Source organism: Rhinolophus sinicus, linkage group LG04 (assembly GCF_036562045.2).
Source record: "Rhinolophus sinicus isolate RSC01 linkage group LG04, ASM3656204v1, whole genome shotgun sequence".
Taxonomy (NCBI): domain Eukaryota; kingdom Metazoa; phylum Chordata; class Mammalia; order Chiroptera; family Rhinolophidae; genus Rhinolophus; species Rhinolophus sinicus.
The window spans coordinates 187,616,035-187,683,929 of NC_133754.1; the positions used below are offsets into that span (position 1 = coordinate 187,616,035).

At 60.1% G+C, this 67,895-nt stretch overlaps 2 protein-coding genes and 1 long non-coding RNA gene across 11 annotated transcripts; 1 reads left to right on the forward strand and 2 right to left on the reverse strand.

Moving 5' to 3' along the window:
- The first annotated feature begins 965 nt into the window (after positions 1 to 965).
- AGPAT2 (1-acylglycerol-3-phosphate O-acyltransferase 2) lies at positions 966 to 14,749 on the forward strand. The gene is made up of 6 exons (XM_074331344.1): positions 966 to 1,356; positions 10,305 to 10,438; positions 10,884 to 11,059; positions 11,285 to 11,380; positions 13,101 to 13,173; positions 14,117 to 14,749. The coding sequence occupies exons 1-6, from the start codon at positions 1,175 to 1,177 to the stop codon at positions 14,290 to 14,292; spliced, it is 837 nt and encodes a 278-aa protein (XP_074187445.1). The 5' UTR covers positions 966 to 1,174; the 3' UTR covers positions 14,293 to 14,749.
- Positions 14,750 to 15,304: 555 nt separating this feature from the next.
- On the reverse strand, positions 15,305 to 28,436 carry EGFL7 (EGF like domain multiple 7). Of its 9 annotated transcripts, XM_074331345.1 has the most exons (11): positions 25,164 to 25,346; positions 23,740 to 23,881; positions 23,464 to 23,554; positions 19,592 to 19,713; positions 19,339 to 19,455; positions 17,943 to 18,058; positions 17,652 to 17,747; positions 17,356 to 17,520; positions 16,580 to 16,644; positions 15,846 to 16,008; positions 15,305 to 15,667 (listed from the first exon to the last, which is right to left on the reverse strand). In XM_074331345.1, the coding sequence occupies exons 4-11, from the start codon at positions 19,669 to 19,671 to the stop codon at positions 15,645 to 15,647; spliced, it is 825 nt and encodes a 274-aa protein (XP_074187446.1). In that variant the 5' UTR covers positions 19,672 to 19,713; positions 23,464 to 23,554; positions 23,740 to 23,881; positions 25,164 to 25,346; the 3' UTR covers positions 15,305 to 15,644. The 9 variants fall into 9 exon arrangements, 8 of the variants coding, with proteins under 8 accessions (XP_074187446.1, XP_074187447.1, XP_019612308.2 ...); XR_002139587.2 differs by lacking the exons at positions 17,356 to 17,520; positions 23,740 to 23,881 and adding an exon at positions 23,908 to 23,967 and having other exon boundaries at positions 25,164 to 25,334; XM_074331346.1 differs by lacking the exons at positions 23,740 to 23,881; positions 25,164 to 25,346 and adding an exon at positions 28,297 to 28,436.
- Positions 28,437 to 63,608: 35,172 nt separating this feature from the next.
- On the reverse strand, positions 63,609 to 65,162 carry LOC141571379 (uncharacterized). The gene is made up of 2 exons (XR_012496131.1): positions 64,531 to 65,162; positions 63,609 to 64,264 (listed from the first exon to the last, which is right to left on the reverse strand). It is a non-coding gene; the product is annotated as an uncharacterized LOC141571379 (long non-coding RNA).
- Positions 65,163 to 67,895: the final 2,733 nt, after the last annotated feature.

Below are 67,895 nucleotides of genomic sequence, written 5' to 3' on the forward strand. Positions count from 1 at the left end.
CACTCATCTCAAGAAGCTTTTGTTATTTGTCAGAGGAAACAGAACAGTTTTTTTGGGAGTGTCAGTGACAGATTTCAGTAACAGGTCACCTTAGCATCTGAAAAAAGAAAGAGGCCAATATTGCTAACGGCCTTCGGCCTTCGCCCTGGGAGCTCCAAGCACAGTGGGCATTTTCTAAACTGCAGCAAACACAGGACCCCCAGCCAGACACGTGGTGAGGACTTGTGCAAAAAGGAAACTTGGTTTCACAAACTCAGATCTGCTCTCTGAGGTCTGACGGTTGTCCCCACAGGAATGATCTGGAAGGCCCGGCAGGTCCCTCCTCCTCCTTCCCCCAAGCCAGCGCTAACGGCACGGCTGTCCTGCCAGGCTGGCCGCCCATCAGCTAAGCTGATGTGAATACTGTTGCCTGATATCTGCAGCTGGCCTGGAACCAGGAGCGCCCGCGGTGACACCGCTGCTGGCACCCAGGGCCGGCACCCTCAGCCCCGCCCAGAAACGCCCCATTCCTACTGCTAACCCCTCCCCCAATCTGTTGCGCCCACCAAACCCCGCGAGGCGAGGTCGCCCCGAGCCCAGCTGGGCCTCCCTGTAATTGCCCCAGGGAACCCCAAGGGGCAGGCTGCCTGTCTAGGTGGCCGTTGGTCACTCGGGCGCGGTTCAAGGGCCCCTTTGTGTGGCGACCGGGCTGGCACGGGCGGACACGTCCTTGGGCCTCCTTTGGAGCTGTGGTCTGGGCTCAGGGGAAGCGCCCGCGGGGTCGGCCCGGAGGTGGGGGACACCCGACAGGCCAGGAGGCCCAGAACGTGGGGGGGTGCCAGAGTCCCAGTGACCTGGCTGCGGGGATGCAGTGGCTGGGAGGGGGCAGCGGCGTCAGAGCCTAGGTGACCCGGTGGCGGGGAAAGGGGGAGTGTCGCGGGGCGGGGCGGGGCGGGACGGGGCGGGTGACCGGGCGGCCGGGGCAGTCACGGGGCGGGCACGCCGCACCTAGCCGCTTCCCTGGCGCGCGCGCTCTCCCCACGCCGCCCCGCCCCTCCGTCCTCGCAATAAGGGGCACGGGCGGGGCGGGGAGGAGGGCCAGCCGACGCCAGCCCGCAGGTCGGCCTAGCGACCGCGGTCCGAGCCCTAGGCCAGCGCCGTCGGGGCTCCGAGGGCGCCGCCGCCGAGCGCGGCCATGGATTTCTGGCCGTGGCTGACCGCGGCGCTGCTGCTGCTGCTGCTGCTCGTGCAGCTGAGCCGCGCGGCCAAGTTCTACGCCAAGATCTCCCTGTACTGCGTGCTCTGCTTCACGGTCTCCATCGTGGCCGCGGTCGTCTGCCTGCTGCGCCACGGCGGCCGGACAGTGGAGAACATGAGGCAAGGGGGCCGGGCGGGGTGGGGGTGGGGGGGCAGGGCCGGGCGGCCGCCTGCTTCCGCTTCCCCAACTTTCTTCTCTCTTTCCCTCCTTCCTGCCCCGCCCGCGCCTCTCCGGAGCTTTTGGGCGGGCGCGCGAGGGGAGGGCGCCGCTGGGGAGGCAGGCGGGGGTGGGTAAGGGTCCCCGGGAAGCGGCGTCACAGTGTGTGCCCACGCTGTTGCCGGGAGGCCCCGGCGGAGGGCAGGCACTGACGGATTTAGACAGGTATCGGCCTCCGGCGCCGCGGTGTCCCTGAGTCCTGCCCAGGGCGTGCGGGTGTGGGGTGCCAGGCGGTGGGTGGCGCAGAGGCTGGGCCAAGCTGGGAGAGGCTCAGTCTTCCTTCCCCGGGGGGGAGGGGGACCGAGGCCAGCACCTCCGGGCTTACCCCCCATACCCACCCACCCACCCACCCCCGTGGCCCCGCGGGAGCACCGCCCCCGCCTGGACCGCACTGGGGTACTGGTGGTTCCTCTCCTTTCCAACCCCCCTCTCGCCCACCCGCCAGGTGATGAATGTACCTGGTCCTGGGCACTTCCGCAGGTGCCTCCTTCCGTTTCCATCCTCTGCTCAGAGAGGTGGGAGGTTCCACACTAGGGAGGGTGGAAGTTGGCCCTAGGGGTCCAGCTCCAATCCAGGTGAAGGAAGGGGGTGGTGGCTGGAATTTGCCTCTGGAATCCTCCCAGACCCAGGGAGCTTGGCTTTTGGGAGTGGGTATAGGGTGTGGAGTGGGCAGCTCAGGCTGGGCTGACCAGAAGAGTTCATGGTCTCTCTGGGTCAGAAGGGTGGTAGGGGCTGTGGCTGCCAGAGAGGGGGCTCCTTGCCTTTCACCTGGATTCTGATGGAGGGTGGAGCTGTTGAACATTTCCCTCTGTGGCTTCTGCACTGGCCGCTTGGCTGTGGCTTGGTGTGGGGATATTGTGGTCCCTGAGGGCCCCCCCGCCCCCATGTGGTTACAGGGCAGTAGGTGAGGGTTCCTGGCTTTCTACCATCTCTGTGCTTGCCCGTAGCAGGCTGATGCCACTAGGACTGACCCATACTGCATGGGTCCCCAGGCCTTGTCTTCAGGGGTCTGTGGCTTCACATGGCACTGAGAGTGGGCATGATGGCTCAGACTGGAGGGCCCATGGGTGCTCAATAAGATTTGGCCCCCACACTCAAAATGGCCCAGCCAGCGTCCCAGGACCCACACACAGGCCCCAGGCGCTGTCCCTTCAGCGTCAGTCTTCCTAAGGAGTGCCCTCTGGTGAGGGGAGCTCCTCACCAGAAACAGGAGTTCCTCAGAGCTGGGCCCCCACCACTCCAAGGCAGTGGTGCCCCCAGCTTCGTGCATCTCTGAAGGCCTGGCCTGGCATTAAGGCCCTGGGACCCTGCCTGAGTCTCCACCCTGCACCTGCTGGGGGCTGGGCCTGGAGGTGCAGGAAGGGGTGGTACTGAGTTCAGGGTGCTGCCCTCTTGAAGACAGGCCAGGAGCTGGCATGTCTGGTTCTGAGGCAGCAGGGAGCCCTGGGCCTGGCTTTCCTGGGGTGCAGGGGGGAGCTGGGCCCAGAGCAAGTTTCCAGTAGAAGTGACAAGAGATCCTGGAGTAATCCCCCACCACACACACACACACACACACACACACACACACACACACACACACACACACACACACACTCTGTGTCATTAGGTGGACTCTGCAAGCGGCGTCCTTGTCTTTTAAAGGCTCCCCTGTCTCTTCCAAGAGTGCCCTGGACAACAAAGCTGTTCTCCAGGGGTCAAGTCAGGAGTCACCAGCTCTGTTTCTGACAGAGTGGTTGGACCTGGTGGGCGGGCCACATTAGCGCTTGACTTTGCTGCCCCACCCTGCCTGGCCTTGGCCCTCTGGCCTCTGCTGGCCTCTACTTGTTCTCCTCAGCCCAGGGCCTGACTTGGGCACCCAGCCTCACCTGAGATTCTGGCCACTAGGGCTTCCCCCTCTAGACCCCAGATGGCCTGGTGGTGCTTGGGTGGGGCTTCCTGCTGCGCCCTTCCCCAGGGCAATCGCCAGACAAAAACTCTTTAAAGGAGCTGCTCTAGGACCTAACAGCAGGGAGAAGGTGGGCCAGGGGGGCCCACAGCCTGCACCCCTGCATCCCCAGATCCCACAGGGATGGGTCACAGTGATGACTCCCCAGCGATGGCTAGGGTGGGGGTGGGGATGCAGAGTTGGGATGGGGTGCTTGTGAAGGTGACTTTCCAGAGGGATGTGGCTGTGGGGGAGGGGAGGCTGAGAAATGCAGAGAAAGAAGAGGTTCTGTGTCCAGCAACAGGACCCAGGAAGACGGAGTGAGTGACAGGCTCCCCCCCCCATTTCTGGCCCCTTCTGGGCCGGGGCAGGCTAAGTCTGCCCAGTTAGTCCCAGGACCCATGAGCACCGTGGGTGCCTGGCTTTCTCCTCTCCAGTCTCACCTGTTTTCCGGAAGTGTTCTGCCGATTATGCTCTATGCCAACCTCCACTTCCAGCTCCTGAGCACCCAGTCTGTGCCGCAGATGCCTCAGCCTTGGGGGTGGATCAATATGTGTTCCGTTTTGCAGATGAAGAGTTTGAGGTTCAGAGAAGCAACCTGAAACTAAGGCCTCCGAAGCAGGGAGGGGAGGAGGTGGTTGTCCGGGTCCCAGAGCTAGGACATGGCAGAACCAGGACGCACATCCACTGAGTGCCTCCGAAATGCATGCTTTTCCTTTTTCCTCTGTGCCCTCCCAGCGCTAGGGTCTGGGGACAGCGCCAGCGCCGTGGTGGTCTTGGGGCTGGAGCCCAGGCTTTGGGAAAGCCCTGAGTTCTGGGAGGGGCATCCCCACTCTACCGTCTCCCCCACTTTCCGGTCTTCCCCCTGAGCTGTAGCGCCTCCCCATGGGACTCTGGGTTGGCCCCCAAGGAGACAATTGCTGTTGAGACTCAAGTTCTGAGTGTGCCAGGAACAGAAGATCAGAGGCAGACTGTCTGACCAGGCTGGAGGTGCTGAGACCAGGGACCCGCCTTGGGCTGGCGGTGTCTGCAGGGCTAGTGGGGAATAGCAGGCTGCGTTCCTTGTCCTGGGAGACGACAGATGCCCTTATCACACCCATTTGACAGAGAGGAAAGTGAAGTCCAGGAAAGCTGTGAGTGTTAGGATTGGATTTGGCTGTAGGATCAGGAAACCCTCAGAATAGGAGCTTAAGCAGAGTTCCCCCTTTTTTTTTAATAACTTTTTTTTATTATTACTTTCAGGTGCACAAAACAATGTCATAGTTCGACATTTATCATTTATATCCCTCACACAGTGACAACGCCATCCCCCCATCCACTCAGAGTTCACTTTTTCATACATCAAAGGAAACCAGAGCTGGGTGGCCTGGGGCCACAGAAAGCTTCAGGCTCCTCTAGCCTGTGGCCCCACTATTCTCAGGGTCCAGCAGGCCACCATTGTGGCAGGACCTCTGGGAACTGGATGACGTATATCCTGTGGCCAGGACCTAGGCATATGGCGTGTCTCTTAGCAGCCAGGGAGGCAGGGCAGTGAGGCACTCGGCCTGTGTGGGCCGTGCTCATGTTAAACACTGAGGAAGCCAGAATAGCCCAGCATCTTGGCCAGTGCTGCCTGCCACTGAGTGGTCCTGGGGGGGAACGCATGGATAGGGACACAGTGCGCCTGGGGCGCCCCACAGCACCTGGGGCTGGCTTGGGGCCCTGGTCTTGAAGGAAAGTCCACCCTTGTCCTGCTGGGGTGGGATGGCAAGGGACAGATAGACTCTCCTGGGCCCAGAAACCAGGGCTCCCACCAGCCCTGGAGACTTGCTCATTAAGAGGGTTGGGAGGGTTTCCTTGGCCAGTTTGTCACTTGTGGGCCCCCTCTTTCTAGGTCCCTGGTGTTCACTCCACTCCTGCACAGCCGTCTTAGCATTTCTGGTCGTCTGCACAGGCTGAAGCGCCTGCCCTCCACTCCTGTCCCTTCCTTGTGCTCCAGCTCAAATGACACTTGGAAAATGCCCCTACTCTGCCAGGTGGCTTCACTGGGGCCTCCCATCCCCTGAGCAGATCAGCAGAACCTGTGCTGCCTTCCTGGCAGGGCTGCCCCAAGTCAGCCCTACCACAGCCCCTTGCTCTGTGGGGCACATCCCAAGGCGTCTGAGGACTGGCTTGCCTTGGCCAAAGCAGCTGCCCGGGTCTCCTGGGAGCCTCGCAGACCGTCCAGGGGCCGAGGGCAAAGGTCAGCAGGTGGGCCTGCCTGGCTTTGAACTGCTGTGCAGCTACCTGGAGCAGATGCCAGGTGGGGGAGGAGTGGGCTGGCCGAGGGGGGGAGGCTCTGTTTTCATTTACTTTGGGTTCTTCTTTTCTGCTTGTGTCATCATCACAGCTGCTGTTATAGAGGCTCCCATGGTCCCACATGTTTCACGGGGTGTCCCGCCCTTATTGTGTTTAATCCCTCCACCCCCTTCCTATGTCACAGGCTGCAATGGAAGCTTAGGGAGGTCAAGGTTATTGCTCAAGGTCACAGCTGGGGAGACGGGAGTCAGGATCCAAATCCAGGTCTGTCTGACCTATGGCTTGGGAGGGGCCCAGGTGTCCTTGGGCCAAGCATATGAGATGGTCCAAAGGGGCTGGCTGCCAGGCGCGCAGTCTGGGCTCCCACTGCCCCGGAAGGATCTGTGACGTTTATGGCGCTCCCTTCTAGGCCAGTAGTCCTGGTCTGAGGTTAAGTGGAGGGCTCCTGAAAAGATCGGGAAGGGTCAGGCTTTCTTCTCTGCCTGAGGAGCTGGATACTCCTGTCGGCAGTGGGAAAGGGCGTGCTCCAGGGGCCACCGGCCATGCTGGAGAAAGCCCACACCAGTCACCCCCTGGCAGCCATCACTGGTGCTCTGGAACACCCGGCCAGGTACCCAACCCATCCAATGGCCACTTGGGTTTTAGGCAACTTTGGCTCCACTCCACTGGCCTCCCTGGGAAAGCAGGGTCATGGGATCCGGGGCTGGAGGATGTGGGACAGCGGCCAGAGAAGTATGTCCCAGGACCAGCAGCACTGACACCTGCCCCAAGCTTGGGGACAAAGGACGGCTGGCACTCAGGATGAGGCCTGGGCTGGACAGGCAGGGCCACCTGGGGTGATGGTGGCTTCGAGGTTCTGGCTAGGACAGGGGGACAGCCACTTCCAGCGCTGCTGGGGGTTGGGTGGGGGCTGTAGAGCCGGGGGAGGGAGGGAGGCCTCAGCACTAGCTTCTGGAGTCTTGCGGTTTTGAACCCTTGCAATCCCCTAGCTTTTACCCCACCTCCAGCATGCCCTTTGCCTGGCATTTTTCACATGGTTTTCAAAAACCAGGTTAAGAGGTGGGTTCTGGCCTATCCTGGCTTCTCTGCTGTGTGACCTAGGGCAGGTTACTTAACTTTGCTGAGCCTCAACTTCCTCATCTGCATAATGAGTATATCCTGAGTGTACTGACCTTGTGGGGATACTGTCTGAAAAAAATGGGATGGTTCAAGTGGAGCCCTTGGTGCAGTGCTTGGTGTACAGTAGCTGTTCAACAGACGTCACTTGGGGGGGTTGTTACCAACCGGCTTTGTTTGCCTGGGTGCTACGTGCCTGGTGCCACATGGTGGGTCCCCGGAAATGTCTGCTGACTATAGGAGCCTCTGCAGAGCTTGGTTTGCTTCCTTCCTCTTTGAGGAAACACTGTGAAAATGATAATATATATTCTCCCACCACTTTTACAGAAAATCTTGAAAATATGGGTGGGACATTGGAAGAAGAAAAAGTGGGTGCCCACGTGGGCACTGCCTGGCTTTTCTCACTCCCAGGATGCACCGCAGCTCACTGTAATCACACCGGCTGCTGTATTTTTCAGTGTGTGTGAATTCAGTTATTTGTAAAAGTGTAGAGAGCATGCTGCCATGGGAGCCTCCATCTCCTGAAGCAGTCTGTCTGTCCCTCCCTGAGTCTTTGGTCCTGGTAGCATGGCCTCTGCCAGGCTGGCTGGGCTCCCGGCTGGGGCGGGCACGGGAGGCAGGGGAACGATGTGGAGGGGCGCCTGCTTAGGTCCTACTGCGTGGGGTTGATACATAGTATCTGTCTTAGTTCAGAAACAGTAATAGTGTCCCATCAGTCCCTTAAATATGATACAAAAAGAAACACAATAGAGGAAGTCCCTCTGTCAGATGGTGGGGCTGGCTGTGCAATGTTCTGCTGAACTGGACACTGAAAAATGGTTACGGTGATCAATTTTATGTCATGTGTGTTTTACCACAATTTTAAAAAGAAAGACCGGAACCAGCAAATCCCACTACCAAGTGGAACCACTGTCCATTTCCTGTGTGGCCTGAGATTTTCCCTGTGCAGCACGGTAGGGAGAGGCAAGCATGTGTAGTTACCTTTAGAAGTAGGATTAGAAATCAGAGGAATGTTCTTGCAGTAAATAAATGCAGATCGCCGTTGTTATTTTCCTCAGCTGCAGCAGGCTGTGAAATGGACCCTGATTTATTTCACCTCTCCCTCCTGGGGGGCATTTAGGTATTTTCAGATTCTCCTAATTCAGACCACACTTGAGCGTCACCACAGCTACCCATAACTGCCTTTGGGTAATTCCTGGAAAGCAACTTCAGGTGAAAGGAACTCGGTTTCTTAAGGGCTTTTGCAGAGTGCTGCCAACCTGCTCTCCAGAAGCATCTGTGGCTCCCAATACTGCCAGCATCTCTCGGGGCTGACACCTCCCATTACCAGTCTTTTTAATCTGTGCCAATCTGAAGAATGAAAAAAGGGTTTCTTGTTTCAATGGGCATTTCTCTGGTGGATAGTGAGATGGAATTTTTTCCATGTTTATTGGACATTTATGTTTTTTCTTTTTGTAAAATGACCACTTATGTCCTCTCCTTGTCTCCTTCAATCATCACAGTGACCCGAGAGGCTGTCTTTTGCAGATGAGAAAACTGAGGCTCCCGGAGGTGAGACAGCCAGGCAGTTGTTCCAGCCGCTGTCCAGGGCTTACAGCCGGGGCCCAGCCCCTGAGTGGACGGGACAAATGGGCAGGTCTGGCCTGAGCCGGCTGAGGCTGGCGATGTGAGGAGGAAGGCCCTGGCTTGCAGATCCAGGGAGGGATGGCAGGTCTGATCGTGAAAGCAGCCCAGGACTAACCACTGTGCTCCTTGAGCCTCAGTTTCCCCATCTGCAGCATGAGGCAATGAGATGTGTCCGCGCTTCTGACAGGAATTAGGTTCTGTGAGAGGCACAGCCTTTCAGACACAAAAAGACAAATCCCGTAGGACTGTACTTATACGTGGTCCCCAGAGGAGTCCGATTCAGAGACAGGAGGTAGCTGGTGGGGACCGGGGCTGGGGGAGGGGCGGGAGTGAGTGTTTAATGGGGACAGGGTGTCAGTTTGGGGAGAAGAGAAAGTCCTGGAGATGATGGAGGGGGTGGGCACACGTGTGACTGTGCCTAATGTCACTGAGCTGGCACTTAAAAATGAGTGAGATGCTCGATTTTCTGTGTGTTTTCCCACAATTAAGACCCGGGTCTGGCTTTGAGTCAAAGGGCCCTGACCCACTCTGTTGAGAGCCAGCTGTCGGTAACCTCCTGTGTAGGGTGGAAAATCCCGCCCCCTTCCCTCAGGACTGGTGAGGAAGGCAAGGGACCTGGGGGGCGGGGGGGCAGCCACAGGAATCTTCTGGGAGAAATGCAGCAATTCTGGGTGGGTGGGTAGCACATCCCCAGCCCCCTGCCACCCACGGGGTGAGAGGGACCCAGGGCCCTGCAGGGAGCCGCAGGGTAGTGAGCTCACACCTCAGACTTGTGACTAGGCATCCCCCTGAGGGCTGACCCCTCAAGGGCACCGGTCCTGTCCCAGCTGTGAGCAAAGCATCCTGCAGAGCAGGGCCCTGAGGCGGCCGGTTCTCCCTGTGTTCTCCACACCCAGCCAGCCACCTGCAAACACAGGCCCTGTGGATGATTAGCGCTCAGAAGACACAGGTGCCCCTGGACCCACCTGGTCACGCCCATTGAGTGCTGCTTGGACAGGCCCCTCAAATTCACCGGTGCCTCAGGGAAGCCTCCTGTGGGAGCAAGGCCTGGAAGAGCCTTGGGTTTCCAAGTCAAAAGTCCCGGGCCCACACACATCCCGACTTCACAACTTTCTCTCCTGGTGACCTTGGGCGAGGTCTTTGACCTTCCTAGGCCCGTGTCTTCATCTGTGAAAAGGGGACGCTGGACCTGCTCTGTAGGGTGGGGGTGAGGAGTGAAGCAGCACAACCTCCATGTGCCTGGTCTCGTGAGTCCCCTCCGGGTGGCTTGCCCATCATTCTGGAAGCTCCTTCAGCTCCTTGCAAAGGTCACTGCTTGGTACCGATGCTTGCTTCCTGGTGTGGCACTACCTTGAGGGGACGGTCACTTCCCTGGCTGGGTCTACTCCCCTAGAGTGTGTGGGTGGGGGCCTTGCTCACACCTGGGACCTCTCCCCACGTTGGGTCCTTCAGTCACTGACACGCTGAGAAGCAGACCCAGCCAGGCCCTATGGGCTCAGCCTCCAGCCCCTTCCAGCTCGGTCCCCACTTGGCTGAGCAAGCAGAGGTGTGGGGTGAGGGCCAGGTGACATGGGCAGGACCCTGGAAAGCAGACGTGGAAGTAGGTGCCCTCCCCTTTGCTGGGTGTCTGCCCCCAGAGGCTTTGCTCCCATCTGTCTGGCTGGGGTGGCGGGAGGCAGGGCAGCCCTTGCTGTCCCCTTGAGGGACAGGACCTGAATGCTCTGGATGGGGGGGGCTCCGGGTCACGTAGCCAGCCCACGAGAGGGTTCGCAGGCCCTGTCGGCTGCAGGCGTCTGTGCCGTGTCTCCCTCCAGTCCTGTATCGCGACACCTCTCCCAGGCCTCCAAGCCAGTCTGAGATGGGCCGAGGGCAGCGGCACCTCTGCTCACTGGCATCGTCCCCCCTCAGCATCATCAGCTGGTTCGTCCGGTCCTTCAAGTACATCTACGGCCTCCGCTTTGAGATAAAGGGCCGCCAGAAGCTGGAGGTGGACCACCCCTGTGTCATCATCTCCAACCACCAAAGCATCTTGGACATGATGGGTGGGTACGCTGAGGGTCTGGCAGAAGAGCCGGCCTTTCCCAGCCACAGGCTCAGTCCAGGCCACCAGCTGGTCCCTGGGGGAGGATGCTACTTCAGGGAGGTGGAGGCAGGGCCCCCATGAGCTGGCAGGGGAGGGGGGCCTGACAGACCAGGGGACCAGTGCCTCCTTCCAGCCACAGGCCTTGAGTGACACTGGCACGAGGCCCCCCACTCACCGGCAGCCGGGAGCTGTTTAAACTCCTTCCCTTCACAGTCCAGAAACAGGCTCAGAGGCCAAATGGCTTTGCCCAGGGAGCCGGTGGGAAGGCAGGACCCGCCCAGGCCTGTTGGTGGTCAGGGCACAGGGCGGCAGGGTCTCCCTCCTCCTTGGGGAGGTGGCTCCAGGCTCTGAGGCCTGCCTGCCTGTCTCTCTCTCTCTGCCCCCCTCCCCCTGGGTGCCCGCAGGCCTTATGGAAACCCTCCCCCAGCGCTGTGTGCAGATCGCCAAGCGGGAGCTGCTCTTCACGGGGCCCGTGGGCCTCATCATGTACCTGGGGGGCGTCATCTTCATCAATCGGCAGCGCGCCAGGACCGCCATGACCGTGATGGCCGACGTGGGCGAGCGCATGGTCAGCGAGAACGTGAGTGCCAGGGCGTGGGGCTGCCCACGCTCGCGCTCTGTCTTGGCCGGAGGCAGTGCAACTTCCTCTGGGCAGAAACACACTTCACCGCACGGCTGCAAACCGCACACAGACTAGTCCTCTCTGTGAGCGGTGTCCCCTGCTGAGAAGGGGGGCAGCCTCCCTGGGGCGGCCGTGGGCCATGGGTCGCAAGCCTGCCACAGCTGCCTCCTCTGTCCCCTGCAGCTCAAAGTGTGGATCTACCCCGAGGGCACGCGAAATGACAACGGGGACCTGCTGCCTTTCAAGAAAGGTGCCTTCTACCTGGCAATCCAGGCCCAGGTGCGTCCATAGCCTCACCTTCCTGGGGGTTGGGGAGGCTGGTCCAGGTTGGCTTAAGGCTGAAGGGAACACTCTTTCTGGGCAGGTGGCAGGGCCTCACCACCCCTCTAGCACCTGGGCCCTGACCTCAGGAAGGTCCTCTGGGCCCCTTCACCGACTCTGAGTGACAGGCCTGACACCAGGCCCAGGGCGGGCACCTGATGAGGCTCAGTGACCAGCTGGAGTAACGCTCGGCTCCGCTGTGGCCGCACCTGGAGTTGCAGCGCCCCCACTTCCTAGCTGGCCAGGCGAGGGTCCCTCAGGGAGGGGGTGGTAGAAGAAGCCCGTCTGCTGAGCTTATTCTGGAGGGCAGTGCCGGGTGTTCATTCAGGCCCCCAGGACCCTGGCTGGGGTGGGAGTGGGCAGTGGGTGTAAACGAGTGGGACCCACAGTGTGGGGCAGGTGGGGCCAGAGCTGGAGGTGGGCCTGGGTGGAGCAAGCTGTGAGCTCTGCTCTGGGACCTTATACTTTTCTGGTCCTTGACCTCCAGGGGTGCAGTTTGTGTCCTGGGGCCTGGGAGTGATGCCAGGTGTCACATTCATCCACGGGGTGGGGTCTCCTGGTGGGTGAAAGATGCCCTGTCCTACCCAGGTACCATGCTGGGGGCATCTGTGTATGGAAACCATCATCTGGGGTCAGAAAGGGCTTTCATCCTGCCCATCTGGGGCCTGGGGTCCAGGTGGCGACTTTTCTCCTGTCCTCCACCTGTGACAGGTGGCCTCTAGCACCGCCTGGTCCTGGCCCTGAGCAAGGCCAGGTGAGCCCTCCTGCCAGAGGCTCCCAGCTAACCCCCTGGGTGCAGGAACTGGCAGACGGGTGGAGAATCCCTGAGCTGGGGACCTCCAGAGTCTGGGCTCCGATCCCAGCCCTGCCCAAGCAAGGCTCTCCCACCTTCTGGGCCCGTGGCCTCTGTAGCCAGGAAGTGGAGGGCACTCCTTCCAGGTGCCTGGGGCTGATGTCACTTCCCTTTGCCAGTGGCATGGGGAGGGTGGTGGGAGAGGAGGCATATCTGGTGGGGCTGGGACAGCAGCAGCCTCAGCCAGGGGACTGGATGCAATTTCCCGTCGTCCTCCCTTCTCCCTCAATCCCCCACCCACCACCTGCTTGCGTGTAGCCTCCCTGTTTTCCCAGCCCCCCTCCGGTCCTCTGTGGTGCCTGGGGAGAGGCTCCCTAACTGCCAGGTTAATGATTTGCCTCAGGCACCACTTCCCACATTGCAGTCACCACTGGACTTGACCCTGGTGTCTCCTGGGAACAGCAGCAGGCCCTGCCCCCTCCCTGCGCTAGAGCTGCCTCCAGCCTCCCCAGGGTGGGGGCGAGGTTGGGCAGGGAGGGTGGATGGGGAGACCTCAGCAACCTTCTCTAGCCCCACTGGGGAATCTTAGGACCCAATGGGGGACACAGACGTGGGTCGGATGGGCGTGTGCCAGGAAGGCTTCCTGTAGGAGGTGATGCTTGAGTGAAGAAGAGCAGGAAGAGTTTATGGAACTCGGCCACCCGGCCCATGAAGGGTGTCCCAGGCCCGGGGGTCAGTGTGGAAGGGCACTGAGGTAGGACAGCGTGTCTGTCTGGCAGCTGCTCCAAAGTGGGCAGGCGGGTGACAAGGCACGTGAGCTCGCCCTTGGGGATGAGTGGTCTGAGGTGGGTCGTCCTCAGGCTGCCCGCGTCTCCCTGTACACAGGTGCCCATCATCCCCGTGGTGTACTCCAGTTTCTCCTCCTTCTACAACCCCAAGACGAAGCTCTTCACCTCAGGTAGCACCCCCGCCGCCTGTGCACACACAGCCTGTCTCGTCCTTGGTCACTGTAACACCCGGGCCCCTAATATAGTGCCCATTTCCAGTGGTTACTGTAAGCCAGACTCCTGCCACACAGTAACCATTAGAAAGAGGGAGGAAGGAAGGGGGGAGGGAGGGAGGGAGGGAGGGAGGGAGGGAGGGAGGGAGGGAGGGAAGAATTGTCTCAGCTGTGGACTATGAGGTGTGTGGTAGTGGGCCCATTTCCCAGATGAGGACACTGAGGCTCCCAGACTGTGTGCGGGGTGCCTGAGTTCACACACAGGTCTAGGCCACATGCACAGCTCAGGGGGCTTGAGGCGAGCACCTCCTGTGCTGAGGGTGCATCCAGACCTGATTCCCAGGGCAGCAGCCTCCCAGGCACCCCCATGCCCACAGGCCACAGAGCTCAGGGCTTTTGCCTTTCCCTCCAGTCCCTGCACCTGGTCCCCAGGTGGAAAGGTGGGGTCCAAGGTTGAAGGGCAGTGGGGAAGGAGCCAAGCTGTTTGCCCACATCCAGGATTCTGTGCAGCCTAAACCATTGTGGAGATGGAGTAAACGTGGGTGGGAGCTGCCTGGGAGCGGGCGGGGGCATGAGTGCTCTCTCGGGAGGAAATGTTCAGTACTTTGGGTGGTGCTTACAGCGTACACTGTTATCCAAACCTACTGAGTGTGTACATAGGAGCTGTGGTGATTGTGTAAGTTATTCTCAGCCAAAAGCCAACCACCCGAGGCTGGAGTGTCCAGGGAAGCAGCCAGCCTGGCTGGGCGCTCGGGGGCTCTGCAGGGAAGCCTGGTCAGTGGCTGAGGGGGAAGGGAGGGGGTTCAGCTGGGACAAGAGGCTGCAGCATTGGGGCCAGGGCAGCAGTACAGGTGGGGCCCCAAGCCCCCCAGGCTGTTGATGCCCACCCCACCCCCAACAGCAACCATCAAGGTAGAAGTGCTGGACGCCATCCCCACCAGGGGCCTCACCGTCGCTGATGTCCCCACACTCATGGACAACTGCCACCAAGCCATGAGGACCACCTTCCTCCGCATGTCCAAGACACCCCAGGAGAATGGGGCCACTGCTGGGTCTGGTGCCCACCCAGCCCAGTAGCCAAGGCCTGGGGTGGGGCAGGACTTGGGGTGGGGCAGGTGGGGACAGGACCTGACTAGAGTATGGACAGAGGGACCCCCACCCCACCCTGGCTGCCAAATACCAGTGTCCCACTCCCACAGTTCCCTGGCTTCCATCCAGGCCCCTGTCACTGGCCTGGGGTCCAAGCCCTTGATGCCCCTGCAAAGGAGTCAGCTGGAGCCTCCCCAAGCTCTGAGGGCAGGGCCTCACCCACCCTGTGCCTCCAGGATCCGCATGTAGAAGGAGCCCTGGGGCCAGAGCAAGTGGCCTGAGCTGAGGCCTCCGCCCTCCTGCTGGGCTCCCAGCCATGGGCCTGTATCAGGTCTCAGGGAGAGGCAGGCTCTGGGGTGGGGTCTGTACCCCGCCGGCCCTGGGGAGCACGTGCTGAATTGGTACCGCACTTGGTTGTTTTTTATAAATGAACTCTTGGAAGTGCCTGGTGAGTTGTGGTCGTTAAAAGGGTGGGCGGGGCTGCCTAAGGCTCCATCCTGGATGAAGGGTGGCACAGCCCAGGCGGCGCATGGGGTCTTCCAGGCTCCCTGTGCCTCTTCCCCCCTGGGGCACGGTGGAGGGGACCCCCAACACACCCCCTGGCAATGTTCCCTTCCAGGGACTGGGCCCCTAGTCATCCTATAATACTTTTTTCAGGGTGGGCTTATCCACCTAATGGGGGGAGTGGGCATTCCCAGGGGTCCGGCAGACACTGGGGAGAGGCTGGAGATTTGCTCTTTGGCCACTGGCTGCATGTGGGGCCAACTTGTCACAGGAGGAGGCTGTCTCTGTGGCCAGTGTCACCTTCCCAGGAACCACCTGCTCCAGCCCCTTTTGGAGAGTGGGGACCAAGACCCTTCCTAGCAGGACCCAGGGGGCTGGAGCCACCCTCCTTGCCCTGTGGCTGCCCTCCTCTCCCGCCAGCCAGCACAGGGCCGTGGGCCTGGGGGAGGCATGTCAGCTTCTGAATGCCCCCAAAACCTATCCATAGAGCAGCAGCTCCTCAAGTCTCATTTTATTCTGACAAAGGTTGGGGTGGGGCTCCCCCACAGCACACTGCCCAGTGAGCAGCACCAGGTTCTGGGCAGGGAGCCCTCGTACCTTCCCTCAGCCACAGCCCCACCTGGCCCTGAAAGCCAGCTCGGGGGTGCAGGGGTCTGGCTGGGCTGGGGCTGGATTCACAGGACGCCTCAGCCCGCTCTGCCCTGTTTCTTCAGTAAGGAGAGGTGGGGGCGCCTTCCCCTGCCTTGGCTCACAGCCGCCCTCCTGTCCTGCCCAGCACAGTGGGGAGGGTGGGGTGGGGGGTGCAGTGCAGAGCTTGGGGTGAGGAGACAAGCCAGTCACACCTCCTTCTTGCAGGAACCTACAGGTGGATAGGGGGTGAGGTCAGAGGTCACTGCTCCCCACCACCTTCCAGTCCAGCCAGATCTGCCCTCTCACTTCTGTGCTGCCCCAACCCTCCCCCCCACCCCCCCTGTCTGGGTGGCTCAGCTAGCAGGGGAACTCAGGTGGGGCGGTGGGCGTGGGGACCCGGCACTCACAGGACCCCAGCTGCTCCTCCAGGAAGGAGACCTGCTCACTCAGAGAGTCGATGCGCTCCAGCTGCCGGAAGGAGTGGGCCAGGAGGCTGCCAGGGTCAGGGAGTCCGTGCTCCAGGGCACGTGAGGCCAGGCTGTGCAGTGGGGCCAGCACCAGCTGCAGCTTCTGTGGGGCAGGCAAGGGGCCGGGTGGGGAAGGGCCTGTGTGACCCTGGGCCAGCCCCTCACCCTCTGTTCCACTAGACTTTAAAGGAAACTGCTGTGGCCAGCAAGGGCTCTGCCAAACCACCTAACTGTAGCTGCGGGGCCCTGGACGTCCACCAGAGGGGGCTTCTGAGCCAGGAGAGCCAGAGGTGGTTGGGCGCAGGCAGACAGCACACGTTCCCCAAGGACTGGGGTCCCAGGTCAGGGGAGCTAGGAGGGGTGGACCGGAGCTTCTGAGGGGTCGTCAGGTCAGTGTCCCCGTGGAAAGGCCCACAGGGGCACTTGGTCCCCATAGGGACAAAGGCTGGACCTGGGTTCAGGCTGTGTGGCCTGAGGGGACAGGGCTGAGCTCAGGCCCCTGCTGTCCTGGGGGTCCCGGTCATATGCTGCCCCTATCACGCACAGAACCCAGACCAAGGGCCCCCTGGGCTGCAGGATCAAGGAAGCCTCCCCTGGGGCACCCCTGCTGGACCCCACAGCCATCCCAAGGGTGAGATCTCTGCCACAGGAGTCAGCGGTGGGGGGGGCCTCACCTGCTCCAGCAGGTCAACTCTGGACTGAAGCCTCTTCACTTCCTCCTTCACCTCACCGTCCGCTCCTGGGGAGACCCAGGTGCTGAGTCAGGGGGCTCAGCCCACACGCCCCACCCCAGGCAGGCCTCTTACCCTGATGGGGTGGCCGCCCAGCCTCTGCCCCAGGTGTGGGACAGAACCCTGGAGACGGGTTCAAGTCCTAGCTGTGGTGGCAAGCCCCTGCCCCCTTCTGGTCTCAGGTGTCCACCAGGGCAGGCCTGGAGGTCTTGGAGGTGGCCCTGCCAGCTCAGCGCCCCCTGGGGTATGGCTCGGCAGACGCAGCCCCACTCCCACCAGCCCTTTGGTGCAGGGTCCCCACCATGCTGAGGGTGTCCCCGCCGAGGTCCGTGCCACGCGCTTGGTGCCAGGCTGCCGACGGCGCATTATTACTCACGGTACGAGTTTGAAGTGTCACAGCGCGTACCAAAAGTAATAATGGCCCGTCACCAGCACAGGTGCCGCCTCCAGGCTGCGGCGCGGGGACACACAGGACCCCGGGGCCGGGCCTTCTTCCCCTTTTGGCTGAGGTGAGGCCCCCAGCAACCTCCCACATGCCCTAGAGAAGCCACCACCCGTCCTTCCTGTGGGGAAGAGCCCGCTTCTGCCAGGTCAGGGAGCTGGTCTGCAGCCCCCCACCATGCCCAGCACAGACCTACTGGCTGACGTCCACCACCCCAGGTCCTCCCCCCCTGTTCCCCCAGGCACAGCAGCAAGGGTTGGGCCGGTGGGGCGTTTACCTCTGGTGGGATTTGGGGCCACCCTGGGGTTCCCTCTCTTGGGCAGGCAGAGCTCCCCGTCCACAGATGGGCTGTGCCCCTCCTGACATTGGCACCAGTAACTACCCACAGTGTTGACACAGCGCTGGGGACAGCCACCCCCTCCAGCACTGCATTCATCCACATCTGCGGGGGGGGGGGGGTGTTAGTTAGGGAGCGGTGCCCACACTAAGCCTCCTAGAGACCGACCCATCCAAGGGCCACCCAGGACACACAGGGAGATCCTTCCCCTCTGGGAGGGCGGGATCCAGCCTCACCTGTCTGGCAGGTATCTCCCCGCCACCCTGCAGGGCAGTGGCAGCGGCCTGGTTGGACACAGCTCCCTCCATTCTGGCATGGTGGCTGGCATATTGCTGTGGGTGGGGGAGGCCTGTCACCAACTCAGGAAGTTCCCCAGATCCCCATGGGTGGCAGCAGGGAGGGGTACCACGCAGCCAGGGCGAGGAGGCGCTGGGCTCAGGTTTTGAGAAGCAGCAGGTGCTTTGCTGGGGTCTGGAGAGTGGGATGGGCTGCTGGTTTTCCCATGCTGGGTGCTGTGAGGCCCTCACCTGCTCCACAGGCCCCAGGGAGCCCACCCGTCCTCTTCCAGCCCGGGCAGCAGGCGTAGCGAGGCCTGGCAGGGGCTGGCCCAGGGCTTCGGCGGTAGGCAGTCCTGTAGATGGTCCTGTGGGGTGGCAGGGGCAGCTCAGAGGCGCCCCTCATGGACTGGCCTCAGTGGCTGCACCAGGTCTCCTGGGCCCAGGCCAGGCTTTCCCCAGACATGCTAAGCGAGACACACCTTCCCTCCCTATCCACCCACCTTCTTGGCTGGTCTGGTCCTAAGCCCTACAGAAGCCACGTCTCCCCCAGAGTGGACAAGGTTACCCAGGTGTGCCTCCAGAAGTCCTCTCCCCCTGGGATGGCAGCTCGGGGTCACTGCAAAAGCCACCTCCCCACCCTGCTCTGTGGTGATGAGTGGGACCCCAAGACTTGGCAGGAAGCCCCGGCTGGGGTTGGCCTAGAGCCGAGGTGGTGCCGGTACGCAGACGTGCCACGCCAGTTGAGCCTCCTGTTCCAGGAACAGGGGGATCCAGGCCGAAAGGTCAGGGTCTTGCTGGTCCCGCAGCATGTCACCAGCAGAACAGGGCTGGTCTCCCCAGTTTGCTGAAGGTGCTCTTCTAGACCCACACTTCTCAAATCACCGGCTCAGGAGCCACCTAGGCCCCCTCCCCTGAGCAGGTTGGACAGGGCTCACGAATCAGGGCTGTAATTACCAGCCCCCTCCTCAGCCACCCAGGCTTAGTGAAACATGACGTTTCCATATGTTTTATGTTCGGGCTGAGGTACCCGAGCAGAGGCAACTAGGGCTCTGCCCCACACTGGGCATGTGTCTCTGGGTCCCCAGCCCAAACCCCGCCCTCTGTCAGGGAGGTCTTAAAGAACCTTACAGAAAATAAAATCTTTGAAAGCCACAGCCCCACAGCTGAGAACCAGAGATGGATGCCCCTCCCGCTGACAGAAGCCGAAGGGAACATACTGGTGAGGGGCGGGGGGCTGGCTCTCCATCTGTGACCACTGGGGCCGTCAAGGGGAGAGGGGTGCCCACTGGAGCCCCGAGGGCTGGAGCAGGACGGAGGCAGCATCACAAGTGGACAGTACAGTAGCCAGTGATGCCGGGGGTGGGGGATTCACACCCCGCAATGGAGGGGAGCAGACGGGATGGGGACCCCTCTAAAATGAGGGTGGAGGCAGATGTGCCAGATGCTCTTGGAGGACTGGTGTTTGAGGTCACCGCGATACCCTCCTGAGGCCAGCACTGCCCACGTTCCAACAGGCATCAGTCTCTGCCACCCACTTGGACATGGTCTCAGTGAGTCCTGCTGCTCTGGGCCTCGGTTTCCCATCTCGGGGTGAATTGCCCTCCTGGGCCCCAGGGTTCATGTGTGGCGGGTGGGGGCCACTCACCGGTAGGTGCTGCAGGTTCGGTGCCCATCGCAGATGGTGAGGAAGGGCTGGTACACACGCTGCACGAAGGACTCGGACACGGGGCTCCTGGGAGCCCCAACAGCACACACCCTGCGGCTGCAGAGGTGGGGGGCCAGTGGGTCAGCCAGGGGCTTCCAGCACTGGGACCCAGGGGAGCCGAGAACCCGGGAAAGGGGCTTCTCAGTGTCACTGTGGGGAGGACCCTCAGCAGGAGCCTCAAGGATGAGCTCACCCAGGCCGGTAGACGTGCTCGGTGCCACCCGCTGCCAGCACCAGGAACCACACCAGAAGCAGCTCGCTGGAGCCCCACATGGCCCGTGTCTCCAGGTAGGACGGCCTTCTCCTCAGGGTGGCCTGGAGCACAAGGCACAGCCCTGTAAGTCCCTCCGCAGACCCTCCTCAAGCCCATGCTCCGGGTGGGGACTGTCCCTTGGCTCTGACACCTGCCCAGCTCAGCCTCCTGCCAGCGGGAGAGGCCCCACAGGTGGGTGCCAGCTCTCCCATCCCCCAGCCTGCCTCACCAAGTGAGGCCAGCCGCTCACCAGCCACGTACAGCTCACCCGGGGACCACAGAAAGGCGACACCATCGGGGCCCAGGAACAGAAGCCAGCACTCTCATTTGGGGTCCTAGGCACCCTAACCCTGTGGGGCTTGGTCTGGGTGAGCCTGCAAAGCATCCGAAGCTCCAGGGAACTTCACTCAGGCAAGTGGGGGCCCAGGGCTTGCGTATGGACCAGCTCTCCCTCCCCTAACGGGGTTCAGTGCCCTCCTGTCATGGCAGCGCAAAGGCACGCTTGTACCCCAATCTCAGTCCGCAAATGCTGTTAGTGGGCAGAGCTGGAACCCAGCCCAGCTGACTTGGCCCTTCTGGCTCCAGTGCCTCATCTGCCAGATGGGGAGCCAGTCGAGGCGGCATGGTGTCGGAGTCCAGCAGGGGTGCGGCGCTTCATGCATGAGCCCTCCCGGTCCTCAGTGGTGTGGGGGTCCGCGCTTAGGAGGTAGGGGGTCCTACACTGCGGACCGAACCCGTCTGGAGTATCATGCAGCCTTCAGGGCTCCCAGGACAGAGGCCCCACTGGGCGCCCACCTGGCAGGACTGGAGCAACCCTCCCCACCCCACGCCAGTGGATCGGGACCGTCCCTCTGCTGGCTGTGGGTGGGAGCCAGGGAGGCCGCAGGAGGACTCCTGGGCATGTGAGAAACCCAGCCCAGAATTAACGGTCTGGAACATAGCCCAGGGACTGGAGAGGCGGTCCACAGTCCGGGACTGGGGAAGATGCTGCCATATGTGCAGCCAGGGCACTGGGGAGCTGGGGAGCGCCACGCCCCCAGGATCCGGCACCCTACCAAGGGCCCCAAGGGGCCAGGTGTCCGTGCCCACGCCCGTGGGCTGTCCTGTAGGAAAGGCACCAGGAGAAGCTGAACATGTGTGTGGGAGAGGGGGATAGAGTCAGGGTAAGGTAGTCCCCTTCTCTGGGACTGTTTCCTCAGAGACATCACTGGGGTCTCGGAGGCCCTTCCTTTGCCTCTGACAGTCAGTCCCATAACCATGACCACCATGAGCAGTCGCTGAGCCCTCCATGCCCACCAAGCCCGACCCTGAGGGGACAGTGATGCCATGCCGGGTCCCAGTGGTCACTCAGCTGGTTCAGTCCACACTCTTGCCCACTGCATCACATGGCCGTGGGCTGGGTGGAAAGGCAGCAGGAGGAGGGTCCTTCCTGCACCCCCCGTTCTCTGTTGGGGGGGCCGGAGAGGGGAGGGCAGAGGGCAGCTGAGCAGGCAGAGACTGCAGTGGGCAACTGAGGTGTCGGGGGCAGTGGGGGATTTCTCAGTTTCCACGCAGAGGCACGTCCTGCTAATCAGAGCCGGTGGGGAGATGAACTGGGATGGCAGGGGGTGGGGGCAGCACAGCTGGGGGGCAGGCCTGATGGTCCATGTCAGAACTGGCATGGTGAGGACAGGTGGCACTGGGAGGAGGCTCTGGGAAGGCAGAGGTGGGTGGGTGGGCTCAGTGGCTGAGCTGGGCAGGGCCATGCCAGGCTTCTACAGGTGTAACTGCCCTTTGCAAAAACCCAGTTCCAGTACCTTCCCTACTTATCCAAGCGGCCTAGAAAAGGAATCGTGCTTCAGAAAAGGAGACTCAGTTTTTGAAAGTCATGCTCTCCCCCTAGACTGGAGGAAGCCGATGGCACTGCCTTGCCTTCGCTGGGCTGGCAGATTCTTATTTCCCTTTGGTGTTGCAGCCCTGCTGGGGCGGGACAGCCAGGCCGGGGGTGGCCACCAGCCACCAGGTCCATAAGCAATAGTGTCCCATTCCCTCCTAGTGTCAGCATGAGCCCTGCCCGCCACCTTCCCTCGCACCTGGCCGGTCTGCATCCGGGCAGACCCCCCACACACCCCGGGGACGCTGGGTCTGCAGAAGGAGGGGCCTGACTCCACCGCAGCTCCATGGCCCTGGGTTCCCCCTCCTACCGGGAGGGGTGCTCTGCCCGTTAGGACCCACGGTGGGGGGGGGCGCCGAGGCGGAGTGAGACAAGACTGACTCACTGTGCCCTCTCTACTGCCCGCCCCACGCCCCCCCTTCCCCTTGCACGCCGGCTTCGTGGGGCAGTGGGAGTGAGGGTGGAGTGACACCCCCCTCCCCGCCCCGCAGACGGTTCGGCTGGCCTGGGCTGTGGGGTCCCGGGCCTGCGAGGCCCAGAGTCAGGCCCTGGAGGACCCGCAGGGCCCGGATGCGGGATGAGGGGCTGCAGCGCTCCCCACCTCGGCCCCCAGCGCGGCCGGGCCCGGGGCGCCCGTCACCAGCAGGGGGCGCCATTTCCCAAGGCCGCTGGGCCCATTCTGCAGACCCAGCCTCAGGACCCGGGGCCAAGTCTGGGGGTCGTGTCTCTGCGCTGTGGCGCCTGGCGCCCCTGGCCCGCTCACCTCTCGACTCCCCGCCGTCGCTCGGCGTCGCCCCCCAGCTCCGCTCGCCGCTAGGTCCCCGACCTCCCCCGCCCCCAACCTGAGCGGCGAGCAGCCCCCGCCCTCGGCGCTCCCCGCGCCCCCGGCCCGGCGCCCCGCTCCCTCCGCACTCACCGCCCGATCCGGGCGCGCACGCGCCGCCGCCGCCACCGCGCCGAGGGGCCCCGGCCCTGCCCCGCCCCGGCCCCGCCCCACCTGGCCCGCCCCGGCCCCGCCTCCGCCCCGGGGTGGGCTCCGAGCCCCCAGCCTGCCCTCCCGCCCCCATTGCGCAGATGGGGAAACTGAGGCCCCGCAGGGGACTGTGCCCCCGGGCCGGGCAGTGAGTCAGCTACAACTCGGGGCTCCAGACGCACAACGGTTTCAGAGCGCCGCCGCCAGCCGCAGGGGACCAGGACTGACAGTAGGCCCCTTGGGGATTCGCACTGGGGAGTCACACTGGCCCGGGGTGGCTAGCTCTCGCCCCTCCCACCCCAAGCTGAGCACCAACGGTGGGGGCGGGAGATGGCCAGTTCACTAGGCACCAGGGGTAGGGTAAAGCTGACTGAGGCTCTGTAGCCACATGTAGGGTGGGCATCATGACCCCCGAAGTGTGGAGACCCCTTACTCCCATGAGATCACAGGAGTCCCGCAGAGCCGGCTGGGTCCTCGTGTGACACCAGGCCCCCCTCCCAATCAGGGTGTTAGGGTAGCACCCCCTTGTTCAGGACAGTCAGGACCACCCCTGAGTGCTCCTCAGGCCCCCAGGGAGTCCCCCCAACTCCATGGTCACCAATGGGGGCTCTTGGGCTGGTCTCTCCTTTCCTCAGCTCCATTTACGCATTTGTAACATGTGCTAAAGCAGCCCCATGTGGCAGAATGTCTAGAAGCAGCAGTGCCCACTGAGGGACAGCGGCTGGCACAGCTGGAGCCAGGTGCAGGCATGCCCTACCTGGGAACTCTGTTACCCCTTTGGTCGTTTTCTAATGTGATTATTACAGCCATCACCTTGCCTGAGGCCCTGGCCTTCCCCTCTTGGCAGCTTCTGCCCTTGAACTCAAGCCTGAGCCCTGGTCACCTAAGTGCCTGTGCACAGGTAAAGGCCCAGCCCGGCCCCTCTGCCGCTGCCCAGAGCCCCTGGGCCTTGCTGTGGAAACTCACCTGGAGAAGGGGTCTCCCTCATGCCCCAGACACTGGTGGCAGCTGCTCTTCTGGACAGTGGGGGCAACCTGTGCCTCCCTTGTGCTGGGGTCTGCAGGTCAGAGACACGGTGTGGGTTAGCACACAGCCTCGGTCACCCTGGCATCCAGGGGCTGGGAAAGGGGCCAGGGGCCAGCCTTGATGGCACTGCGGGACCTCGCCTGCATTTGCCCTACAGACCCCCACCGCATCATGGCCCAAGCTGAAGAGCCTCTCAGCTCTGCCCACCGCTCACACCTTCAGCCTGGTAGCAGACAAGATTTCCGTCTGTCTGTCAGATGGAACTGCTGCCTCCTGCCCCAGGCTCCCAGGGGATGGAAACGCTCTGCTTATTATAGCCCACAGTCCCTCTGCAAAGCCCTGGTGCTGGGAGAAGGTCCTGTGGGTTCACAGGAAGGAAGGCACCTTCTTGCAGAGCGAGCAGCTGTGAGACATCAGGCTTGGGCCTCCTTTGGTGCACAGGAGCTGAAGGGGGGGACCCAGCTGGCTGTACAGGGGCCCCCAGAATGAGGCCTCTCCTTCCTGCCCTTCAGCAGCCACTGCCCCAGACCAGGGGACCCTGGACACCCCTGGCAGATGGCCTGAGGGCAGTGGGGACAGCTGCTCCTGGATGCCTATGATTGTGAAGGGGGGGGTCTTGCGTCTGAGAACCCTAGGTCTCCTGGCCCCAACCCAGGCAGGGCAGCCCTCGTGCAGCCCCAGGCAGTAAAGGGTTAAGAGCTGGGTCCAGGGAGAGCTTCCTCACCAGTCTCCTGCCCCCTCCAGTCTCTGAAGCTGTGGTCACTTGACCCTTTGACCTCTTGCCTGAGCAGAAAGGACAGCCTGGGGGGCTGGGTCAGCTTGTCCTTACTCTGCCACTAACCAGGGCTGAGGCCTCATTTTCTGCTCCCACATCTGAAAAATGGGCAATTCTCAGACAGGCTGCTGGTGTGGACGTGAGATGGCAGCAGGCTGGGGCTGGGGCTGGGAAGGCCCCCACTCCAGCTTGGGGGCTTTGGGTGGGGACTTGGGCCACTCTGGGTGGGGTGGGGGAGAGGGAGAACAGGCGCTGCCCCAGGGTCCTAGGTGGGCTGACAGAGTGCTCACACCACACTCCACCACGTGGACCCTCTGCCTGCGGACACCTGAAGCCAGGCCAGCAGGAGGGGACTCCTCCTGGTCCTATGTTCCGTGCCCCCAACATGCACTGCTCATCCTGCCTGCAGATTTGACTTTGGGGTTCCTGCCCCCACGGGCACCCCTCCCCGATCTCCCCAGGAGTGCTCGCCCACCCTTGGGGGATGCCCTCAGGACATCTGGGTCTGAGAGGAGAGCCAAGCTGGGATTCTCCTGGAAGCAGAGTATGGCCAGAAGGAGGGGAAGGGTGCCAGCTGCACGTGCCTTCTCTTTCCAGGGATCATAACAGCTGCCAGGTTGCCCAGGGGTAAGTGTTGGAGTCGGGCAGGCCAGACCGCAATTTAGACTGGGCCACCATCAGTGGGCACCTGTGGCCAAGGGGCCTGACTGTGCTCTGAGGAGTGGGGATGGCACCAATAGGAGGAAAATGAGATGGCACCAGAGAGCAGAGTCCAGAGCTGGCACAGGTGCCATGGTCACTGGGAGCCGAGGCGCTCACCCCGCTCTGCCCGCTTCCTGCCCTTCCAAGGCCACCCTTGCCGTACCTGACGATGCCCAGGCCCTGGCTGGGCCATGGCCACCACAGCTGCCTCCTTGGGCCGGGGGTGGACCCTGCCCCTCGCCAGCCGCCCCGGGGCACCTCCTGAGGCCATCCGCCTGGCCTGTCTGCTGGAGCCTCCATCTCAGCCGTTCGTGCAGGACAGCCGTCGTGGGGCAGGGAGGCTCCTCCCGGGCAAGGAAGGGCGGCTTTTTATGCTCCCTCCCGTGGAAATCAGGATTGGGGTGGGCCCTTCCCCACCGGACTTCCTGTGTGTGTTCTCCACTGATAATGGGATCTGTCGGCACACAAACAGGAGGCTGAGGGGCAGTGGGGGCCTTCGAGGGAGGGGCCTGGCCCAGCTGCGGGAGGGGTGGGGGACCCGTCCCCCTGGGGCTTCAGAGTCGAACCCTGAAGCAGCCAGAGACCAGGCTCTGGCCGACCACAGCCCTGCTCCTGACCCTGGGACCGGCTGGTCCCGTGTGTGACAGAGGACGTGGCTGGCACCAGGGCTTTCGTAGTACCGTGGGTCCACCAGGCTGGTGGGACCTCAGGCCATGCTAGTGTGTCTCCACGGAAGGGACCATTGGTTCTGTGACCCTGGACTCTCCCCCAAGGCACTCACCAGCACCCCCTGATGTGTGTGCCACAGGGTGGGAGCCCAGCCAGAGGAGACCTGGGGATGGACAAGGGGGCTGGGTGGTCTGAGAACAGCTGTTGTGGGGCGTGACAGGGAGGGGCAGACATCAGCTCAGGGCCCTCTCTAGGAAGGGAGCTGTGTGCCTTGGAAAGGGCTGCCCAGGGGACAGTGAGTCCTGGAGGTGTACCAGCAGGGGTGCTGTCCTGGGCAAAGCATGTTCTCTGGCCCCCTCAGCCTCCAGCAGGCAGAGGGGTGCGGGGCAGGATGGGGGTGGAGGAACGCAGGCCCTTCAGTTGGCCAAAGGGGGTGCTTCCTCAGGTGAGTGGGTGGTCCAGCCCCCAGGTCTGGTCTGCCGTTTCCTCATTTAAATGGCTCTGAGAGATTGGAGGCCGAGCATCAGAGGCTGTGATGGTGGGTGGCAGGTGCCCACGGAGAGCTGGGCAGCTGCTGAGGACCCACCCAGACCACACAGTTGGCCAAGGGCCTCCGAGCGAGCCGGGTTGCCTTGGGGCACAAGCCCTGATCTGGGGTCAGCCCTCCTACCCACAGCCGGAGCACCCTCGTTTCTGTGACCTTGAGCCCCTCCACTCACCCTCACCTCTCTCCAGCCCCACCCAGCTGATGTCCAGGCCAAGAGGGAGGCAGGGCAGCCTGGGAAATTCCCCATGGAAATGCTGAGAGCAGGAGGGGTCTCACCCATACTTGGCAGGTCCCGTGGTCAGTAGGGACCTGCTCCCTTCCCCACCCCCATGGCCGGGGAAGCGTCTGCCAAAGCTGCAGGGCTGTGGGCAGGACCCAGGGTCTTCTCTCCTCTGGGTCTCAGTTTCCCCATCTGTTCCATGGGGGTGAGAGAGGTGCCAGCCACCAGGCTTGTTGTGATGGCTGAGGAGGCTCTTGGGGCTGAGCTGTTGTTGGTCTGAGTGGCGAGGGGCCTGGAGGCCTCTTTGCTGAGGTGCCCCCTGCCCAGAGGCTGGAGCTGGCAGGTAGAGCCTCCCATCCCCCCATCTCTCCCCACCAGTCCACAGTGGCCGCACTCTGGGCACCCCTTGCCTCACTCGGCCTCCTTGCTCACCCACCTGAGGGCCCATCTGCCCAGAAGGGCTGGGGTATCCTGCCAAGGTCCTTGCCAGAGTATAGGGCCAAGTTGGGCTTTTCCTCCCCCACAGGAGGTGCCCAGGGATCTGTTCTGTGCCCCTGGGTGGAAGAACCAGCAGACATCAAGGCTGGGTAGATCCAGCCCCTTTTGTGTACAGATGGGGGAACTGAGGCCCAGCGAGGGAAGACACTCGGCCAGGTAAACAAGGGGCCAGGGCAGGACAGGAACAGCCCCTTCCTTTCCTCCTTTGTTTGCTCAGTGAACACCCAGATGCCTCCTTATGCCCCCCACCAGGCATCAGACCCATCCATGCCAGGGGACAGGATGGGTCAGGAGTAGCTAATTAGCCAAACTCCTCCCTCTAAAGCTGGGGCATGTTAGGGAACTTTCTGGAAAGGTGCCCCAGCACACAGAGGTGAGTCCAGGCACAGACAGGAGAGAGAGCAGAGCCCTGGGTCCTGCTGAAGTCCATCTTCCTACTCTGGCTCCTGGGTGCCACCTGGGGTGGGGTCTAGCCCTGCCTGCTGCCCACTTGCTTAGGGGCTGTGCCATTGCTCCGGATCCCCTCCTGACAAGCCCTGCCCCCAGCCCCTCCCTGGACCAACACCACAACCAATTCAAGGAGCAGAGGCCTTGCCTCAGGGCGTCAGGGTACCAGCCTCGCCCTATCCAGTTGCCTAGAACCCCACCGTGTCCTACCGTCTCAGGTCCCCTGCTGGAGACCTGGCCCAACCCAGGGCATGTCAGGGAGGGGCTGCCCAAAACGGAGGTGTGGGTGCAGGCAGAGGACAGAGATGGGTGCTGTCTGACCCTCAGACTGCAGGAGGGTCCCAGAGGCCTGGAAGGAGAAAGTGGCACTTGCTGTCCCCTGGGCCCCTTGGGGTGCTGGAGCGGTGGGAGCTCACTTACTCTGTGCTCCAGGCTGGAGGGGGCTCAACCTGGGCAGGCCAGAACCCCCCGCTCCCCGCAGGAAGGCTCTCCTCCCCACTCTGATAGCGTCTGTTTAGGTTCATCGAGCAAACCACCTGCCCGCCCCGAGTCCTTTTTGGAAGGAGTCAGTGGCGCCTCTGACCCAGGCCTATGTCCCCAGAGGACAGAGCGTGCCCTGCCTCACAGACCTAGCACAGAGGTGACCACCTGGTGGGACTGGTCAGCGACCTCCACACGGTCTGGGCTGTCCACACCTGGGTGGCTCACAGACCTGGCCTGGAGCCCTGCCAGCTTTGAGTGTGGCGTCCAAGGCAGGGACCCTGGCCCTCTGGTGCCAGCTTCGCTTCCGTTGGAGGCTCTGCCCACACTGGGCCTCAGTTTCCCCATCTGCTCCACGGTTAGCAGGGTGAGACTCTTGCAGCTTCCTCCCTGTTGCCAGAGCACTTTGATTGGGAAGGGGTCCTACTACCTTACCGTCCCCGAGTGTGCTGGTCAGGTGGTGAGTGGCAGAGGTTGGCCCCCTGGGACCCTCCTGGGACCTCTTACAGCCAAGCTTTCGGCTTCTGCAGCCCCAGGAGAAGGTGAACCAAGTCCCCAGCAGAAGCCAGTGTGGGCACTTCAGGCGGCTTGAGGCAGAGGGGTACCAGGCGCAGTGTGAGCCGGGATGCAGGAAGGGGAGAGCAGAGCACGGAGCTGCCGGGAGAGATGGGGCTTCCTGTTTCCCCCCCACCCCCCCAACACCGAGTGCCGCTGGCCTCAGGAACAGGATGGCTCTGTCACTACGGCTGGGCCCAGCCTCACGCCAGATGTGGCTGAACCTTCATCAAGGGACAGCCTGGTCCAGCGACCCATCCCAGTGGGGGCTGCAAGGGAGGTGGCCGGGCTCGGGCACCCCTGGGCCAGGTGAGCTGTCTACACCTAGTGGGGCCAGGCCCCAAAGGGAACAGGGTTGATAGGGAGCTGGGGTCTGTCCAGCCTGCCTGGGGTCTTCAGCTCTCCTCGCCCCGCCCCACTGCCCTGACTCCTGCCCCACGTGTCTGTTAGAAGTGCCCCCTGCTGGGCACCTGGGCACCATGCTCAGTGCTCACATAACACCCCTGAACTGAGAATTTTCCGTTTTCAGATGATACGCCTGAGGCTCACAGGGGAAGATGCTTGTCCAGGGTTGGCCAGTGGGAAACAGAAGCGTTGGACGGAGAGCTCAGGGTGCCTGGGCACCGGGAGACTCTTGGGAACCCTAGGCTCCTTCTTCTTGCTGCCCCCACCACCTCGCTTCCTGTAGACCACTCATGGAGGACCAGGAGCCAACCCCAACCCCCACACCCTGTCCTTCGTTCCCAGATCCGCATGGGCTCTACCTTCCCGGCCACCACACTTCCCGCCTGGACGGTCTCCTCCTCAACCTGGTGGGCACCCCTCCTCCCCACACCAGTTGTCAGGGAGCTTTGTGCAGGGTGACATCAGCTCATGTGACATCCCTGCCTAAGCTCCCCTGAAGGCTTCCCATGGCACTTGGGCTGAGTTCTAACCTCACACGGCACCTGAGCGCCAGCTCCACAGAGCAGGGCCTCGTCTCTCGCTCACTGCCTGCCCTCGCTGGGACAGGGCTGCCCCTTTGCATCCTCAATAGGTGCTGAGGGGCCCTGCAGACGCCCCCCCACCCAGAGGTGGCTTGCAAACATGCACTGCAGCCGACACTTTGTAGAGAACCACACGGCCCTGTGAATGTTCACACGGTGAGCAAGCCCGTGTAACCGGTACCCGGCCAAGAGACCGGGTCCCGCTTTCACGGCCCAGGAGCCGCTCCCCTGACTCGTGTAGAGTGGTTCTGTCTGGTTCAAAGTTTAAGCCCATGGCATCACGTGGTGCCCACGCTGTGTCTGGTCTGTGCCACTCCATGGTGCATCTGTGAGACCCGTCTGTGCTGTTGTGATTTGGTGGCTGTTGCTCGTCCCTTGGAAGAATGGAACAACTTATGTGCACAGCGTGGCTGGCTTTGGGTCTTACCAACAGTGCTGCTTTGGACACTGTGCTGGCCTTTTGGCAGACGCACGCATGAACGCATTTCTCTTGGCTGCCTGTACCCGGGACTGTCCAGGAGAGGCACGAAGCCAGCAACCACCCAGCAGTTCAGGTGGCCCCCATCAGCAGTGCGGGGGCATTCCGCTGCCTGGCCCCTCGGCAGCACTGACTATTGTCTTTTATCATTTGAACCATTCTGCTGATTCTGCAGTGGTATCACTGTTGCTATTTCTTTAATGCAGGGAGATGACGAGAGTATTCTTTTTTGAACAACAGATTTCTCCCTTGCAGAAAGACTCATTTATAGAGGAGATACCTGGGTGGGGGTGAGAGCCGGGCCGGGGGCCCTGGGGAAGCAGGGTGGCTGCGGGGAGGGGCCAAGGGCCAGGCTTGGCTTCGCTGAGCAGTCTGACCTGCAGGCACCGTGAGTGGTGACTGTCTCAGGGCACTGAGCGAGTCTGGGTGTTGCAGAGAGAGGAGGCCATCCACAGGGACAGAGCCTGGGGGGGTCCCCTGGTGTAATTTCTGTGGGTACTCAGCGTGTCCCTGGCTCCCAGGAGCCCCCACGAAATGTTTGTGTCCAGAGCTGTTGGCTAGCTCAGGGTCAAGGTGCTGACTCTTGCAGGAGGCTCGCTGAGCTGGGAGAGCTCACAACAGAGTCCGAGACCCCCGGTGCCGTGGCCAGGCCCTCGAGGGTCACCTCAGCCCACACACTCAGCCCCATGGCCGGGGCTTGTCCCAGTACCCCGCTTGGAACCCAGGCTCCTGCAGGCCACGGAGGCCACCGCAACCCCCTCACAGCTCCCCCTTCATGGGGGCCAAGGAAGGGGGCTTGCCCTTCCCGCCTGGCACCCTGCACGGAAGCCCCACTTACAGTGGGGCTGCAATTTGCCAAGCCAGGCAGATGGGCAACCGTTAAGGTGGAGGCAAAAAAACACTTTACCTCCCTGGACGGAAAGGGAAGTTCCCGTGAATGGGGGAGGGGGCGTTAATGGAGGTGGGCAAGGGTTTAGCGGCCCCCCAGCTCATGCCCCCATTGGGGCCATCCTGTCCCCTCCCCGCCCTGCCCACTTAGGGAAAGCTGGGGGCCAGACTCTCCAGAGCCTTTGGGGAGGGGGGGAACAAGAGTGACAGCTAAGACCTGCAGACACCGCTGCATGCTGTGGCTTCTTGGGGGGCTGTCACCACCCTTTGAGGGTGATGCCACAGTCTGACCCTGTTTGTGGAGGAAGAATAACTCCTTATGGTCACGAAGACTGTCAGGGCAGAGCCTGACCTCCTGCCCAGAGCCGGGCCAGGCGGGAGCGGCAGGCAGGGGCATGCTGGCCATGGGGGGCAGGTGAGCGGTCCCTGTCCCGAGAGAGCCCCGGTCCCCATTATCCCACCCGTCAGTGGAAGGCTGCTGGGAGTGTGTGTGAGTCCCCTCCCTGAGGAGACCTGCAAGTGGGCTCCAGTGAAGTCAGGGACATTGGATGCCCCAAAGGCTTCTCTGCCTCAGTTTCCCCATGTGTCAGGTCAGGATGTGGTGGGTTTGGGGAGACCTGGGGAGATTTCGGGGTCTCCAACCTCCGGCATGGTGGAGTTTGTGCCTGGGCCTGTTGTGCAGGAGGCAGGGGAGGACGAGGGTTCTGCTGCTTCCTCCGGGTTGTTAAAAAGGGGTCTGTGACGCCCCCCAAGTTCAGAGCCCTGAGGTTCCTCCTGACCTCCCAGTTCACCACCCTCAGCTCTGAAGTTGCTTATTATCATCATTATTTTTGAATGTCCTTAGAAATGTAAAGAGAGAAGGGGGGAAAAAAAAGGCCAGGATCTGCTGCCCAGCCAGAAATCTCTGTTTCCTCTCAGCCAGGAAACAGGAAGTGAGTGTGCCGGGGAGATTGGGGACCGGCCTGCAAGAACAATAGAACCCCCCCAAAAGGGAAGAGGAACTGCGTCAAGGGGCCAGGGTGGGGGCCGGAGCCTGACCTCTCCCCCACCATGGTCTGGCTGAGGCATAAATTTAGTCTTGGTTCTTTTCCTGATGAAGCACTCCAGTGCCCCATTGTTGGGGGGATGGGGTGCAAGGCCCCCCTCCTTCCCTGGATGTCAGGGCTCCTGGGATCTTAGGGACCATCTAGCTGTGCCCTCCTTTCCCTTATGGGTAAACAGGCCCAGAAAGGGGAAGAGCCTTGTCTGAGAGCCGCGGGGTGTGGGGCTGGAGTACCTATGGGTACGCGGGGCCTGGTTAGGGCTGCAGGTCCTCTCTGGAGAGGCCCACCTGTGCAGGGGACAGAGACACCCTCCACACCCAGAGCAGAGGCTACCCCTCAGGGAACCCCTGCCTACCCAGGCCCCTGGACCCTCACCTGCAACACCCCTGCCTACCTGAGTAGGCTAAAGCAGGTGTCACGGAGGCACTCTGTTACAAGCCCGGGCCCTGTCACATGGAGCTGTGACCTTAGGCAGGGCTCCAGGAGGGGCCCTGGCTCAGTGAGAACCAGGGGCAGCAGGTGCTTTCTATTTTTTTTCCCCAATATAGGAGCTTTACTGAGATGTAATTCCACCCATTTAAAGTGTACAATTCAATAGATGTTAGAGTACGTCACAGGGTTTAGTAGCCATTGTTGCGGTCATTTCTAGGACATTTTCATCACCTCAAAAGAAACCCACACCCTGTGGGAGTCATCCCCATGACCCTCACATCTCCCCAGCCCCCGACAGCCACCGGCTACTTTCTGTCTCCGCAGATTGGCCTGTTGTGGGATTTCATGTAAGTGGAATCTTACACTATGTGCCTTTTGCGTCTGGCTTATGTCTGACCTCCTTCACGGAGGTTCGTGTGTGTTGTGGCGTGTGTCTGTGCTTCACTCCTCTCTCTGGCTGAATAAGGGCTCCAGTATCTGCATGGACCAATCTTGTTTATCTGTCCCTCAGCTGATGGACGTTTGGGCCATTTCTACCTTTGGCTGTTGTGAACATGTGTGCGTACAAGTTTGTGTATGTTCCCTTCTCTCAGGCACATGCCTGGAAGTGGGGTAACTCCGTGCGTAATCATTTGGGGAGGTCCCAAGCTGGTGGTGTCTGATCACACTCCCCTGCCTCCCCCAGGAAAGCTGGAGGGGTAGCTCCCTGATCCTGCCAGAACCCAGGATGGACTCGGAAACACACGCGTGGGAGCCGGGCTGGTGGCTCCTCTGGGCCAGGCTCAAAACTGAACCAAGGACCCATAAGGCTGTCATGGGACGGACGTCACACAGCCTGTGGGCTGTCCTCTCTCTGTAGACTGTGTGCCTGGGGCCACACAGGAGCCTGTCTCTCACCTGAACATGGTAGACTCAGTCCTGGAGCCCCCAGGAGGTCCAGGGGGGCCCAGATCTCAGGACTGCCCTTTGGAATGGCCCCCTGTCCCACCCCAGTGCCTGTAACTCATGCCCAGCCCAGCTTCCTGCCCTGGCCCCCAGTCTGGGCATGGTGAGACCAGGACCAGGGAGGCAGGCGCCCCACTAGCTGGGGGGGCGTGGCAGTGCAGGGTTCTGGTCTAGGCTGTGCGTTCAGGGTTCCTGGGGCCCAGGGCAATTCTGGGCAAGCCCCCATCTTCTCCAGATCCCAGTGTCCTCCATCCATTATGATAACGACCAGGCCCCCATCACTAAGTCTTAGGGTTCCATCGCAACCCTCACTGTGCCAGGGGAAATAGGTTCAGAGGGGCCAAGTGCCCTCCAGGCCACCAGGCACATGGTGGAGCCGGGGTTAGAATACAGGTCCCCACGCAGCCAGCACTTGCTCTCTGCGTCTCCTGTGCCCCCCACCCATCCCCCATTCTAGGATTTGAGTGGCCCCAGGTGAGCATGGTGCTTTGGGCCAGGGTCCCCAGTCTCCCTAATTCTTGGTGCGTTCTCTGCCAGTACCCCATCACTCTGGGGACCTGCTCTGCATGCCCCACTTGCACCCAAGTGTGACCGAATGAAGGTGACCCTGTATGCTTCCCTGGGGAATGAGGGGGTGCGGGCAGTCCCCACCCCAGGCCTAGCGACAATTCTGTCTGAGCAGGCACCCAGGCGTGGGGATCAGCTCTAAGTGTAGGTGTCGGTACTGCTGTCACAGGCCACCATCCCAGCCCAGGTGACGCCAGCTGCACTCTCAGCCAGGATGTCCCCAAGCCCACCCCAGCTTCATCAGGCCCCGTCTGGGGAGCACAGCTTCCTGAGCCAGCCCCTGCTCTGACAATGGCCGGAAACTCCCTGCTCAGGCCGCGGTCCGGTCTGGGCAGGCCTCGTGTGGCCCTGGGGAGGTGGGGAGGTTGCTGTGCTTGAGCAGAGGTCCTCCCGGGTGGCCTTGCCAGCCCTAACTGCCTGTTGTCTCTGGGCGACGATGGACACCCCCCACAGAGGCCTGGGATGGCCGAGGACTCAGGAAGCAGGCCACAGCTGGCCGCCATGCCCAGGGCCCACTCCTGCTCTGTGCTCAGGGAGGGACGCCGCACCTCCGCCGCGTCCCCGCCAGGAGGCTTATCAGGCTTAATGAGCAGAGTGCTGAGGGCTCAGGGACACAATTGTGGTGCTGGTGATGCGTTAGGGGGTCTGACTCAGGAGGTGCAGGGGCACCCCAACCCTCGCCCCATTCAGCCTCCCACCATTTTAGTAATGTGCTGCCGAAGCAAGCACAGACCCCACCATTTTAAAGGAATGGCATCCAGAGGAAGAGCCACCTCCTTCCCTGGACCAACACCCTGGAGGCAAAGGGCAGCTGGGCCCCAGCCGGTGGCCTGTGCTGCGGGGATGTGATTCCTCCAGGGTGTAGAAGCCAGTGGCTGGGGCAGGACAGGAAGGTCCCCCTGGGCCCAGGATTACTTATTTCTATTGTATTTTACAATCCCAACATGCAAATCGATTTTTTTGAGTGTTGTCTGGGCTATGATGTAATACCTGCTTGTTTTGAAAAAGCTGGTTGGATTTGAGGCACAGAAGCCTAAGAGAGAAACTGCCACGCCCCACGCCACACAACCTCGCGTCTGTGGGGGGCTCCTGTGTGCCCACAGCACTCTGCCATGCAAGGCTGAGGGCATGCGGGTGAATGCAGAGTGACTCCCTCCCTGGCCAGGGCCCCACCACCACCATGACGGCGATGGGAACAGACATGTCCTTGAGACCAACCTTACTGAGGTCTTAGCTACGTCCAGCACTTACAATAAGACAATGTAAGACACAATAGACTTTATCTGCAGAGCAGTTTTAGGTTCACAGCAATATGGAGAGGAACGTACAGAGTCCCCTGGACCCAGCCCACACATGCACAGCCATCCCGCTACCGACACTTCCCACCCGAGTGACACGTCTGTTACAATGCAGGAACCTGCACTGACACGCGGTCGTCACCCAGAGTCCACAGTATACCTTAGGGCCACTCTGGGGGTTGTACATTGTTGGTTTGGACATACGTATAACGACACGTAGCCACCACAGGGTCTCAGCAGTGTCACTGTCCTGAACAGGCTCTGAGGGCACACGATGTAAGCTGACACTTTCATGATTCTGGTGCGTGTGTCCCCTGTGTCACCCCCGCCTCGATCAGCCTATAGGACATTTCCCTTCTACTCCGACGCACCCCCACCCGCTTGTGGTCACTCTGTCCCCCTTTGCACTCTGCCACTCTGGACAGTCCCTTTCTGGAGCCACATGGCAGGACCCTGAGCTCAGCGCGGAGCCTTGGAGACGTCCGTGCTGTGTGTGGGTCTGTAGCTCATTCCTGTCCCCTGCGGAGTGGGATCCCACGGTGTGGGTGGGCCACAGTGTATATCAAACACACTTTAAAAGATGCGGCCCACAGTTTCTCCAAAAGTAAACAGAGAATTACGGCATGATTTTGCCACGCCACTCCCCGGTGTCCACACAAAGGGATGAAGGCGGGGACTCAAACAGATGGGTGGGACGCCCACAGCCCAAGAGGCGGGGCGACCAAGGGTCCTTCAGCTGACAGGTGGACAGACAACATGTGCCGCATTCACACAGTGGAGCATCATTCAGCCACAAAGAGGGACGAGGAGCCGACACATGCTCCCACACGGGTGAGCCCTGAAAACGTGACACCGAGTGCCAGACGCGAAACACAAAAGGACACACATCGTATGGTTCCACTTATGTGAAATGTCTGCAGTCGGCACATCCAGACAGAAAATCAATTTTGTGGGTGCCAGGAGCAGAGGGGAGGAGGGAATGGGGCGTCAGTGTTTAATGGGTGCAGAACTTTAGTTTGGGGTGAGGGGGATGTTTTGGAAATAGCGCTGGTGATAGCTCAACCACGTGAATGTAATTAATTCCACTGCATTGTACACTTAAAAACAGTGAAAATGGCCAATTTTATGTTTTATATGTATGCTATTGTAATTTAAAAGAATCATGTAATAAACCGAAGCTTATTGAATTGGATACTTTAAAAGGGCGAACTCTGTGGTATGTGAATTACACCTCAATGCCACAGAAGAAGAAATTGAGGTGCTTCCCGAGTGCCTGCCCATCAGGCTCTGCCCACGGACTGGGGGGCATCTGACCAGCCCCATGAGATGTGCGGGCATGTTTTAGGAGGACCCCCAAAACTGGTGGGGGTCAGCACCAAGGGTCCCCAGCCTGGCAGGGGGTCTTCAGGGCCCAGGTCCTTTCTCTTGTGCTCCTGGAGACTCCGAAAGCAGACATTGGGGGCATGGTGGGCCCTGCCCTGGGCTCCGTCTGCAGCCCGAGGCCCACCCTCTGATGGGGTAACCCTTCCCCTAGCCAAGGGCCACTCCTGGAGTTCAGGGGGTGGGAGAGGTCCCTTCAGGGGCTGGTGGAACCCCCCGCAGCCCAGCTCACCAGACCTGCTGTGTGGCCGAGTTGTGGTCACTGTGGGCAGTGGGGGCCGGGGGGTAGGGCTGACATTTCTCTCTGCCCAGTGTCTGGCTCGCGCCAACCAGCTCATTTTAGGACAGATGGCAGGAAAAGCAGCCTGGGAGGCGGGTTCTGAGGGGACACCAGTGAGGCTGAGCCAGGTCTGCGCTCCCCTGGACCTCAGGTAGAGAATGGGCAGTGTCTACACCTGAGAAGCTGAGCCACAGGAGCGGGAGGAGTGGGGACAGGGGACCCACTCCCCCAGCGCTGAGGGAGTAGAGTGCCGGCCCTGGAGGGAAGGAAGCCTGTAGCAGCTCCTGGGCCGTCCAGATTCCAAGGCCAGGGCTGGAGCCCTGCCACCGGGGCTTCAAACTCCTCCTGGCCCCTGGACCTCAGAGCTGAGAGGAGGGGGGAGGGGAAGGAGGGCCGCCACCGGGAGGGAGCTCCGGCCTCCCGCCCTGGCAGGAAAGGCTGACCAGAGCCGGGACAAAAGGCGGACGTGCAGCCGGCCATGTGCGCCCTTATCAGGGCCTGCACGCTCGGGCGAGGGGCCTTGGCGGAAACTCTCCTCTCCGCCCGCCTTCCTGCCGCCTGGCCACCCCACCGGGCTGCGCATGTGTAGGCGCGAGGGGACAGTGGCGGAGGGAGACACCTGCCCCCCAAAGGACATGGCCGTCCGGCAGGGGGCAGCAGGGTGCAGGTCACCTGGCCTCCGGGGTTCTGGGCTGTAACCCGTGTGGAGTGGTGGCAGTCACTCTGCCTGCTGCGATGGAGGCGCCAACAGTCTCCCGTCCATCAGATGAGGAAACAAGCCCAGAGTGCCATGACCAGGCGGGGCAGGCGCCCCAGTGGGAGGAGGAGGATTGGCAATAGGCAATTGTGTGACTGTGGCTGCCTGGGTCCCCACCCACAGCGACCCCTGGGAATGCTCAGGAGGGGGTAGGAAAGGCCAGGCAGGGGTATGAGGGAAGAGGGGATCACACCTGCCACAGCCCAGCACACTGAATACATAGAGCGGCACGTTTTATGTTATTTATGAAAAGTGTGCCTCGATTAATAAGCATGAGGTGGCCGCAGGCAGTGGGCCTGGGCTCAGCGGTTTTCCTACAAAGACCCACCGTCTGTTGTGGGGGTGGGGGGTGGGGTCCTCGTCCCACCCACCCTTCCCACCAGGCTGACCCTAGTGGCTTCAAGTCCGAGGCTCTGCCCAGCAGCCACAGACTTGGGACAGCCTCTGGGTCCTCAGGCTTCCCTTCCCAAACGGGCAGGGGTCCGTCCTGGGTGCCCTACTGCGCGGGTCTGACAGGGCCCTCCGGTGCTCATGGCCTTTCCCTCTGGAAACCCACTGTTGACCTGATTACCCCGTTTCCTGAATGAAGGGACGGGGTACAGAGGAGGGGAGTGGTTCTCAGTCCTGGTACCTGGGGAAGACTTACAAATCTCCTGTGAGGGGCCCCTCCCAAATCCCAGGACTTTGAAAGCTCCCGGTGGTGCCAGTGTGAAGCCAGGGTAGAGAGTCCTTGTTTCCGTGGGAACGGGGCAATGGGACTGGGGGAGGGACCCCAACAAAGTGTAGGGTCCTGGTGGCCAGGCCGTCATCTGTGATCATCCAGGCTGTCCCAGTGCCACCAGCAGCAGGCAGGCACCAGAGCCCTCTGCAGGGCCTCCGTTTCTGCATAGCAAAGGAAGGGGCCTGGCAGAGGCCCCCAGAGGCTTGCACCCCTGTCACCCAAGGCTTCTCCTTTGGAGTGTTTGGGGGCAGTGGGTGGGGAGGGGCTGGCCAGACACTCCCATTCACATCACCCAGAAACATGGGGAGCCCAGGCTCGGGGCTCAGGCCCTGGCTCTGCCGTGAGATGTGACCTCTGTCACCTGAGATCAGGTGACAGCCATGCCCCTCTGTGGGCAGTGCTGTGAAAATCTTTCCTATTGGTCCTGCCTGGGGCCTGTGACCCAGAGGTCAGAGAGGACAAGGCCCTAGCCAGGCTCCTGCCACCTGCAGCAGCCAACCAAGTCCATCACCATCGTTGGGCCTGGCTGTGCCTCAGTTTCCCCCATCAGATGGGGCCAGGCTTATAGCCTGAGTGGTGCTGGCCCCAGCCCTGTGGGCAGCCCTCCCAAGCTGGAGGGTGGGACGTGCTCGGGAGCCACAGAGGGGCCAGCACTCATGTCCAGAGCACGTCCACACTCGGCCCTGGCCCGGCCTGGCCGGAGGCCCTGCTGCTGCTGACTGGAGAGGACAGAGGAAGGAGGCCAGTCTCTCGCTTCCTCACTGACCCCACCCGTCTGGGTTGCTCCAGGAGCACCCAGAATGTACTGGGGGGGGGGGGCCTGTGGCCAGCCCACGGCCATCTGTGACCTCTGTGGCCTGGTCTTAATGCCTCACTCTCTGAGAACTGCCCAGGCCCCTGGAGAAGGGTTAGGGGCTTCCGTGACACTTGGCTCCTACCTCCATGCTGGGGGGGAGCGTGTCAGCACGGTCACCGCTGTGCCCCAGACCCCAGACGCAGGCCTAGCCAGAGATCGACACATTGGTCCTTGCCTGTCCTCCCCGGGCCCAAGGAAGGAGTGGGGCAGGGAGGGCGCTGGGTACAGCCTCTTGGGACTTCCCAGCTGGGGGTGTGAGGACCCCGTCCTGGGCACGCAGGCCTCGGGTCCTCAGCCTGGTAGCTCCCATCAGCCCTGGGACCCCTCTTCCCAGCAGACTGGTGCAGATGACCACATGGAGTCCGCCCCCCATGCAGTTCACTCTCTGCCCACTGGGCAGCGGTGTTTCACCACGTGAGCCAGGCCCCAGTCCTCAGAAATGACCACGGGACCGGTGGGGGCAGTGAGCTCCGCCCCAACCTTGGGCAGGAGTTTGGGGGTTCTGGGGCCCCAGAGTGTGGGACAGTGTGAGTCGTCGCACTCCCCTGACAACCTGAGCAATTGTACAGCGTGGCAAGGAGCTTCAGACACACAAGGTGGAGAAGACACAGCTCAGTTATGAAGTGGCTCCTTCTGTCTAAGAGAACATGCACGTCACATGTGGCCCCCCAAGAGCTGGGTACGCCCCAGAAAGCTCGCCTTGGAGGCTTTACCTCCCGAGCTCCTGCCAGACCCCCGCCTGCGCTCAGGGTCTCTGCCAGCTGACATTTCAGGCACCCATGCCCCAGTCAGTTGGCACATCAAATTAGCCATTGCACTCACATAAGTGGAATCCTATAGGATTTGTCCTTTTGTGGCCGGCTTATTCCACTGAGCACAATGTCCTCAAAGTTCATGCATGAGGTAACGTGTGTTCGAATATCCTTCCGTTTTAGGACTGGATAATATTCTGTTGTATGGATGGCGCACACCTTGTTTATTTATCCATCTGTTGAGGGGCCCTGGGATGCCTCCATCTTTGGCTGCTGTGAACACGGGAGTGCAGACACCTGTGTGTTCTTACTTGCAGTTCTTTGGGTGTGCACTCAAAGGGGGCACTGCTGGACCGCATGAGCTCAGGGAGGTGTGACCATTACCCAAGTCCAGACTTAGGACATTGCCATCACTCTAGGAAAAACGTCCCCTGCCAGCTGACCAATTTACCCACCCCACACACACTGGGAACAACCGAAAACCAAAACAATCAGCCAAATGTGTGACACAATGGCTTCCAAGTCACTGGACACCCAACATCACGGGACAGTGATACCTGAGAGATGCAGACAAATGAGGTGAGCCCCACTGCCCCAGCTCCCTGCCTTTCAGGAGTCCCGGGCCTGGGCATGGGAGGGGCACTGAGACAGCCCCAGTGGACTCCCTGGGTGAGAGTCTAGGGAGGCCAGGTGGCTAGGAGAGTGTCAGAGAGGGGGAGAACCCTGGCAATCTGAAGAGGGTCCCCTGAAGTATTTAGAGAAGGACTGGCCAGCAGCTGCCTATGAGGGTATGTCCAGGGGCAGGTGAAGAACCATCTGGAAGGATCCAAGGGAATAGTACCCCCACCACACTCCTGCTCCCACGAGCCAGACCAGAGAATTCTCAATTACAGAATGATGGTAGCGTCCTCAGGAAGTGCTTGCCTCTGTGGTCGACAATAATTTGGCCTAGACTGCACTCTGCTCTGCACCCAACTCCTAAATCATGAAAGCAGGTTCCAGGAGGATTGAACTGCTCCCAGGAAGGTAACCACACCCCAGAACAAGGCTCAACAAGGTTTACAGGAATGCAAACTACCCAACAAGGTAAAACCCACAATGTCTGGCATCCAAGCAAAAATTACCAGGCATGCAAGGAAGCAGGGAGTGTGGCCCCAGGGGAGTATCGATCACCCCGAACAGACACAGATGTTACCACAAAGCAGCAGAGGACATTGAAACAGTTACTATAGCTGTGTTTTGCATTTCAGAAGCTAAATAGAACCATGGTAAGATCCCACCTCGCACCCATTAGGACCCCTCCTATCAAAACTACAGAAAAGAAGTCTCCATGACAGTGTGAGACATTGGAAACCTCGTGCACTATTGGTATGAAATGGTGTGGCCACCATGGAAAATAGTATGGGATTCCCTCAAAAAATTAAAAAACAGGGGTACCATATGGTCTAGCAATCCCATTTATAGGTGTACAGAATCGAAAGCAGGGTCTTAAAGAGACATTTGCCCCCCTATGGTCACAGCAGCATTATTCACAACAGCCCGAAGGTGGAAGCGACCCAGATGTCCATCAACAGATGAATGGATACACCAAACGTGGTCCCTCCACACAGTGGAATGTCACTCAGCCCTGAAAAGGAAGGAGGTCCTGACACCCGCTACCACGTGGATGGACCCTGAGGACACTGTGCTCAGTGAAACAAGCCAGTCCCAGGACAAACCCTGCAGGACCCCCTCACAGGAGGTCCCCAGAGGAGTCAGATTCAGAAACAGGAAGGCAGAAAGGGGAGTTGTTGTTTAATGGGTACAGTGTTTCCTATTTTCCAGATGAGAACATTCTGGAGATGATTGTACCACAATGTGACTTACTTAACACGACTAAAGTGTACACTTCAAAATGGTTAAGAGTAAAACTGATGTTACATGTTTTTTACCACAATAAGAGAGAGGGGAGGGGAGGGAGGGGAGGAGGGAGAGATAGCACAGAGACAGGAAGTAGCCGGTGGGGCCAGGGCTGGGGGAGGGGAAGGAGCGAGTGCTCAATGGGGACAGAGTGTCAGTTTGGGGAGACGAGAAAGTCCTGGAGATGATGGAGGTGGTTGTCACACGACAGGGTGACTGTGCCTAATGCCACTGAGCTGGCACTTAAAGATGGTTAAGATGGTACATTTATGTTACGCACACTTTAGCACATTTAAACAAATAATTTTTTTAAAAGCTAAGTGGAGATGTGGAAGGCATTGTCATAGAAAGTTCCCCCAGGCCCCTTTCCACGTCCCCTCGGGCAGTCCCACCCCCACTCCACGCCCACTTTCTGCCATCCATCAGCTTTGCCTGTGTTTGGACTTGGTGTAAATGGAATCAGACAGTTTGTCCTTGTCTGTGTCTGGCTTCTTTCGCGCAGCAAAATTTTGTTTTAATTGCAAGTCGCATATTGAATTTTACGATCACAGCTTGTTTAAAACATATGGAAGCCTGGAATACTCTAAGGCATTCCATTTCGAACTTTGAGCAAGGGGTTTGTGCAATTCAGAGGATTTAGGACAAGCTTAGATGAGTTCATGGAGGGAAAGAGCTGTGAAGGACGCGGGAGGCAGGTCAGGATCGCGGGAGGAGGTGTCTCCTGCTGGGGGCGGATGACCACGCAGACCCACTCAGCGGCTCCTCGGGCTCTAGCAGAGATCACATGGACGAGGACACTTTCCGTGTCACCTACAAGGACAGTTTTCAAACAGGTCCCATCCCTGTCCTCAGCACTTTGAGAAAGACAGACGAAGGCTTGGCATCCACAGTGTGTTTTCATTTTGATGTTTTCGATCCATCAGCACATGTTTTGAGTTACCAGGAATGGAGTTTGGGTTTCACTACTCTGTCCCCTTCTGCATCTGCCCCCACCCTGCTGTGTGCCTGCAGCCTACATTCTAAGGGGTTTCAGTAAACTTCGTATTTTAGAATACATCTACATTTATGCAAAAGCGTCAAGATGTGACAGAATCCCATACACCCAGTTTCCTGTTATTGACCTCTTACGCCAGGATGGCATGTTAGTCAGTTAATGACCCAATATTGATACGTTATCATTAAATATCAGTAAGTCTGAACTTTCTCCAGATTTCCTTCGTTTTTACCCAAGTCCCTGTCCTGACCCAGGACCCCACATGACACTTAGTCGTCACGTCCCCTTGGGCTCCTCTGGACTGGGACAGTTTCTCAGACTCTCCTTGCTTTTGATGACCTTGCTGTTTTGGAGGACAAGTCAGGTGTTCTGTAGCGTGTCCGTCTATTGGGATCTGTCTGGTGTGTTTCCCATGACTGAGGTGACGGGTTTTGGGGGAAGTCCAGGGAGGTGAGGGGTCTTTCTCATCACATCCAAGCAGAGCTGTTTGCTGCTAACATGACTTTTCGCTGGTGATGTTGACCTTTGCCACTGGGCTGACATGCACGTCCGTTCCAGGTTGCTCTGCTATAAACTCCCTCCCCCTGCCTTCCACGCTGTGCTCTGTGGAAGGATGTCACCTGCACAGCCATAGCTGAGGAGAGGGGATTCTGCCCCACCTCGGGGGGTGGGGGGTATCTACATAACGCATTTGGAGTTCTTCTGCATGACAGGCTTTACCTCCCTTTACTTATTCAATCGCGTGTTTGTATCACTCCATACTCATGGGTATTTATTTCACACTTTGGGTTAGAATCCAATACGAAATTATTTAGTCGCTCAACTTGTCCCAGCTCTGGCCTGCTGGGGGCGCTTTCAGGGTGGCGTCTGTGTCCTTTTGACATACAGCTCGTGCTGTGGGTTTGTTGGGGCTGGGAGCGGTGAGCATTTCCCTGCTTTGTGGCATCACGAGATGCTCCAGGTTCATGGTGTGTATTTCCTGCCCCCATCCTGGAATCAGCCGTTTCTCCAAGGAGCCCTGGTTTCTTTCAGTGGAGACCAAGGTCTGGGCGCTGGTGTGCGAGGTTGCTATTGGGGTGTCGTAGCTTCTAGGGTCTCTCGCCTGACAGAGCAAGGAGATGGCTGTGCATACAGGAACCTGTGTACATACACACAGCTATAAATGTTTCTATGTGTACACATCTGTATCTATAGGAAGCTAACTATGAGCTTCTCCTGCTATCTCCAGCTCTAATCTGTCACCACATGCATCATTCTAGCACCTCCCCAGCTTGTCTGTCACTCCCACCCCAACAGTGAGAAGCCTGGCTCCTGCCAAGTACTGAATTGCTCCCGTGCAGTACTGCACTGCGGTGGGGCCGTCTTATCGGCGAAATGATGTTGACAGTCAGCCACGTTGCACGCCTCTGAGGGTCCTTAGGTCCAGCTGAGCGTGTCCCTGGTCTGGCTCCCGCAACGATGCTGTTCATCTGCTGATGGACCTTTGATTGGCGTCTGGGCTTCGGCTCTTACAAATGAGACTTCCTGGAACAGTCTTGTGCACATGTTTTGGTGACTGTGGTGGGCAGGTAAGACTGGCTCCTAATGAACTTGCCCTTGTAGACCCCTCCATCTTGAGCATGGGTGGGACCTGTGGACATGACCCCAGTAATCCGGTTCTGTTATATGGCAAAAGGAGATCCTAGGGTGAGGACAGCTGCGCCACACGATCCCTCTCAAAGCTGAGGTTTCCTCCAGTGGTAGTGGAGAAGGGAGTAAGAGAACTCTGTGCTGCTGCTGGCTTTCAAGGCAGAGGGCCAGGGGCTGAGGGTGGCCTTTCAGCGCACAGATAACCAGCGAGGAAATGGGGACCTGGAGCCTCAGCATGAAGAACTGGACGTGGCCAAAAACCCGAGTGAGCGTGGGAGCTGATCCTTCCCCGAGCCTCTAGACAAGCCCAGCCCGACTGACCTTTGATTTTGGCCTTGTGGGATCCACGCCGCTCGGGACTTATGACCTGAGGGACGTGTGCTTAACAGTGGGTGCTTTCGGAAGCAGCCAAGCTTGTGGCAATTTGTTACAGAGCAACAGATAACTGATACAGAGACACGTTTTCATTTCTCTCGAACAAACACCTGAGAGTCAAATTGCAGGATTTAGGGGAGATACATGTTTAACTGAATAAGACACTCCCAAAGAGGTCTCTAAATCATTACATCATTTTACACTGCCACGTGCTAAACGTCTTTACCAATAGTTGGTGTCGTCAGTCTTTGGATTGTAGCCATTCTAATGGTTGTGAACTGATACATCACTGTGATTTTAATTTGCATTTCCCTGATGTCTACACATCCTGGGCATCTTTCCATGTGTCGTTAGCTGCTTGTACATGTTTTTGTGTGAAACACCTATTCAAATATCTTGCTATTTTTAAGAATTAGGTTATCTGTATTTTTGTTGTTTGTTTGTCGCTGCTCTTTACATATTCTGAACACACATCCTTTGTCAGAGATCGTACTGTGAATTTTTCCCCCAGTTTTGGTGAGTAGGAAATTTTGATTCTGATGAAAACCAATGTATCAGTTTTTCTCTTGTATAGCTGGTACTTTTGTGACCCGAAAAAAATCTATGCCCACCCCAAGGTCATAAAGATTTTCTCTTATGTTTTCTTCCAGAAGATTCTGGGTTTTATGTTTAAGACCATGATCCACCCTGGTTCCATTTTTGTGCAGAGTGAAATAAAAGTTGGGGTTCAGTTTTTTTCTTACATGGATATCCAGTTGTTCCAACACCATTTGTTAAAAAGATTTTCTTTCCCTACTGAATTGACTTGGCACCTTAGTCAAAAATCAATTGGCCATCTGTTTGGGAATCTATTCCTGGACTCCTTGTTCTGTTTTCCATCAACCCATTTGTCTATCCTTCTGCCAGAACCATGCTGTCTTAATTACTGCGGCTTCATGGTAAGCCTTTATAGTGTAGGTCCTTCAATTTTGTCTACTTTTTCAAAAATATGTTGGCTATTCTAAATCCTTTGCAAATCCATTTCCAATTAGAATCATCTTGTCAAAAACCTTTTTTTAAAGCTTGATGGAATTTCGGTAGAGCTTGCGATGAATCTATACATTATTTTGGAGACAATGATTATCTTAGAAATGTTAAGTTTTCCAGAAATGTCGAGTTTTTCACATCTCTCCATTAGGCCTTCCCTAGTTTCTCTCAGCAAAGTTTTCTAGATTTTTATTTGAAAGTTTTCCGTATTTTATTCATCAAAATAAAATTTTTGATGCTATGGCAAATTTTTTTGAAATTTACTTTTCCAATGCTTTGTTATTAGCACATAGCCATGTAATTGATTTTTTTCTAATTTGACCCTTTACCCCCTCAACCTTGTTAAATTCACATATCGGTTCTAGTAGCTTCTTTTGTAATTTTAAAAGGATTTTCTACCTACAAGGTGATGTCTTTTATTATTATTATTATTGTATGTCTTCTACTTCCCTTTCCTGCCTTCTCACCTTGTCTGGGACCTCCTGTACAAGGTTGTACAGAGGCAGCGAGCGTGGACATCCCTGCCTGCTCCCGACCTGGGAGGCAGCATTCAGGTTGTCACTGCAGGTTCTGTGGAGACACTCTTCTCAAGTTGAGCAAGTTCCCTTCCATCCCTAGTTTGCTCAGAGTTCTATCATGAATGGTGTTGAATTTTGTCAAATGCTTTTGCTGCCTCTATTGAGGTGATCGTGTGGATTTTCCTGTTTGCTCTGTTAATGTGGTGAGTTATGCTGACTGATTTTAGTATGTTGAACCAGCTTTGCATTCCTGGGATGAACTCCCCTTGGTCACAGTGTATTCTCCTTTTTATATCAGGTCTGACAATTACGTCCGCCAACTTGTTGCAACGATGTTGCTAAGCTTTTTTTTATATCAGAGGTATTATTCTTCATGAATTTGTACCAACTGGACAAACAGTCAAACAAGTTTACTATTTGGAAGTGCTGAAAAGGCTGCGTGAAAAAGTGAGACGACCTGAACTTTTTGCCAACAATTCATGGCTCTTGCATCACGACAATGCACCAGCTCACAGGACATTGTCTGTGAGGGAGTTTTTAGCTAGTAAACAACTGATTAGAACACCCTCCCTACTCACCTGATCGGGCCCCCAATGACTTCTTTCTTTAGAAGATAAAGGAAATATTGAAAGGAAAACATTTTGATGACATTCAGGACATCAAGAGTAATACGACAACAGCTTTAATGGCCATTCCAGAAAAAGAGTTCTGAAATTGCTTTGAAGGGTGGACTCGGTGCTGGCATCGGTGCATAGTTTCCCAAGGGGAGGACTTCGAAGGTGACCATAGTGATATTCAGCAATGAGGTATGTGGCACTTTTTCTAGGATGAGTTCTGGAACCTAATTGTCCACTTCGTATATTGCTTAATTCAATTTACCAATATTTTGTTAAAAGATTTTTGTGTGTTTATGAGGGATATTGGTCTATAATTTTCATTTTTTATGCTATCTTGTTCGGTAGCTTCATAAAATTTTATTTTTCTGGAAGTCTGTGTAGAATTGATATTTCTTCTCAGAATGTTTGGTTGTGTTCACCAGTGAAGCCATCAGGGCCAGGAATTTTCTTTGTGGCAACATGAAATTATACACTGAATTTTTTTCATAGACGTGTGGCAATTCTGACTGTGTTTCTTCTTCTTCCTGTTTTGATCATTTGTGTCTTTCAAGGAATTTTCCTATTTCATCTATAAATTGTCAAATTTTTGGTCATCAAGTTATTAATGACGTTGAAATATTATTTTTTAATGTCTAGGATATGAGGTGATGCCTCCTCCTTCATTCTTGTTATTAGTCATTTCCTTTTATTTTTCTTGATCAGTCCAAATGGAAATTTATCAATTTATTGATCTTTTCAAATAATCAGCTTTTTATTTCATTGATTTTCTCTATTGTTTGTCCATTCTCTATTTCATCTGTTTGTGTTCTTTTTTATTTCTTCTACTTCTTTAGGGTTTAATTTCCATTTCCGCAATCCTTGGCAGGGCCTGGCAGCTCTGCCCCACTGCCCAGGTGGCCTGGGTCCCAGGAGGGGCAGGTCTGTGCTCCATCCCTTGTGGTGACTGGGGACCACGCTGCCTCTGGACAAGGGGGTCTTAGGTCCCCTTTTTCCTGCACTGGAGAGGGAATGTGGGGCCTGCCAGACCTGGAACCCAGGGCTCCCAGTCCCAGACAGTCCTTGGAGACAGAGCAAGGGGTCCATGGCTTGCCAGACTTTGCCCTCGCACACACCTAACCCCATCCCGGCATCCCTACCCCGCACTCCGGCACTGGGCGGGGAACCGGTTCCACACGGAGCCATCTGAGGCCACTGGGGGGCAGTGAGGCCCCAGGAACGACGGCATGTGAGTGCGCGCGCGCCCGCGGCCAGTCCTCCTCAAGCCAGCCACGGTCTCACAGGACTTCTAGGAGTCTCCCCATCTAGCTTCCTACCCATCCGAGCCTCCCCGTCTGGGCCCCTACCCAGGCATCAATGGTTAAGCAGGTGGAGTGCTGCAGGGTCCACTGCGCCCAGCAGGCGGCGCCAGGAGCTCAGGGAACAGATACGGATAGGCAGCTGTGGCGGGGGCGGGGGATCGGGCTCTGCTGGAAGAGACTGGAGACTGGTCCATCCAGGCCTTCTCCTCAGCTTCCCCTGAAGCGGGGCTTTCCTTCCCAGCCCCCACTCCCAGAGGCTGGGCAGAGCCCCAAGCGCTGGCCTGGAGAGTAGGAGGTGAGGGGCACTGACAGGTCTCCCTGGGCTCAGTTTTCACGACCTTCTGTCATTTATTAATCACTGCTGGGGGGAGGCTGGGTGCGGGCTGGGGGAGGTCAGGAGGGGCAGGGATGCTGGGGTGAGCACGGGGAGAGGCAGACACTCCTGAGTGGTCCCACAGAGAGGGGCAGAACACTGGACCGTCCCCTGAGCCTGGCACATGCGAGTGGTGGAACTGCCCAGCTGTGGAACTGCCCAGCTGGGGAGAGTCGGGAGGGGAGCCGGCCAGGAGGAGTCTGGGGGCTCAGGGCTCTGGGGGGCAGGGCAGAGCGGCTGGGCCCCTCACTCTGCTGGCCCCTGTTGGTGAGGATGGACCTTGAGCTGGCACTGAGGGAAGGAGACAGGGTGGGATATATGGGGAGGAGACCAAGCTGACCCTTCCCTTCCCGCCTCTCCACTGGAGCAGGGGAACTATCCCCTCAGGCATCTGGTCTGTCCCAGCAAGTCCCCCAGTCCTCTCCCTCCCCCTAGGGACTGAGCTGTGACCCGCCCCCTCCATGGTGTGGACCCACACACTTGGGCAGCCTGCCTGGGGCAGTAGGAGCCATGGGTCATATAGCTGTGGGGAAGCTCAGTGAGGGGTGGTTGGGGGGTTGGGGGAGCCCTGAGCGGGGTGGGGCCACAGGCTAAGGGGCGTTTCTGTTGTGCCAAGGTGGGCGGGGCAGGGCAGGCCAGCCCCCCAGACCCCACCCAGCCCAAACAAATCAGGAGAGCAGCATATGGTCAGCAGGCTCTTTGTTTGCCAAGAAAGAAAAGGCTGGGAAGCTGTGCAGGTCCCATCCCCAGGGCTCGTCCCATCCCGGAGCCTGTCCACCCCAGGGCCCAGGGCCAGTCCCATCCCTGGGGCCTGTCCTGGCCCAGTCTTTGCACTTGCTGGCCCAGAGTCACAGGTCCCGGTGTTGTTGGGGAGACGAGGTGCAGAGCAGGAAGCTTGTCCCATCAGTCTCTGGATCCCTCCAATAGGCTGCAGGGAACCCTAGAACAGGTAGCCCTGACCCAGGCACAGCCCCCTTCATGCCTGCCCAGCTCTCAGCACACTGCAGTGACCGCATAGTTGTCCCCCACCCATCCTCAGGCAGCTACTCTCCAGCCCTGACACCCAGGATAGGGAGAGGGTCCTGGACACTCACAGCCCAGGTAACAGGACAGGCAGCTGAAGGATGCCCTTCCCTTTCTCCCTCCCCTCCCTCCCTCTCGCCTCAGGTACAGAGCCTAGGAGAGGGGAGCCTGAGGTGCCTGTTTTCTCACTTGTGAAATGGGATGTAACTCATGGGAAGTTAGGTGGTGCAGGGCCTGGCTTCTCCTGGCAAGTGTCCGGGGTTCACAGGAGTGAAGGCTGCAGCCTCTAGGCCTGGCAGTCCTGCCTCAGGGCAGAGGCCTCTGGGCGCCTGGCCTCCCCTGAGCCCAAGGAAGGGCAACAGGCACTGCCAGGAGCCAGCGGTGGGCAGAGGACCATGGGCAGAGAACCGTGGGAACGGAGGGAGAGCCGCAGGTGTTGCCTGACTGATGGCGGTTTGGCCACCAGAGCCAGAGAGGGAGGGGGAGGCTCTTGCTCGCAGGTGGGAGACCACGAGGGCTGCTGGTCCCTGGGTAGGGGCCCCAGAATGGGGATGCGAGGGCAGAGCTCTGTAGCTGGGAATCCAAAGTGTAGGGGGGCAGTGGGAGCTGCCCTGCCCCACCCCCACCTACCCCAGCTCCCTCCTGGAATGCTGGATAAAGACCCCTCAACCTGAATGACACCCCCTCTCCCCCAAGCCCATAGTTCCTTCTGTTGGCCCTCAGGAACCTCCCTGGAGACCATTCGGCCCAACCCTTCATTGTACAGGCGGGGAAACTGAGGCATGGCAGCCAGCCCCCTTCCTTCTGGGACCCCTGCCTCATCCCTAGCACCTGCAGCAGCAGCATCAGCCCCCCACCCCCACCTTGGAAACGCCCACCCCACCAGTCCAAGCAGCCTCTGAAATGCAGATGGAATCTTGTCAACCCCTGTTTAAACCTCCTGTGGTTCCTGATCGCCCTCCCAACAAACCCCAGCTGAGATGGGCGGTTCCCACGGGCTCCCGCCTCCAGGGGCCCCGCCTTCCACGGTCCCGCCTCCCACAGTGCCCACCCCCCTGTCCGGGAGGCTGCTGGAACCTGCCGGCTCTATCCTTCTCCAGGAGACCCTGGTGCTGTTTCTGCCTCCCCCCACACGCATCTCCATGCTGACTCCTCCAGTATCTGGTTCTCAATTCTGGTGTCACATCTTCTGAGTCGTTTCCCTGTCCCCCAGCCGATGTCAAGCCCCTCCTCTGGGCCCCCCAACGCCCAGAGACCAACTGCTCCATCAGGCCCATGGACCAGGACCTCAGAGATTTTCAGGGGCTCAGGGAAATATTTTAATGTCTTTTAAAATCAGGAGAAAAAGCTGAGTTTTTAAGACCAAAAAAATGCTTTCATATATAATATTAATATATTTGTCTTTAGACCAACATAGCCATAAAAATCTAATTTTCACTATTTTTGTTTTTTATGGAGGAAGGGGCTTGGGAAGTCAAAGTGCTGGGGGCCACACAAGTCACACCACAGCCAGGTCCCCAAGCTGCCTAACGCCATGCTGACACCTTCACCTGGGACTGGCTTGGGCTGTGGCTCCACGTGGCACCAGGTGGATGCAGAGATGGTCCAGCTGCCCTTTTGAGGCCCCCAAGGAGGCCAAGCCTACCAAGCGTCTCCCTGACTCACTTTCCAGGCCCCTCAGCCTAATGCCTATGGGGTGGCCCGGGGCTCTGGTGGCCTTGGTGAATGGCAGGCGGATGCCCATCTGGGGGCAGCAGGGAGCGGGGCGCCCCCCAGGCTGCCAGTACCAAGAGGGCTTTGAAGCAAACCAGAGGCCCTGTAAACTGGGTGATGAGGGTACTTAAACCACAATAAATCCAGAAAGGAAAAGGGCCCTCCTTGGAAGCAACTGGGAGTGGCTGGGTGCTGCCCTGCTGAGCGTGCTGGGGGAGGGTCCTGCAAGCCAGCACCCCTCCCTGGGTGAGAGAACATGTCCCCCACCCCCAGCCTCACCCCTGGGGGCTGGGTCAGGCTGGAGGGTGTGGGGCTGAGCGTGTCATCAGTCTCCCCACAACTCTGTGACATAGGGCCCATGAGTACCCCATTTAGTAGCTGGGGAAACTGAGGCTCCACAGGCTACACTCCCCAAGCTCCCAGAACCTCCTGAAGCCTTAACCAGTTGGCTACCCTGCCTCCTCCGGGCAGAGCCCAGGAGCTAAGGGTGGGCTCTGACTTGGGGCTGTGCCTGGCCTCCTGGGACTTTGCTGTGCTGGTGGCAGCAAGGGGATGGGGCCCAGGATCCTCCAAGTGGACTTTCCCACCGTGCAGATGTGGGCAGGGACAGCTTGGGGGGGGGCCGCGGCCGTCTCCCAGGGCTTTCCTATGAGAAGGGCCCTTCCAGACGCACCCTGTGGGTGCCTTCAGAAGCCAAACTCGGAGCTGGGGAATGTCAACACCACAGGCACACCACCTGGCATCTGGTGCCTGCAGCGTCCCCTCCAAACTGTGGCTCTCCGTGCTATTTATAACCGTGCTGGGAGAAGCCAGGCAAATATTGGCAGCCCCTCCCCACAGCCCTTGTGACCTCCAGCCTGTGTTTGAACTCTCGATGGGCAAACAGGCCGTGATAAGCACAGAGATTAGAGCTTCCAATAAACAACTTCTCCGACCCCAGCACAGATTCCCAGCCCGAACCAAGGGGGTGGCTACAGGGGCCGCAGAGCCCAGGCTGACCCCCACTCCCACCGTGGGGCCCGGGTCCAGCTCTGACTTCCCGGCCAGTGGTCTCCTGCATCTCCGTACTCCCCAGTGAAGGTGCTCAGCCACTCCAGGCAGCTCCCGCCCCCAGGAGGCCGAGGTCTGTCTCTAGTAGGTGGCCACCTGGGTCCGGTCAGGCTGGCTTGGATCACGTTCTGGCTCATTCACAAATCGCTGGCCTATCTGAGTCCCCCTTCTAGTATAAAGCTTCAGGCGCTTTCTGCCTTCCAGGGCTGGCTAGAAAGAGCAGAGGTGGTGGAGGTGACAGGCTGGCACACAGCAGGTACGCAGACAGCAGTGGGTCCCGCCAGGGGACCTGGCCTCCCACCTCCACACCAGCCAGCCTGGCTCCCTTGGCACCCCCAAGCCTGTGCTCTGCTCTCCCTCCCAGACCCCACTCTGGCTGGTCTAAGTCCCTTTGAAAGTGCAGGAGGGGACCGCGTGACACCCATTGCCTTCCGGATCCTGGTGCTAACACAACCCAGGATGGCCTCAGCCTGGGGGCCAAGGATGCAAAGAGCCAGAGCTGAACTAAGTTGGAGTTTGAGATCTGTGGAGATGAGGCTGAACTCTGTTTGGAACCAGGGTCAGTCTGTGCCTGGGTCAGGGCTCAGTCTACAGAAGGGATGAAGGATCAGACGATGGGTTGGAGCAGGACCCAGCCTGGGCCGGGGCCGGGCCGGTCTGGACAGTCTGTGTCTGCCCCCAGTGGTTCCACATCAAGTTGCTGTAGATGAACTTTGCTTCCTCTTGGCCGGCGCCCAGCTGCTGATTCCCGGGGGAGAGGCTCCGTTCCCGCCAGCCACATTCCCACGCCTGCCTGGGGTCTTGCCAAAGAGTGGTGGGGTGTCGAGGGGCTGTCTCCCAGGCGACCTGCGTCTCACCCTCTCCAGCCTCTGATGGCAGCCCGTGACTTTTGCAGAAGGAGCTCCTAACCTGTGGGGTTCTGTGCCCTGGCACCCAGTGAGATGGTCAGGGACGATGGAGCCCTTTGGAGGCCTGCATACCAAAGCCAGAAAGTGCTTTCTGGGGAGCCAGCCTGGCTCATAAACCCAGCCACGGGCTTACATGTCCTCAGGCCTCAGTTTCCCAGAATGACGACAGAAGGAGGGAGGACCTGGTCAAGGCACTCCTCTAGCCTGTCCCGTGCCCCGCGGTCTCCCTCAACGCCCATATCTCATTGTGGCAAGTCTGACAGGCCAGGGATTCCTGGGGGCTGCCGTTGGCCTCGGTCCCCACGAGCCCTGTAGCGTGGTACCCAGAGAAGAGCCTGTTTACCTTTAGAAACCACAGGCCCAACCCAGGACCCAGTGCGCTGGTGAGACCCACAGGCTGGCATGACCTCAAATGGAATGGATTTGCTCGGGGCTCAGGGTCTATCACTGGAGGGGTCGAGCCACCGGTGGAGGGATTAGCCAGTAGCTGGGGCAGGTTTGGAGCAGGGGCTCCCTTGGAGGCACCCAGCTGTCGCTCAAGAGTGACCCTTGCTAGTTCTGCTGCGCATGTCTGAGGTCTCAGCCTGGGACTGGGCGAGGCCTCTATCCCCACAGCCCATCACACTCAGGAATTCCTGACTTTCTGTCTCAAAGACCCAGCCATGATGCCTTGAGGAGGGAGACCCCCGTCCAACTGCCCCCAGGTGGCTGGTCCCATCATCCCATTCCCCCGAGGGTAAAACTGAGGTCAGCAATGGTGGCCATGGTCCTGGGCTCTGACAAGGTGCTGAGCGCTGTGCCCGCCTCCTCACGTAGGTGTCCCCACTAGCCATTCTGGTCCCCAATTTCAAAGAAGGGGAACTGAGGACCAGAGCGGGGCATGGCTTTGGCCCAGGTCCCTGGGTCCCACTCTAGGAAGGATGGGAACCTGCCTCCTCTGCCCCCTGCTCGTGCCCTCTGCCTTCTGGGGTGGGGGGTGTCAAGACAGGCTGGGCGGGCTGGGACACGTGCCCAGTGTGGGCCGGGCCTCCTGCAGCTGCTCAGCCGATGTTGCAATGCAGCTCCCCCACTCCAGGCTGGCTCCCCTACTCCAGGCCATGTCTCAACTTGCAGGGGCCCCTGCCCCCAGGCCCAGAGGAAAGGCTCGCCTACCTTCCTGGGATGGGGAGGACAAGTCCCAGCGTGGCCCGGTCCCCCGTGCCAGCTCCAAGCGTGAGAAAATGCTAAGCCGAGGAGGGAGGTGTGGCAGGTGGCCGGGGTGTGAGTACCAGCAACCAACAAGTGGCCACGCTTTTTGCCCAGGAGGAGGCCAGCGCCCACCCCAGCCCCCTCCCTGGCCCTTCGCTGAGCTGGCCTGGGGGCTGCTCCCATCTCCCACCTCAGGCCCCTCAAGGGCCACCGCCAGCTGCAGCTCCCACTGCTGCTCCCCGTCAGCTCAGCCCCTTAATCGTCCTGCAGCTGCACACAGCTGGTGCTCAATGGTTGTCTCCACCCAGAGGCTGAGCTGCGCAGTTTGGCCATGTGGCCAGGGAGATCTGCAGAGAGGCGAGCCCCCAAAGTATTTACTTCTTGGTCAGGGTCCCTGAAGCCTGAGCTGTGCCGGTCCTTGGGGACAAGCATGGAGGCCTGAGCAGTGCCCAGAGGCCCTCGAGAGGCCCCTGTTCCCCAACATGAGGGGAGGAAGAGAGACACCAGGCTGCCAGGCGGTCACTCAGGACCCAGGCACACCATGGTCTGCTCTTTGGGTCCCCTGGGCCCTTCATGGACCCCTGGTTTGCTGGGGAGGAGGAGGAAAGGAAGAGAGGCCCAGAGTCAGGAGGAGGGCGTGCCCTGTGGGTGGGCACCTCCCTGAACCCCGATCCCCTAGGGGGCAGAAGCCAGCAGGGGGATAGGTGTGCTGCCCTCCGAGCTGCCAGGTGCAGCAGGCCTGCCTGGGCATGTGCCTGCTGTCACACTGAGCTGCCCGGTGGGAACGGGCTGGGGCACACCTGACTGCCCAGCCAGGTCAGCAAGCGAGGTCTCCCCATAATGGGTCTCTGGTCAAGAGCCTCCCACATTCCCTTGCTTTCAAATGTCCCAAGAGCCTGGCCAGGCCCCACAAAGGCCCCTCAGGGCTCCTGCAAGGCTAGGGGAGACTGAAGCTCTGCCTAGGAATCCTGGGAGGGCTACCTGGAGGAGGTGGCCTGTGCCCTGGCGCCGGAAGGTCAAAACAACTTGGAGTGGGGGTTGAGTGGAGGCAGGAGCAGTGTCTGAGGGATGGGGCAGGGCTGGCATCTGTGGCTGGGCAGGTGCTGCCTGCGCAGGGCTCACGGAGGTACACAGGTCGCCGTGTAGAAGGAGAGGTAAGACTGGGCTCCACCCCCCACACCTCTGCACCGTGACGCAGGGGGTCAGGGATGCAGGGGTGGGAGTGTGGGGCCTGGTGGGCTGCAGGGGCCTGGGGGGGGCAGAGAGACAGACTGAGGGGCACTGCTCCATCATGTGATGACTTGGTCCCCTAGTGCCAGGCCCCGACGAGAGGCTCCCCCCGGACCTGCCTGCTCCCCACCCCTCCACTCATTCAGCGCCCCAGTCCTGGATCCCCTCATTGGCAAAACCTGGGGTTCCAAAATGGGTTGATGCAGGCCCCTCCCAGCTCTTCCAGAGCCCACAGACCACGGGGCACAGGGGTGGGGGGAGAGATGTGCCAAGGCCCAGGCGTTGGCAGCCCAGTGTGACCATGACAGCAATGAGGGCCGCAGAGGCAGGACCTACTCGCAGGGAAGTGAGATCCAGGCTGAGCCATGGTGAGGGGGTGGCAGAGGAGGCCCACAGGATGAGGCTGGGGGGAGCAGGCAACGGCAGCAGAGGGCTCAGCCTCCGGTCTGTGGGCAGAGGCACCACACTGAGTGTTAGCTGGAGCTGAAAGAAGAGCCCCTATTCACACAACAGAAAGATGCCTCGTGCAGGCAGGCCGCTGCCCTGACGGCTCATGGTCCCCTGAGCAGGGCCCAACCTGCACAACCACACGGGGCAGCCCTGCCAGGTTCAGCTCTGCCAGTGGGGCCTGGTCCCCGTGTGCAGAGGATATCGCCTGGCTCCAGGGCCAGCCCCCTCCTCCACTGAGCCCACTTCTGAGGACCCCCCCTCAACAGTTCCCCCACAGGGAGGAGGTCCACCGCTTGCTTATTCTTCAGTCACCCCTGCTCCTTCACCATCTGCCAAAGAGGAAGGAAGTCTCCTGTCACTGGCCCCACCTGTGGTGGCCAGTGCTGGGAACAGGAAGCCAGGGGCATCAGGCTACCTGCCTACCTGTTCTCAGCCGGCCCCTCCCCCAGGAGGAGCAGGAGGGGGAGGGGAGGCTGGGCCTGGGTCTGGACAGGTCCTGGGGCGTCCAGCTGGAGTCTAGGGGACCCCACCCAGACCTGCCTGCTGCTTCTTCCCAGTTCTGAGCACACCGGTCTGGAGAAGCTCTCTGAGGTCTGGACATGCCTGGGCAGAACCCACCATCTCCCCCTGGCACCCAGGGTTCCCTCCTGTAAGCCCCACCTGAACCCCTTCTGCCAGGAGACAGGCAGTATGTAGGCTCTGAACTGAGAGGAAAGCAGGACCCCGCCACGTGTGCAGCCCTGGGGCGGCCCAGGACCCCTGGGAAAAGCTGACATTCACAGCCGGCCCCTCTCACCCACAGGGGGCAGTGGCACAGATTCTCCCAGAGGTGGACAGGCTGATGAGGGTCTTGGGCAAACGTCCTGTTCCCATGTGAGAAAACTGAGGTGTGGGGACGGGTGGACCTGCCTAGGCTGCCCGCAGGGTCGGGGGCTGGCTCAGGCCCAGCCCCTGCCCAGCTGGTGGGACGAGGCCTCTTTGGGACCGCTCAGTACAGCCGCCCAGCCTCCCGAGAACCCAAGGGCACCGAGCCATGGGGTCTCGTCCCTGGCTTCGCCCCCACGGGAGAAGAGCTGTGTGAATCGGGGCGGCAGGGGCACGTCGGGGCCTGAGTCTGCGACTCGGGTTTCCGCCACAGCACTCAGCGGTGCCGGTGTCGCAAGAGTGGGCAGGGAGCCTGGCCTCGGGCCCTGGGTGGGTCTGGCCAGGGGGCCCTGGAAGGTCCTTCGTGTGGGACCCCAGAAAGCCCCCATTCCCCCAGGCCACCCCAGTGGAGAGGCAGGCCCACCCCTCTACTCTGAGGCCCACGCTAGGTCCCAGACCCCCGGGTGGGCATGGAACAGGTGTCTATCTCCTTCCCCTCCTGGATCCACAAGTCACGTGCTGGGCCTGGCACAGAAGAGGCACCGCTGTGGGCATGGGCTCGAGGCAGCGGGTCCCAGGCAGAGCTGTGCAGCGCTGGGAGCCCTGTGTGGTGATGGAGCCCATGGGAGTGGGCACGCCCCCCTTCGTCCTGCAGCCCCCTCCCAAGTGGAGAGCACCCGGCCCTGCCTACGGAGGGTGCATCGGGCAGGCAAAGGCCTGTGTGAGGGTCCTGGGAGGAGGGCAGTGTGGGCAGGAGGCCAGAAAGCCAAGCCTGTGTCCCTAACCTATTCACCTCCCCTCTCTGGGCCTCAGTGCTCTCGTTTTTTTCAATAAGAGGTTCAAACAACGCTGGCTCTGGGGAGACATCAGTGAAGCCCCCGGCCTTGCTTCCAGGCGCCCACAGCCCTTCCCCGCTGCCTGGCCGAGGCTCCCTCCAGGGGCTGGGAGCCGACCCTGCAGCACTGTTCCCAGCATCTATCTCTTTTCTGGGCAATTATCTCAGGCCAGGCGAGGCCACCCCAGATAGCGGGCACTGGGCGGGCTGGGAACGCCTGGAGCACCCCCGCCCCTATGCCCAGCCTGGGCCTGGTGAGGTCACGCTCACAGGGGCCCCTGATAACCCGCCTGGCTGGGGGCTCTGGGCTCTGTATCCAGCGCCCTGTCAGGGGAGCCAAGATAACCAGGACCCAACCAGCACCTCCTAACCCCAGGGCCAACATGGCCTGGGCCCAGGTGTCTTGAGGGAGTGGGTCTGTTGTCCCCTCCCCTCCACATTCCAGGGAGGTCCTCTTCCAGGGGGGCACAGGGGACATCTTCACTCCTGCTTCCCTTCTCCCCACTGTGCAGAGGTGAAGATGGGGGAGGGGTCCTGCCAGTCGGGAGCTGAGGGAGGTGTGTCTTAACGCCGCCCCTGTACCCAGCACATCCCAGCCTCCTCTGGCACATCGGGCAGAGCAGGGCTGCTTCCTTCACTGAGCTCATCTGCTTTGGGGGCTGCCAGACTCCAGGCCAGCAGGCGCTGTGCTGACACGCCCCCCCTTGGCAAACGATGACCTCTTGGCTCCTCCCAAGCTCTGTCCACCAAGCTTTGCCTGGCTCCTCCCAGGCCTGTTGGCAGAAACTCCTTGAGGGCCCACCTGGGCCGAAGGCATTGGCCAATGGCTGGTGTGTGGCTCTAGCCTCATCTCAGGGCCTCCCTTGACGCTTGGGGTGGGCCCCTTACCTCCCATGCACAGGGGTGCACTTGGGCAAAGTGTGGGTTAGAAAGAACTCGACCCCAGGGGGGCTCTAAGACCGGGCTGGCTCTACCCAGGGCCAGGCCTCCTGCTCTGTATAATGTGAAAAGGGTTGGGGGTCGAGGGCACGAAGGCAACATGACCAGGTCCCTGTTGGAGGGAGGACAGTGGGACATGGGCATCGGTGGGGAGGGTGTCCTAGCCCCTTGGAGCCCTCAGGGCAGGTGACACTGAAGCAGGGCAGGGCAGATATGGGCTTCAGTGGCACAGCTGTCTGAGGGGGCTGGGATCCCATTGCCAGCTCAGGCCCCAGCTGGCGCGGGGTGGCCTGCAGTTGGGACTGGCCCAGGCCACCTCAGCTAGCGGGCTGCCTTTTGGGTGACCCCTTGGCCTGCCCGTTGCGTGTGGCCACAGGCAGTCAGTTTTCCGGACCCCGTGTTCATTGCACAAGCTCATGACATTGTCAACACAAAGCACTGAGTTGCATCACCAAGTTCCCAGCCTGGCTTCCTCTTTACTCTGTGGACGCCTCGGCAGAGGGTGAACGGAGACCTGGCTCTCCTCGCCGGCCCGGGGCAGGGTGCAGACCTCTAACTGCTCCATCTCAGCCCTTGGCAAGTCCCCAAAGCTGCCTTGCTGACTCTGTGAAATGGGCTGGGGTGTGACCCACAGCAAGAGCTGGCTTCGGTCAGCCCGGGGCTCAGCCTCCAGGCTGCGGGGCCACCAGTGAGCAGTGGGACACGATGACTCTGGCACCCATCACAGGCGAGAAAACTAAGGTCCAGAGAGGCACCTAACCTCCAAGAGCCCCCCAAATGCCTCTTCCTGCTCCCGGAAGTCCTCCTCGACTGCTCTACCTGGAAGGGGTCTCAGCCTCCCTAGGTAATGGGCAGTCCTGTCCCACTGCTGCTCACAGCCGCCCCTGCCCAGCAGGGGCCCCTTCTGGGTGGCTTGGGGACAGTGCGTTTGTCCAGTCCTTCCCCTCGGCATACATGAGGCATTCCCTAAATGTTTGCTGATCGTCTCAGCTTCTTCACCTGTAGAAGGGGTGATGGCTTCCCTTAAGGGTAAGGACGCAGGCGATGACATCAGAGATGACACAGGTCTGTCTCCACCCAGGATGCTCACAGGCCGTGGGGAGAGGCCAGGGGGCCAGGGGAGGGCTCTGGTCCAGGAGCCAGGCCTCTGGTCCCCACACCCACTTGAGGCTCTGAGCCCTTGAGGGGCTCCTGGTGAGGACGTGCTACGGAGAGGATGAGCAGCACCAAGTCGGGGTCTGCCTGCCGTCCCCCAATGGACCCCTCATTTACAGAGCAGCCAGTCTGCACCGGCTCAGTGTAGACAAGCTGGCAGCTGTGGAGGAGGGAAGAAAGGGAAAAGCAGGGGCAGACCGGGATCTCCACTGTCGGCTGGCTGCCACCCAGCCCCTCCCCCACCCCCATGGTTCTCACAGAACCAGAGCCAACCTGGACGACACATCTTGCCTGACAATAAATCTAAGCTCACATCATCTTTTCCTTTAGAAGACTGAATGCCCCTTCAGAGCACCCCCTCTCCCACACGCCTCCCCATGGTCACTAGCCAGCCATCGCCAGTCCCACGCTCGCCACCTGCCCACGGGCCCCACCCAAGCTGGGAGTCTAGCAGGTTGGCCCTGCAGCTTCTGCCCTGCTGCCCGTGGGAGCGGGCGGGGCCCCCATTATAGTGTAGCTTCGGGGCTGAGCAGGCCCGGGCCTCCATCTCCTCGCTCTCTCACCTCCTTCCTCCTGGTTTCGGCTGGTGGGGCGTTTATTGCCCTGAAACACAGGTAGCGCACCTAGCCCTGGCTTGTCTCTCTGTGCACCTGTCTGGGAGGCCTGTGGGACGCTCCTGCTCACCCTCCCCATCCAGGGGGCCTGGGGAGCAGCTGACTGCTGGGGGCCAGGCTCAGATGATAGTTCTCGGGAGCCACCTGCACTCCCCAAACCTGGCAACCCCCTGCAGCCGCTGCCACCAAGGGCACCTCTTCTCATGCACTGTCCCCTTTACTTTGCAGCCGCTCCAGGTGCCTCCACGTCCCAACTCGCAGGCAAGGCTCTCAGGACTAGAGAGGCAGCCGCCTCCGGTGCCCTCTCCCCACCCACCACCCCAAAGCCTTATGGCTCCAACCAGGACCCGCCTCCCCGAAAAGCTCCTTGACAGATGGCTCCTTGATGAACACAGGGTGCTACACGGCAGGCACGCGGGCACGCGGGCACACAGCAGGGCCCGTCTGGGTGGCCTGGGAACTTGGCCTGCCCAGCTGCCCTGCGTCTGCCTCTTCCAGTGACCCCACCCCAGAACCCTGGGCTTGTCCTCCAGCCCACAAACCAAGTGTCTTGTCCCCTCCCTGGCCTTTGGCCCATGGACACCCTGTCCTGGCACCTTTGGCTCATCCCCCCCTGCCTAAATCCTACCCCTCCCGGACAAGACCTCCCCTCTCTGGTCTTGGTACCTGCTCGCGACACTTTCACTTCCTTCTGCACCAGCGCTGTCCTGGACGAGGGATCCATTCCAGAAGACCCGCAGGCCCACAGCCATGGCTGAGGGGTCTGTTCTGGGTGCTATTCTGAGCTCAGGGCCACACGCACCATCACTTCCAGCCTCCCACTGAGGCATTTGTGTCCCCTGGGCCTACCTGGGCACAGACCCCTAGAGCCTATCGGACCCTAGGGACAAGCCCTGGGGCCCCAAACTTTGTATCATCGCCACTCCTCCACACCCCTGTGGTGGCCCATGGCCCCCTGATGTTGCTCAGCCCCCCCCAACCCTGGCAGCCTGATGGTCTCTCCATGCCACCCTCTCTGGCCACCTCTTAAGGTCCAACGATGGTGACAATCCCTGACATGATGGGGCTGGCCAGGGGTCCAGGCAGGATGGAGTCCATGCCACTGCAGGAAGGAGGGGCCCTGAACCCCCAGCGCCTAATCCCACACCTGACCACTCCCCAACAGCCCAGTCAAGTCTCGCCCGACAGGTCACCCTGCAGGCGCAGCATGTTTGGACAGCTGGAAGTGCCAGAGCTGGCCCGTGACCTGGGCCGGTCGTCTGTCTGGAGGCGAACATGGGAGCAGGCCTGAGCAGAGGAAATCACCTCCATCAGGGAAGGATAACTCAGCTGAGGGGGGCCGGCCCGGGGCCATGGGGGCTGGGGGAGGGGAGAGAAGGAGGGGCCACTGGAGAAGGCTCTGGAATTTGCTGTCAGCTGCAGTCTGGGAGAACTCAGCCTTCTTGGGGAGGCAGTGTTTTTGGGAACTGAGAAAGCAAAGCTCCCCCAACATCCTCCCCCTTCAACATCCCCTCTGGCGGGAGAGCCGGGGGCGGACACATGTGAACAGATACATGATGCAGAAATTCCTGCCCTTGGCCCTGGGGGGCTGAGCAGATGGAGGGGCTCCTGGGCCCCCCACACCCCCAGGCTGGGGCTCCAGAAAGCAGCTGAGGGGTGGGGGTGCTCAGGGGCAGCAGGAAGACATGCACAAGCCCCCACCCCTCAGCCAGGACCCAGGACACGGCTGTGCCTGGGTTGGTGAGGCCAGTAAGGGTCAGTCTGATGTGGGTGTCCATGGTGTCACCTGACATGCCTCAGTTTCCCCTTGAGCACACTGAGAGGTTTGCACTTTGCCTTCCCAGGCTGTGGGCAGTTGTGAGGGTCTCAGAGGTTCCCCTTGCCTGCCAACGGGGCCAGGGTCATGGAGGGAGAAAGGAAGCACTGTGACCTTCCTTTCCTGGCCTGGTGACTAGGCTGCCCAGCTCCACACAGCCCTCACTCGGGTGTGACGACACAGAGCCAGGCATGACTTCTGTCTGTCTGCCCTCACTGGGGGCAGGACTGCGAAGCCAGCACCCCCAAATGGCGCTCCCGGGGTAGCCCTGGCTGAGCTGCTGCCCAGACGCAGGTGCTTTAAGCAGCCCCTCTTCTCAGGGCAGGAAGTCCCCACCATGGTCTGAACACACCGTGGGGATAGCCCTTCCTCACAAGGAGCTGGAGCTGTCCCCAGGTTGGAGCTGAACTGTGACTCCAGGCTCCTTTCCAAGAGGGAGTGGGGCCATGATGGTGAGGGTCCCTCGGGGCTGAGCAGGGGCAGGACAGATCCTTGGAGGAGGGGGGTGGGCAGGGGGATCTGAGTAGGTGGGGGGGACCAAGGGGTTTCTGCCAAACACGGAGTCTTGGGGGCAGCTGGCAGGCACCTCAGTGCCCGTCCTTTGCTGTTCTCCATCCCCACTGGTCCAAGGAAAGCTTTGTTCTGGGCGCCTCTGATGTCCCTCCAGCTCTGAGCACCTACTGTGTGCCAGGCTGTGAGGTGGTGGTGGGTGACAGGCTCCCACCCTGGCAGGCACTGCCTAAGCCCTGCTCTTCCTCAGAGCACTGCTACAGGGCAAAGACCGCATCCTACACAAGGACATCTTGGCTTAAAGAAGTTAGGCAACTTCTCCAAAGTCCTGCAGCCCCTAGGGGCTGACTCTGAGCATTGCCTCCCAGGCCCTGGCCCAGATCGCAGAGTGAAGGCAGAACAGAAAGAGCCAGGCTCAGGGGAGGCCCCCACCCTGCCCTGTGCCCTTGCATTTCAGCCTGGAAAGCTGCTGGCAGAGGCGAGGGAGCTGGTCCCAGGGTGGGGCACCACCCCACTCAGGTCGAAGCCTGCCAGGCCCAGCCAGAGCCGCAGGCCCCGACCCCATTACAGGATCTGCAGGCCCAGTGTCACCGGCACGCTCAGGGCGCTGGTCCATGCCTGGGCCAGGCCCCTGCAGGCTGAGAAGCTTCATTTATTCAGGACCTGGGTGCATTCTTAGGACCTGGGTTTTCCTGCTTGTCCCTCCTGAGAGGACCCGCGTTTGCCATTTTCTGCTCCCTGGAAGTTTCCAGCACGCGGGTGGGAGAAGGGTCTGGAAACTCATGGAAGAGGATTTCAATTTATGGAGCCTGCCTCTACATTGCTGTGTGGCCTTGGGCCACCTCTTCCCCTCTCTGGTCCCTTCGGCACGCATGTCCAAAGTTGTAGTCGGGGCCGGCTGGGTTGATTAGGGGACCACAGCTTCTCTTCCCTGGCCTCGTCTTGACTTCTTAGGAAATACCCTTGACAGCACGTGGGAAGACCCTGTTCTTGGTGCTGTGGCCTCCGAGACCTCTGACCCTGGCCCCTCCCACTGAGCTGTGGCTGCAGCAGTGACCTCAGGGCTCCCGTACACGGTCCCTTCTGAGGAGTTCTTCCTCCGTTGTTTCGTCCTAGGCCCACCGAAGCCCCCTCCTCCCTGAGTGCTGGGCACTCCCCAAGTCCAACGAGGGGTCGTGGTGTTGGCTGCTGACCAGGCGTCTCGCCCACCTCTCTGGGCAATCTGTGAGGACCGGGTCCATAGGCGCTCAGTCAGCTCTGGGTCATGCATGAATGGCCTCTCGCTCTGTGGTCCACACTGAGGCCCAGTGGTCAGCTGGCGGGGCTGGACAGGAGGCGCCACTTCCTGGGCTGGCTGGTGACTCACAGACCCGTTTCTGGGAAAGCTTTCCCCCCACCCCCACCAGATCCGGATGGTGCAGAGTTGGCGTGTGGGGACCAGCTGCGGGAAGTATGGTTGTGATTAGAGGCCGGGGTCTGGGGGAGGAGAAGTGGGGACAAGGGAGGTATGAGGTACCTCGCTGGGACCCCTCCCGCCTCTGGGCCACTGAGCTGGAGTCCCCGAGCGACCATGCTGAGGCCAAGCTGGCCTGGACCTCCCCAGCCCAGCGCACTGGCCCTTCTTGGGCCTGGGTTTGGGCCCCAAATGTGGTCCCCAGGTCCTGCCTGAGCCCCCCCCCAGGCCCTCTTAATGACAAAAACACTCACACTCAGGGTGGGAGTTAGGTCTTTCACGTGGGCTTCGCCGACGCGCAGGACGGACCATGAAGCTGGCGCCCCTGCGATTCCGCTGCTCAGAGGGGCTCAGAAGAGGTCGAGCTGGGCTCTGGCCAGGTCTGGGTGTCCAGAGGAAACAGGCCGCTCTTAAACAGGGGGTGGGATGTGGGGTCCGTCCCCATGAAGCTTCCAGGCCAGAGTCCAAATGCCATTTGCCCAGCAGGTCCCTGGAAAAACATCCTTCTACAGAGGCTGTGGGAGGGGCCAGAGGGGAGCAGGCCCCTGGCCAGGTCGGGAGCAGGCCTGGCCTCCTGAACAAACATAGAGAGACCCACAGTGACCTGGAGCTAGGCCCTGGGCCAGCCCCCTCCCAAGCCCATTTGGCCCCCCGCGGCCACCCTGCCCTGGCCCGCTGCAGGGGACAGCCGGTGAGGGAAGGGACAGCCTTCTGCTCCCTGTGGGAGGAGCCTCAGCTGGCTCCCTGCTCAGCCCCTGCCTGGCTGGGGACCCTGGGCACGGCTCTCTCTCTCTCTCTCTCTCTCTCTTTTTTCTTTTTTTGTCATAACAGCGTTATTGAGATAATTCTCATGCCATACGATTTTCCCATCTAAAGTGTACAACCCATCGCTTTTCAGTGTGTTTCCAGATATGGGCAACCACTGCCAGTCAGTCAGTTTTAGAACCTTTCCGTCCCCTCCAGGAGACATTCGCTGCCCTTTGGCTGTCTCCCCCCACCCTCAGGCCCCCGCCTTAAGGAGCCGCTAAGCTACTTTCTGTCTCTGGATTTGTCTATTCTGGACATTTCCTTAGTGGAATCCCACATAATCTCTTTTGTGACTGGCTTCTGTCACTCAACACGACAACCTCAGTGCTCATCCTGCTCCTTTACCTGTCTGAATAATATTCCACTGTGTGGCTAGACCACGTTTTGTGTACCCATCGCCTGTTGACAGATTCTGGGGTCTTTCCCACCTTTTGGCGGTTGCTGTGAGCATGTGCAGGTCTGTGTGTGAACGTGTGTTTGCATCTCCTGGGTACATATATCCCCTGGCTGGGGTTGCCGGGAGACGTGGTAGCTCTGTGTTTAATCCCTTGAGGAACTGTCACCTGATCTCCCAGTAGTTGCCCCATTTCACATGCCACCAGCGGTGTCTGAGGGGGCCCAATTTCTCCAGTTGCTCACCAGAATGCCCCCAGCAATCCAGGCCCTTCCCTCCATACTGGGGCGGCCACAGGGGCGGCCACACTGGGCAGCAGGTGTCAGTGTGAGCCCCGGGCATGCGCTCTACACCTCTGAGGGCTGGTGTTACCAGCCCTCCTATTTCACAAGAGCCTCCAGGGCTTGGGGGAACGGCCCACCTGCGAGTGGAGTGCCAGCATTGGGCACAGGCTGCCGGCTCTGCCTCTTTGATGGTCAGTTTTCCCCATACTCTGGGTAAGACAGGAGTTCAGCCAGTGCTGGGCCCTTCTCTCCATAACTGAGCCTGCCCAGGTTTTGAGTAGGCCACTGGGCCTGAGGCTGGAGCGCCTGGGACCAAGTAATACTCAGGCGTGAGGTTCTGGAGGGTCCTGGAGGACCCCAGAGCTTCCTGGGCCACCTGGGCCAGATACGAGTGGCCACGCAGCTGTGGTCCACAGCCACCTGGGTTCACCCCACTGGGCTCCCATGGACGCTCATGGGGCACACAGCACCCTACTCCCCACGCTGCTTTCTTTTGACCTGAACCCCTCTGGCTCACAGGGGCCTCCCTTCCCACCCGTTCACGCCTGGCCTTGGTCTCTGGTAGCCAGGAATTTGGGTGCTGGACAGTGTAGGCCCGAAGTCCGCATTTGGCTCACTTCTGCTCCGGGATGGTACTGGCAGGCACTGAGATGGGGGTCACAGGCCTGGCTGTCCCTGTCCCTGGGCCCTGTGCTCACAGGGAGGGGCTCTGGCTGGCCTCCCTCCTGGAGCCTCCCTGGGCTGGGCTGGGCTGGGCTGAGCTGTGACCATTTGTGTGGCCCCACCCTGCCCATTTGCTTCCTAGAAATCGCCATCCATACCCCTGATGGTCCCCAGGATGTGGCAAATGGCCAGACAAACATGCCAGGCACCCTGGCCTCTGGGTCCCCAGAAGCTCCTGAGGGCTGTGAAGTCCCCCAGGCCAGCTGGGCCATCTGGTGGGTTCGGGCTTGCCATGGCACTCTGCCCCTCAGCTGCCCAGCTGGGTCGGGTGTCTGCAACCCCACTGGGGAGGCCTGGGGAGGAGGCTTCACAGCTGAACAACATCTCAGGGAGAGAGGGAGGGAGGGAGGGAATTGCACATGCCATCAATTCCTTCTGAGGCAGAGACCAGGGCCACTGGGGCCCCGACATGGGGGCAGCACGAGCCTGGCAGTACCAACCACAGCTCCGTCACCCCCGCACCCTGTGCATTTCGGGCCTGTTGAGGTGGCTACCACCCCACACTCAGAGCTCTGTGGACACAGAATGCCCGGTCCCCTTGGCACCCCCAACACCTCACGGAGCCTGACAGAGCAGCTGCTCAGAAGAGATTTGCTGAACGAACATCCGAGACTCCCCAGCGCACTGGGCCTGGCCACAGCGTCCTGCTCACCCCATTGTTCCTTGACAGCTGCTGCCCTGCAGTGATGCTGCTTCCTACACCATCAGCCCAAAGCCCAGGGCTGGCACATGGTTCAGGGATCCCGTGATGGGGAGGCCCATAGCCCCCAATGTGGTTGGTGGAAAGCGGCCCCACAAGGAAAGACCCTTGACAAGGAAGAAGGACCCAAGAAGGGGCAGGCAGTGGTCATTTGGGGCCATCGCCCAAAGAGGAAGGTGACGTGGGCAGCTGCTGTCTGGGCCAAGGCAAGCCTGCAGGGTGGGTCCCCTGGCGTCCCAGGCATTTCCCAGGAATGCCACTGAGGGGCAGCTGCAGGGAAGGGCTGGCCAGGCAGGCAGGCCGCTGCTGGGGAGTCTCCGGCCCCCTGGCCCCTCCAGCCTAGCTCTGTGCAGAGGCCTCCGGGTTCCCACAATGGGGCTGGAAATGGGCTCTATCCAAGGCAAGGAGACCCCTACCTGTCCCCGGGATCCCCTACTCCAAGCATGGACACCACCAGGCTTGCCCGGTGCTGGGCCTGACTCTCAGTGACCAAGGACTGCCCACTGCAGCCCAAGAGGAACTGCGGCTATTAAATCCTTATGCCCCCCCACCCCAGGAACCCTGTGGGGGTTGGGGGTGGGGGAGGGGCAGGGAGGCCCCCACAACACACACCATTTGCTGAGGCTGCTGCCCAGCTGTCGGCAGGCCCCACCCCCTGAGCGAAGAGCCTTGGCCCATTTGGCATTTTTCCCTGGCCAAGGAGACCCTGCA

What these genes read in the sequence shown, in the direction of transcription:
- AGPAT2 (XM_074331344.1), top strand. Translation starts at nt 1,175, where the DNA reads ATGGATTTCTGGCCGTGGCTGACCGCGGCGCTGCTGCTGCTGCTGCTG. An exon ending in CGGACAGTGGAGAACATGAG is followed by an intron (nt 1,357 to 10,304) that starts GCAAGGGGGCCG and finishes GTCCCCCCTCAG; the next exon opens with CATCATCAGCTGGTTCGTCC. An exon ending in AAGCATCTTGGACATGATGG is followed by an intron (nt 10,439 to 10,883) that starts GTGGGTACGCTG and finishes GGGTGCCCGCAG; the next exon opens with GCCTTATGGAAACCCTCCCC.
- EGFL7 (XM_074331346.1), bottom strand. Translation starts at nt 19,671, where the DNA reads ATGTGGGGCTCCAGCGAGCTGCTTCTGGTGTGGTTCCTGGTGCTGGCA. An exon ending in GGGAGATACCTGCCAGACAG is followed by an intron (nt 17,521 to 17,651) that starts GTGAGGCTGGAT and finishes CCCCCCCCGCAG; the next exon opens with ATGTGGATGAATGCAGTGCT. An exon ending in GGCCCCAAATCCCACCAGAG is followed by an intron (nt 16,645 to 17,355) that starts GTAAACGCCCCA and finishes GGGTCTCCCCAG; the next exon opens with GAGCGGACGGTGAGGTGAAG.